General features: G+C 42.8%; 2 protein-coding genes across 2 annotated transcripts; both read right to left on the bottom strand.

Annotated features, from left to right (window-relative positions):
- Positions 1–18329: 18329 nt before the first annotated feature.
- On the bottom strand, positions 18330–46756 carry LOC120051256 (protein FAM207A-like). The gene is made up of 6 exons (XM_038998021.1): positions 46446–46756; positions 46065–46185; positions 32874–32942; positions 25664–25832; positions 21894–21962; positions 18330–21656 (listed from the first exon to the last, which is right to left on the bottom strand). The coding sequence occupies exons 1-6, from the start codon at positions 46641–46643 to the stop codon at positions 21527–21529; spliced, it is 756 nt and encodes a 251-aa protein (XP_038853949.1). The 5' UTR covers positions 46644–46756; the 3' UTR covers positions 18330–21526.
- Positions 46757–47365: 609 nt separating this feature from the next.
- Positions 47366–65211, bottom strand: LOC120050729 (1-phosphatidylinositol 4,5-bisphosphate phosphodiesterase delta-4-like). Its single transcript, XM_038997293.1, has 15 exons — positions 65187–65211; positions 61385–61543; positions 60355–60583; positions 60016–60145; positions 59679–59913; positions 56802–57003; positions 56461–56605; positions 55584–55736; positions 53674–53847; positions 51602–51758; positions 51180–51296; positions 50845–51023; positions 50569–50700; positions 50280–50430; positions 47366–48361 (listed from the first exon to the last, which is right to left on the bottom strand). Exons 1-15 carry the CDS (start codon positions 65209–65211, stop codon positions 48270–48272), a joined length of 2280 nt encoding a protein of 759 aa, XP_038853221.1. The 3' UTR covers positions 47366–48269.
- Positions 65212–72089: the final 6878 nt, after the last annotated feature.

The raw sequence follows: 72089 nt of genomic DNA, 5'->3' as shown, positions 1-72089 counted from the left end.
TTCTTCTGAAACTCGTCAGTCTATTCTTGTTCTGAGAAATGGCTATTCAATGTGAGAAATTGCCAAGAAACTGAAGATCTCGTACAACGTTGTGTACCACTCCCTTCACAGAACAGCGCAAACTGGCTCTAACCAGAGTAGAAAGAGGAGTGGGAGGCCCTGGTGCACAACTGAGCAAGAGGACAAGTAGAGTGTCTAGTCTGAGAAACAGACGCCTCACAAGTCCTCAACTGGCAGCTTCATTAAATAGTACCAGCAAAACACCAGTCTCAACATCAACAGTGAAGAGGCGACTCCGGGATGCTGGCCTTCTAGGCAGAGTTGCAAATAAAAAGCCATATCTCAGACTGGCCAATAAAAATAAAGACTGGTGTTTTGCTGGTACTATTTAATGAAGATGCCAGTTGAGGACTTGTGAGGCGTCTGTTTCTCAAACTAGACACTCTAATGTACTTGTCCTCTTGCTCAGTTGTGCACCGGGGCCTCCCACTCCTCTTTCTATTCTGGTTAGAGACAGTTTGCGCTGTTCTGTGAAGGGAGTAGTACACAGCGTTGTACGAGATCTTCAGTTTCTTGGCAATTTCTCACATGAAATAGCCTTCATTTCTCAGAACAAGAACACTTTTTTGCTTACTACATGATTCCATGTGTTATTTCATAGTTTTGATGTCTTCACTATTATTCTAAAATGTAGAAAACAGTAAAAATAAAGAAAAACCCTGGAATGAGTAGGTGTGTCCATACTTTTGACTGGTACTGTACATCTGGTGAAATATCTGTCTTATTGTTCTATCTGTGGTGTTAGTGTGTGTGTGTGCAAGAATTCGAGTGTAGGCATGATAGGTGCATATACATGTAACCGGGGCTCAAAAGTGACTGGTAGCAGGAATATATAAATACTGATGGTAAAATATTAATGGTAATATATATATGTAAACAGGTCTGAAAAGTGACTTGGTAGCAGGAATACATAAATACTGATGGCAGACTGTGTTTGTCTATTGTTGTGACTTAGATGAAGATCAGATCAAATTTCATGACCAATTTATTCAGAAGTCCAGATAATTAATTCCAAAGGGTTCACATACTTTTTCTTGCCACTGCATGTGTGACGGTGACGAAGATAAAACTGTGAGGCATCCGTACTGTTCTTGCCGGACAGCCTGTATTGAGTCAGGACCTTAACAATCAGCATTAAGTGCTAGCGGGTGATGGCATCTGAAGCCAACCGCTCAGTTGAGCTCCTGCTAGCAGTTTTTTCAATCACCAACCTGAATAGAAGGATACACTAATGATTGTAGACAGTAGAGAACTGTATTACTAATGACTGTGTAGGCCTATATTACACAGAGAGAGATATTAGTCGGCCAATCAGTGGCTTTGACACGAGGATGCCTGAGGCACTTCCTGTTCTTACACCCAATAGCCTTGAGTTATTGTGGCAGTAGCCTAATTCAAATGAGAATCCACCCCTCGGAAGATGAAATACGTTTCATAGGCAGTTAAGCACGACACTTAAGCTGTCGTGGTGTTCCACCCTCATCACAATTCTCACCAGGAAGGGAGAAAAACGTACAGTGAAGCAAAACCTGGTATGGATGGTTGCTGACTTGCTCAGATTTCTAGCCTCATACAGTTAAAGAAGGCTATCAACACTCTTAGACGATGACTGTGAGGGACACTGAAATGTGCGGTAAGCAAATTGCTACTTTTGTAAAACAGTCTGTCTTAGCAACTCCGGGTTACATTACTGCACTATAGAATCCGGTTATTCGTTCTAACTAGATGCTTTACCCGAAATGACATTCAGAGGACTTGATAACTCACAGCCGCGTCATCAGGCTAAGTCCCTTTGTTGTACTGCAACGTTTTCAGCTGGAGGACAGAGCCGGCCAGAGAATGTGACAGGTCAGGTTAGCGTGTTGGTGGAGAATAATGACTCTACCCAGACCACCACTGACTAACGCCACACAGCGCGCACGAAAACTCCTTTCCTCCCTCCCTTTCTCCTTCCCTTCTTCCCGCCAGAGGGCTAGGGGTGCGGTGCAATGACTCGGCGTCATCCAAATCGGGGCAGGGAGGTAGAGGACAGGGGGACGGGGGTTTGACTCAGCAAGTCTAGCATTCTACCAACAGGGCAGAGCAGCGCCGCACGCTACCCTGTCATGTGTCCTGTCCCCCTCTCATCTGAGTCCCACTGGTCTGACTAAGGGGAGCGGGATACGAGGCTTCTCTGGCCACTGGTAGCCCTCAAGGGCCCTGTGTGTGAGTAGAGGAACCCTGGTCACGTGGGGGGCCCCCCGTGGTGCCTTCTGAACCACAGTGATACCAGGTAAACAGAGCCACCTGGTACAGGAGCCACCTGAAGCTTTACTAAGAGGTATAAACACTGAGAAACGGGGTATTTAGACTCTTCCAAATGTGCCATGTCTAAGGGGGCAAAGACAACAACGGATTTGTTTAAATAAGCCATCATCAACGTAACCCCTCTGTGACAGCACATTCGCATAAAGCAAAAAGCAGGGATTTCTTCACTTCATCACAGGAAAGCGATCTCTTCAACAGAACTCCATTCTGAAATGCTTGCATTTGCCACAGACATTATTTAACTAGAACTAAGCAGCTCCAAGCAACCACCGTTCTATCTTACTGCTGCATTATCTTCCTCTCAGACTCTTACAGTCTGAACCAGAGAAAATAACTGTCGGTTATGAATTCTATTTGTATGGTCTGCAAAGCCTTCATAAAGCCACAGATGATATCTTAGTTACTCACAGTATATTGGAGAAGAGAAGCAGGAAGTAGATCAGGGTCAAGGGTCATCAATCAGTTTACTCACTGTTCAGTTCATCCCTGTAAAAGAGCAATACAGCAATGTTAAGTAAACGGTGTTAGTAGCCTGCTAAACTAGAGCCTCTGACCTATACAAATGTAGGATCTTAATTTGAGCCAGTTTGCTACAGCAGGAAAATAATCCTGCAGCAACAGGAAATGTGAATTATTATGTGAATTATAATGAATTGACATGTATTTTAGGGGTTGATACATTTTTCGTTAGGGCAAGTTTGCATTTCCTGCTGCAGGAAAATTCTCTGCAACAAAAGAGTGATCAAATTAAGATCCTATATCTGTATGAGAACTCAGAGAACAATGGGGTTGCTGGGTAGAACCTCTGTCGTCTGTAATGCCCTGAAGCATGGTGGCCAGGCTCACTCAGCTCAGTTTGTCAAAGAGGGTTTTAATACACATTGGTAAAGTAGGGCATGGTAATGAGAGAATAGTGCCAGGCTAATACTCTGATAACTCTGCTGGCCGCTTCACGTCCCCCTCAAGGGAGGGACTAGGGAGAGTGCAGGTCTGTAGAGTGGGACTAAAATAACCACTTTGGACAGGATTGACACTCTCATGTCAATGTTCCCTCTAATTGTCTTCGGCACTGAGCATATTTCAGGTCTACAGAGCTCAAACTTGAACGTTGTGAAAATGATGTGCAAATTCCAGTGTGTGCTTACTGTGAACACTGAGGCTATACCCTGCATTAAGTTACAGTTTTGACAGTGGCCAAGTAGGCTACTGTGGCTATCTGATCCTAATGTAGGCCTACCCGAGTGGCCTACCATCAAAAACAATGGAGAAAATGCTTCCCATAACTTGGAAATAGCTGTTCTATCATTCAGACCACAGTGGCAGCCAATGTGTGGTGTTCAATGTCGGCCGACATTCCATGAGACTTTTGAGAGAGGGAAAAAGAACACGCAGGGCTTGACATGAACCTGTTTATCCACTTGTCCTTCAGACAAGGCGGTGACTGAGCATGTTGTTGTGTCGTTTGATGCAAGGAACCACTTGACCGTTATTACAGAGAATCAGACAAATGATGCTACCCTCTTAGCTTATTCTAGCCTGCCTCAAAATACAACACTGCCCCTTTAAAGACAAATAAAAGTGGTTTTCTGTTCTACCTGATAATGAAATTGCACCCACCTGGTGTCCCAGGTCTAAATGAGTCCCTGATTAGAGGGGAAGAATGAAAAAAGCAGTGGAACTGCCTTCCAGGTCCAGATTAGGATTTGATGATGCCCGGCACCAGTACAGCATTGCCGGGTCAGACTAGCGGCAAACGAAAGACCGATGTTCTACCTTGTTGAGCAGCAAGCCCAATCAGAGACACATCTGGCTGGTAATGTGACCGTGATGAAGGCAGCTTCGCTGTCCAAACGTTGATTGTTGTTTATTACATCTACTGCATTGGTTGCCAAATGAGAGGGTGTTGCCTAACTTTTCGGGTAGTGCTACTGTGTCAGTCATTCACCCTCTGTGGCTCTATGGTGGAGGTATGGGGTTTCCTGGCTGATTCCCTCCCAGGAAACGGAACCGCCAGCTGAGCACTCAACCTGACCTGGCTCTGCACTGCACCTGACCTGCAGCGGTGACGACACTGCACCAGTCCCACGGTACAGTCCTGGTCATAGTGACCTACATCTCTCCACCGCTCTCTATTTGAGCATGATGGATGTAGCCCTGCACTAGCACAGCGGCAGGCAAGGAAGAACTCCCTAGAAGGAAGAAACCTCGAGCGGAACCAGTCTCAGAGGTTGGGACTTAGAACAAAAGGTGCTATCTGGAACCTAAAAGGGTTCTTCGGCTGTCCCCATAGGAGAACCATTTCGAAGAACCCTTCTGGTTCCATGTTTTAGGTTCCATGTTGGACCCTTTGAACGGAGGGTTCTACGTGGAACCCAAAAGAGTTCTACCTGGAACCAAAAAGGGTTCTCCCTGGAACCAAAAATGGTTTTCCTATGGGGACAGCCGAAGAATCCTTTTGGAACCCTTTTTTCAAAGAGTGTAGACAGTGGTGTCTTATCAGCCATTCATCTCCCTGTAATTGGGATACATCAACCAACATGTCCTCTGATACCATACACTGTCTGTTTGAAACAGGAGGGCCAGACAAGCTGCCTGCCACAGACTCAAAGGCCTTATTAATACCAGCCCAACATAATATATAATTCATTGAGGCTGAATGGCTACAAGTGCAGGGGCAGCTGTGAGGGATCTGTACAGAACAGGAGGCCATCGCTCTCCCCGTGTCACAGAGGATACGGCTGGGCTAGCCTATAATACTTAATCTTCTCAGTCAGCGCTGCGGAGAGGTAGAGAGAGAGAGAGAGAGAGAGAGAGAGAGAGAGAGAGAGAGAGAGAGAGAGAGAGGGAGAGAGATAAAAATATAGGGATGGAGACAGGAGAGAGGATGGGAGAGAGAAAGAGAGAGGGAGAGCGAGAAATAGAAAAAGGGAGAGAGAGAGAGTGAGGGAGAGAGATAAAAAGATAGGAATGGAGACAGGAGAGAGAGAGGAAGGGAGAGAGAAAGAGAGAGGGAGAAATAGAAAAAGGGAGAGAGAGAGAGAGAGAGAGGCCAGACCAGACTGCTGAGACTGAATTGTAGGGAGACCATACTGAGGATAATTTGTTAACAGCTTTACACCACACGTGATATACAGTATACAGATAGCAGGAATTTGCACATGCATGTCTTGCATTGTTTATTCTTATTCACACTCCCATCACAAACAAACACAATGGCATGCACGCACATACACAGACAGTGTGAGGAACACCTGCTGAGATGCTAGGGAATCACAAAGTGTTGATCTGAGCGGGGTGTGTGTTGGATCTGCTTTTAACGAGCACCGTGTCTCCTGGCCTGTTCACCGTACGCACGCACGCACGCGCACACACACACACACAGTCTTCCGGCCTGTTCACTATCTCTATTAAAGAGACCGGTTATGAATCATTAAAGGACCACAGCACCATATTACAGACGCGGGCACAACCCCTGTGTTAGAATAATAACACAGGGGGACAGACGGGAAGTGAGCAGCACCGGCTCCGCGTTACAGGGGGGGGGAGAGGTGACGCAGGACACTCATTTGCTTGTCTCATTATGTGAAGGAGATCAGATTATGCATGCATGATATCGAAACTGAACACATTGGTTCCCCAAGACAAAAATAACAACGATGTGAAAGGAATAACGTCTAGCCTATGTTTACCCACCGAACGACTGTAACGACGTACTAACGTCATGATATTTGTCGTCTGTAGCAGGTGCTGGTTTGGTAATAACCGCGGTGGTCAAATGAGAGATACAGGGGGATCCTGTCTATTGAAACAGCATTAAAGGCATCCTGTGGTTTCTTGGCTTTGGCCAAGCATCTCCAGCAGGCAGGGATAACATTTAGGAGTCTAGTAATGAACCAGTGTCCTTTGTTCCCCGGGTTGATTAGAGTGTTGGAGAGAGAGAGAGCGGGAGGGAAGAGTGGGACCACAGCCAGGCTTCGGAGAGAGGCCTCTGAAACCCAAACGAGCTGGTGACTGCAGGGCAGTACTCCAGTCCTCAACCAAGAGGAGAACAGTGGACACTACGTACTACACAGTGACTTCTATTATTCAACTCTTTTTCTCACCAGGCACTCACATAACGATCACTCACATAATGATCACTCACATAATGATCAATCGCCCTTGTGGATCGAAGAGTGTTTTCCAGTCATTTCAGTGACTTGAAATTCAACGTCTTTTTAAAATGACCCACGGGCTGTGTAGCCTGGCAGAGAATTACTGGATCAACTCAGCCATCAGTCAGTCAGTCATTTCGTAGCTCTGCGCCTGCGTCCTTCCTCTTCTCAAATAGAGAAGAGCCCTCTCTCGCTCTCAATGAAGTCAAGGGTACCGGAATAGCGAAGCAGTTTGAATATAAACGGAATAATACAAACAGGCATATTTGCATATTGGATTCATTTTGCCTTTCAGTAAATCTAGATGGTATGAAAAAAACAAGCATTTCACTACACCAGTAATAACATCTGCTAAATATGACCAATAACATTTGATTTGAAACGCTTTGCCCACTGAGCACCCGTAGCTAGTACCCGTAGCTAGTACCCGTAGCTAGTACCCGTAGCTAGGCCTACATGGATGTGAAGAGGGACTTGAGTTAAACTAGAAAGGTGAGAGAGGACACTGGACAGAAGCTCAGGGATGGATAAAAGTGAGAGGCTGTGTTATATTGACGACAAGGCTGAGAGTCCAAGGGCTGGGAAGGGACAAAAGCACCGCTCTTTTCTTTGCTGCAGTGGAGAGAAACGTTCTGGTGAAGGGCAAGAGGTTGGGAGGTCTACACTGCTCCTGTCCTGAGAGGGTTACATGATCACCCTGTCTTAAGCTCTGTCTAGTCCACCGCGCTGATGGTACATTGTTATACAAGCCAGTTGGTCATTTTAGAAAAACCCTACTAAAATGTCACACAATGGACATCTGTCAAATAAATCTGATTTGCCATTCGTTTACCCATCAATGTTGGTGTACCTCCCTCTCATAACCTGTTAACATGACAGACATATACGATCATAGATATTCCACAGATAGCCATAGAACAAAGTGGCCACTATCGCTTTTAATAAAGTGAAGTGATGGCATTCTCTCTTTGCAGTGGCAGTGATGGTGTTTATCGGAGAAAAAGGAGAGGAGGATAGATAGAGAGAGAGAGATCTTGGAGGATAGAGAGAGAGAGAGAGGATAGAACAAATTCATATTTTCAATGACGGCCTACTGGGGAACAGTGAGTTAACTGCCTTGTTCAGGGGCAGAACGAAAGATTTTTACCTCATCAGCTCAGGGATTTGATCCAGCAACCTTTCGGTTACTGGCCCAACACTCTAACCACTAGGCTACCTGCCGCCCCTATATAGCTAGCTAGAGAGAGAGACAGATAGAGAGAGGGGGAGGAGAGAGCAAAAGACAGAGGAGGATAGAGAAAGGGGAGGAGAGAGAGAGGGGGGATAGATAGCTAGAGAGAGGAGGAGAGGGGGAGTAGAGAGAGACAGACAGAGGAGGAGAGAGAGGGGGATAGATAGCTAGAGAGAGAGAGAGAGAGGAGGAGAGGTAGAGAGAGACACAGAGACACGGAGAGAGAGAGAGAAGGAGAGAGAGGGGGGGTAGATAGCTAGAGAGAGAGAGGAGGAGAGGTAGAGAGAGACATCGAGAGAGAGAGAGGAGAGGTAGAGAGAGACACCGAGAGAGAGAGAGAAGGAGAGAGAGAGAGGAGGAGAGAGACAGGGGGGGTAGATAGCTAGAGAGCGAGAGAGAGAGGAAGATAGATAAAAAAAGAGGATAAATAGAGAGAGAAAGGGGAGGATAGATGGAGAAATTAACCTGGAGAAGAGCCCCCTGAGCAGGCGGGTCCTGGGGCTCTGTTCACAAAGACAAATAGACCTCACAAAGCCCCAGGACAGCAACACAATTAGACCCAACCAAATCATGAGAAAACAAAAAGAAAATTACTTGACACATTGGAAAGAATTTACAAAAAAAACAGCGCAAACTAGAATGCTATTTGGCCCTAAACAGAGAGTACACTGTGGCAGAATACCTGACCACTGTGACTGACCCAAAATGAAGGAAATCTTTGACTATGTACAGACTCAGTGAGCATAGCCTTGCTATTGAGAAAGGCCGCCGAAGGCAGACCTGGCTCTCAAGTGAAGAGCCTTTTTGTACTTTAACTATTTGCATTACAAAACTGTATATATACATAATGACATTTGAAATGTCTTCATTCTTTTGGAACATTTGTAAGTGTAATGTTTACAGTTAATTTTTTATTATCTATTTCACTTGCTTTGGCAATGTAGACATATGTAGAACCGCACAGTACAGCCCTGCAGATAAGCAACTCTATTTGTACAATATTATGGCTGTAAAACAAGGCAGACAGGCTAATATGCTAACAAGCGACACTAATCTTCACGAGGCTTAAATTGATTCCTTTACAACAGATCTGTTGTTGTCACCAACACCAACTCACACCCACCCACACACACAAATCCCCAATTACAATCAAATGGAGAGAAAACAAGTCACCTTGATTATAGTATTATTACATATTATATTATTAACAGTGTACAACAATGAAAGAGTGAAGGTTGCCTTATATCCCGACAAAACACAATGAGAAATAATTGGAAGAAGCCTATAACACTGTTGCCTGATGCTGAGAAATATGGCCACATTGAAATTCATAGTCGTAGCCCTAGGCCTACATTTCCCCCCCCCCCCAAAAAATGGATCCAAGTCTCTTATCAGTAATTACAAAGGATTCACTGTTCTGTTCTCACAAATCATTTCCTGCCATTTAAATGTCACAACGAGTGTGACAGAGTGGAAAACAACACGGCTTTTCTTCTTCGTCACGTTTTACTGCTCGCTGCTGTGTGTGTGTGTGTGTGTGTCCATTAATGTGTGTCTGCCATGCCTGGCCTCACCCTCAAATCAGCAAGACTGTTGAAAGGTTACAATGAGCTGACTTGCCTAAATAAAAAGGCCCAAGTCGCCTCACTCTCGACAGCTATAAATACATCAATGACTTCAGCAAAACGGTCCTAAGGACCGGACCGCATGAAAAACACAATCTGTTATCACTCCATGTCAATCTCCTCACGTAATGCTACAGCCATTTGACCAGTAGTTGTGTTTTTTCTCCGGCACACAATACAGCCTTTATCCATTTGACATGAGAGCACATCATGCCAGGACATAAAGAGAAAGTCTACATTACGCCCAGAGAATTGCAAATGCTGCGGTGCATTATAATCAGTTAATGGGGACTAGTGATGTGGGGGAAAAAGCGATACAGTTACATATCGGGATATTCTTTTTGATGATGTATCTTATCGTTTTGACAATATCTTAATATAATTTTTGCGCTAGTTTGCTGCACCTGCACCAAAACTCCAGTGTAGCTTGTTCTCCTTCTTCTTTTTAAATAGAGAGCCCATTTGTTTTCAGCACTTTTATTTCCATGACTGACCAAAACACATTTTCTCATGGCTGTCTCTTGTCCGTCTGTAGCAGATATATGTTGAGCAATATGTTTGGAACATCAAATCGCAATAAAATGACAACACGTAGAATCGTGAGAATCGTGAGAGTTGCAATACATATCTTATCGGCACATACTGTGAATATCGTGAATATCGCTTCAGTCTGGTTTTAGACCCCATCATAGCACTGAGACTGCACTTGTGAAGGTGGTAAATTACATTTTAATGGCGTCAGACCGAGGCTCTGCATCTGTCCTCGTGCTCCTAGACCTTAGTGCTGCCTTTGATACCATCGATCACCACATTCTTTTGGAGAGATTGGAAACCCAAATTGGTCTACACGGACAAGTTCTGGCCTGGTTTAGATCTTATCTGTTGGAAAGATATCAGTTTGTCTCTGTGAATGGTTTGTCCTCTAACAAATCAACTGTACATTTCGGTGTTCCTCAAGGTTCCGTTTTAGGACCACTATTGTTTTCACTATATATTTTACCTCTTGGGGATGTCATTCGAAAACATAATGTTAACTTTCACTGCTATGCGGATGACACTCAGCTGTACATTTCAATGAAACATGGTGAAGCCCCAAAATTGCCCTCGCTAGAAGCCTGTGTTTCAGACATAAGGAAGTGGATGGCTCGGACAAAACAGAGATGCTTGTTCTAGGTCCCAAGAAACAAAGAGATCTTCTGTTAAATCTGACAATTAATCTTGATGGTTGTAAAGTCGTCTCAAATAAAACTGTGAAGGACCTCGGCGTTACTCTGGACCCTGATCTCTCTTTTGACGAACATATCAAGACTGTTTCAAAGACAGCTTTTTTCCATCTACGTAACATTGCAAAAATCTGAAACTTTCTGTCCAAAAATAATGCAGAAAAATTAATCCATGCTTTTGTTACTTCTAGGTTAGACTACTGCATTGCTCTACTTTCCGGCTACCCGGATAAAGCACTAAATAAACTTCAGTTAGTGCTAAATACGGCTGCTAGAATCCTGACTAGAACCAAAAAATTTGATCATATTACTCCAGTGCTAGCCTCCCTGCACTGGCTTCCTGTTAAGGCAAGGGCTGATTTCAAGGTTTTACTGCTAACCTACAAAGCATTACATGGGCTTGCTCCTACCTATCTTTCGGATTTGGTCCTGCCGTACATACCTACACGTACGCTACGGTCACAAGACGCAGGCCTCCTAATTTACCCTAGAATTTCTAAGCAAACAGCTGGAGGCAGGGCTTTCTCCTATAGAGCTCCATTTTTATGGAATGGTCTGCCTACCCATGTGAGAGACGCAGACTCGGTCTCAACTTTTAAGTCTTTACTGAAGACTCATCTCTTTAGTGGGTCATATGATTGAGTGTAGTCTGGCCCAGGAGTGTGAAGGTGAACGGAAAGGCTGTGGAGCAACGAACCGCCCTTGCTGTCTCTGCCTGGCCAGTTCCCCTCTCTCCACTGGGATTCTCTGCCTCTAACCCTATTACAGGGGCTGAGTCACTGGCTTACTGGTGCTCTTTCATGCCGTCCCTAGGAGGGGTGCGTCACTTGAGTGGGTTGAGTCACTGACGTGATCTTCCTGTCTGGGTTGGCGCCCCCCCTTGGGTTGTGCCGTGGCGGAGATCTTTGTGGGCTATACTCGGCCTTGTCTCAGGATGGTAAGTTGGTGGTTGAAGATATCCCTCTAATGGTGTGGGGCTGTGCTTTGGCAAAATGGGTGGGGTTATATCCTTCCTGTTTGGCCCTGTCCGGGGGTATCATCGGATGGGGCCACAGTGTCTCCTGACCCCTCCTGTCTCAGCCTCCAGTATTTATGCTGCAGTAGTTTATGTGTCGGGGGGCTAGGGTCAGTTTGTTATATCTGGAGTACTTCTCCTGTCTTATCCGGTGTCCTGTGGGAATTTAAGTATGCTCTCTTTAGTTCTCTTTCTCTCTCTCGGAGGACCTGAGCCCTAGGACCATGCCTCAGGACTACCTGGCATGATGACTCCTTGCTGTCCCCAGTCCACCTGGCCGTGCTGCTGCTCCAGTTTCAACTGTTCTGCCTGCGGCTATGGAACCCTGACCTGTTCACCGGACGTGCTACCTGTCCCAGACCTGCTGTTTTCAACTCTCTAGAGACAGCAGAGATACTAGAGATGATCGGCTATGTAGAGTAGAGATACTCTTAATGATCGGCTATGAAAAGCCAACTGACATTTACTCCTGAGGTGCTGACTTGCTGCACCCTCGACAACTACTGTGATTATTATTATTTGACCATGCTGGTCATTTATGAACATTTGAACATCTTAGCCATGTTCTGTTATAATCTCCACCCGGCACAGCCAGAAGAGGACTGGCCACACCTCATAGCCTGGTTCCTCTCTAGGTTTCTTCCTAGGTTTTGGCCTTTCTAGGGAGTTTTTCCTAGCCACCGTGCTTCTACACCTGCATTGCTTGCTGTTTGGGGTTTTAGGCTGGGTTTCTGTACAGCACTTTGAGATATCAGCTGATGTAAGACGGGCTATATAAATAAATTTGATTTGATAATATCGTATCGTGAGGTCCCTGGGAATTCCCAGCACTAATGGAGACTTAATGAATATACTGTAGAAAAGCCTTGGTCTATAAGCTGTAAATACCTACATGTGTTCTGCATTATTGGGGCATCAACAAATAACACCATACATGACAAATGTATTGTTGTCTCCCTAAAAATCACACAATTGTCCAGCGACGTGAATAATCCTTTCTCCTCCATTTCTGTTCCATAAAACCGTTTTATACAGCACAGTAGCAGGTCCCCATATTAGGGATAGTCTCATTATAATGATGAGGACTGGAAATGGCTTACTATGGAGGTTAAAGGTCAGAAAGACAGATTAACTGATGGAGAGGCTTCACAACAAGTTCCCCTCAAATCCATAACCTCTAGTTCTGACTACACTCTCCCCTCCCCTAATCCCTACTTGTCCAAAGCATCCTTCTCCTCTAATATCACTCATTTGAAGCCACTAGTCTGCTTTAAAGGGGCTTATAGAATCACAGAAAAGGCCCCTCGAATGTAGGTAGAGGGGACTTTTAGCTGGCCATGTCTGTGCCTATCGATGGAGAGCTTGAGCACTTTTCAAAACATATTTTCAAACTACAATAGGTAGTCTATATTCTCTAATATATATATATATATATATATATTTTTTTTTATCAAACGTTCAAATCTCCAAGTCTCTCAAAATTGTTAGGAATTTGTTTCTCTAGTGTAATTCAAAAGGCTGATTGTGGACCTTTTTATTGAAGAATTTGTTTGTTTTCTATGATTTGTGTTTTGCTTTTCGTGCATTGATGTTAATATTGATGTGTATATTGATGTGTATAGTGTATATTGATGTGTATATTGATGTGTATAGTGTATATTGATATGTATATTGATGTGTATACAGGGCTCATCTGTAAAAGAGAACTTGGTCTCAGCATTACTCCCTATCAAAATAAAAAATAAAAAATAAAATACATCTTCAATCTACAATAAACCAAGATGAATAAATTAAAGAATTTAAATTAAAGAAATTAAAGATGTTTTTTTTTTATAACAAACATCTTTGATGGCATTGTTTCCAGTGATCTGTGATCCCAGTATTATTCATCAAAAGATCATATTTATGCACAAAGTAATACCTCATAAAAGATCTACTGACGTAAAACAACAAAGATAAATCTCATGACTGAAACGATAAAGAATAAAAGACGCAATTTAATAAAAGCAAGAATAAAAACAATTGAACTATTCTACACAACAACCAGAGACTCAAACCAGGTTTATAAACGCACAAAGTTTGCAAAGAGCACTGACCTTGGTAACACATTGAAACACCAAATAAGTAAATTGAGAATGTTTGGAGCCCTAGGCATTAACCACTAACCGTCAAAAGGCCAATAGGTTGACTGACTTGAGAACACATACATTTTTGTCCACTGGTGCTTTGTTTGAAACTATTTACCGTATGTGATGTCTTCATTTCCTACTTTAAACCCGACCCAAGATAAGCCAATCATGTTTTTGATGTACGAAAATTGGAGAAAGTGTAATAGATTCATTTCAATGTACTAAACATTGAACTTAATAGGGAATGAAATCAAAAAGCGTTTAAACAACAGACAAAAAAAGTGTTTTGGACCAAAGAGAAGAGGCATTCAGCAGAGTTATACATGCTATAGCCTACATTAGTAATAACACATTTTACATATGTTTAGTGATTCTTTCTAAAGCAATCCCTTTCAGGCTACAGGGCAGCTTGTAGCCTAGCAGTTAGAGTGTTGGGCCAGTAACAGAAAGGTCGCTGGTTTGAATTCCCATTGCTACAAGGTGAAACATCTGTCGGTGTCCCCTTGAGCAAGGCACATAACCATAATTTGCTCCAGGGGCGCCATACTACTATGGCTGACCTGTAAAACAACACATTTCACTGCACCTATCTGGTGTATGTGTGACAAAATATTTTTTTCCCCCCAGTAACATTGCCATAGCATCCTAGTCCTAGCCTATTTAGGAACATGTGAACTTGTATGCCCTTGTCCACACCTGCCCGTATGGAAAGTCAAACTACAGATGCAATTGCCATTTAGCCTAATAATTGTGACCTCTCCTGGTATCAGAGAACTGTTATTTGGTGAAGAGGTGTAGCAAGGTTCCTTTCAAATAAAATTAAACCATCCCATGATCACAGAGATTTGACTGAAAGTATCTAATAGGCCTAATATCACAGTTATTTTATTTGGAATATAGGCCTAATGATCACCATGGTGATGCTATCTCTGGCGTGATGGGAATAACTACCTTAATTAACACTGCATACGATGTGAAATCCAAAATACACAAGGTTTGGGGGGGGGGGGGTTATGCATTTATTAAAGGACATTAATATAAACAAAGCGTGTAGCCTAGGCTACTGTAATTCACCAGAATGGCTATTTGAACAGATATGTAGACGGTAAACTATAGCCTACGTAGGATAATATAATAAAACATGACTGATCTCGTATACAATACATCATATAAGACGCCGGTACTTACAGTTTCTGGGGCAACCAAAAAGGAATGGTCCTTCTCACAGCTTGATCAATCTACAGTCCCTCGTCCTCTGTCAAAACCCGCTCACTAGACACTTGACGGGTGATGTGTGTCCAGACGCGCTTACGCTGAATACCACTGAGCACAACAATGGTGATGGACCGCAACGAAACTTGGCAGGCAAAAAGAAAATCTACGCAGACAGAAATAAAAATTAAGAGAAGCACCGACTTCATTGGATAAGGAAATGTTGGAGCGATGCTGTTGCTTCCTTATTGGACACAAGTCAGACGATGCATGTCCCGATTGGATAGGAGAAAAGAGGTGGATACGAATAAATTGGACAAGATTGGTGAACTTTGACAAGTGATTTGCGCACGGCGATTGGACACAATCATCCTCATCACTGACTGTTTTCAAACGTGTAACTATTTAAATTATTCTGATTTTAAATGTCTGTATAGATCATTGATAAAAGCTTTATGCACTATACATACATGCTTCACAAATAATTTATCAGCAAAGTCATCATATATAAAGCATCCATAAGAGCATAGACAATTACCTATGTATATTCTGAGGCATGATATGGTTTATCAGAGCCAATTTGCCCAGAGCCTCATAAAAGGTTATAAAGGGTTTATGAATGCTTCATTAATTGGGACCATTATTCCCTGGCAGGAAAAAAAAGTGGTAAAAGACTGTTAAATAGTTAATAGTCAACGTCCTGAATTTTTGTATGAAGTCCTTCAATGTCAAGAACTTGCAGGTCACAAATATTTATTCCATTGCCATGGCTGTGTTAATCTTAATTACGGTTCAACATCATTCTTAAGTGAGGCATCCTCTCAATCATGTAGGCACACGCGCAAAATGGTAAAATTCCCTTTCCTCCTCATAATCTCCCAAATACTGTATCTGTCATCCACTCATGAACGGAACATTTAGTACTGTGAAGCAATAGTCTCCTAAACAGTGACACTGAATAAAACAGAGTTTTTTGACACTCAATTTATTTCAGCTTAATTTAATTGAAACTCTACACTTCTTTATAATAATTGACTATCTTTGAAGAGATCAGGCATAAATGATTGTATACTGAACAAAAATATGAAGGTAACAATTTGAAAGATTTCACAGAGCTACAGTTCATATAAGGAAATCAGTCAATTGAAGAAGAAAAAATAATCTAATCTATGGATTTCACTTGACTGGGAATACAGATATGCATCTGTTGGTCACAGATACACAACCATTGGAAAGTTTGGGATCACTTAGAAATGTTCTTGTTTTTTAAAGAAAACACATTTTTTGTCCATTAAAATAACATCAAATTGATCAGAAATACAGTGTAGACATTGTTCATGTTGTAAATGACTATTGTAGCTGGAAACAGCAGATGTTTTTATGGAATATCTACATAGGCGTACAGAGGCCTATTATCAGCAACCATCACTCCTGTGTTCCAATGGCACGTTGTGTTAGCTAATCCAAGTTTATCATTTTAAAAGGCTAACTGATCATTAGAAAACCCTTTGCAATTATGTTAGCACAGCTGAAAACTGTTGTCCTGATTAAAGAAGCAATAAAACTGGCCTTCTTTAGACTAGTTGAGTATCTGGAGCATCAGCATTTGTGGGTTCGATTACAGGCTTAAAATGGCCAGAAACAAATAAATTTCTTCTGAAACTCGTCAGTCTATTCTTGTTCTGAGAAATGAAAGCTATTCAATGTGAGAAATTGCCAAGAAACTGAAGATCTCGTACAACGTTGTGTACCACTCCCTTCACAGAACAGCGCAAACTGTCTCTAACCAGAGTAGAAAGAGGAGTGGGAGACCCTGGTGCACAACTGAGCAAGAGGACAAGTAGAGTGTCTAGTCTGAGAAACAGACGCCTCACAAGTCCTCAACTGGCAGCTTCATTAAATAGTACCAGCAAAACACCAGTCTCAACGTCAACAGTGAAGAGGCGAGTCTGGGATGCTGGCCTTCTAGGCAGAGTTGTAAAGAAAAAGCCATATCTCAGACTGGCCAATAAAAATAAAAGATTAAGATGGGCAAACGAATACAGACACTGGACAGAGGAAGATTGGAAAAAAAGTGTTTTTAGACGAATCTAAGTTTGAGGTGTCCGAATCACAAAGAAGAATATTCATGAGATGCAGAAAAAATGAAAAGATGCTGGAGGAGTGCTTGATGCCATCTGTCAAGCATGGTGGAGGCAATGTGATGTTCTGGGGTTGCTTTGGTGGTGGTAAAGTAGGAGATTTGTACAGGGTAAAAGGGATCTTGAAGAAGGAAGGCTATCACTCCATTTTGCAACACCATGCCATACCCTGTGGACGGCGCTTAATTGGAGCCAATTTCCTCCTACAACAGGACAATGACCCAAAGCACAGCTCCAACTATGCAGAACTATTTAGTGAAGAAGCAGTCAGCTGGTATTCTGTCTATAATGGAGTGGCCAGCACAGTCACCGGATCTCAACCCTATTGAGCTGTTGTGGGAGCAGCTTGACCGTATGGTACGTGAGTGCACATCAAGCCAATCCAACTTGTGGGTGGTGCTTCAGGACGCATGGGGTGAAATCTCTTCAGATTACCTCAACAAATTGACAACTAGAATGCCAAAGGTCTGCAAGGCTGCAAATGTAGGATTCTTTTATGAAAGCAAAGTTTGAAGGACACTATTATTTCAATTAAAAATCTTTATTTATAACCTTGTCAATGTCTTTACTATATTTCCTATTCATTTTGCAACTCATTTCATGTATGTTTTCATGGAAAACAAGGACATTTCTAAGTGACCCCAAACTTTTTAACGGTAGGGGCATGGATGAGAAAACCAGTCAGTATCTGGTGTGGCCACCATTTACGTCAAGCAAAACATCTCCTTCGCATAGAGTTGATCAGGCTGTTGATTGTGGCCTGTGGAATGTTGTTCCACTCCTCTTCAATGGCTGTGCGAAGTTGGCAGGAACTGGAAAACGCTGTTGTACACGTCAATCCAGAGCATCCCAAACATGCTCAATGGGTGACATGTAAGAACCTACAGTACTGACACATTCTCTGGAGGTCGGCTTATGGTAGAGACATGAACATTCAATTATCTGGCAACAGCTCTGGTGGACATTTCTGCAGTCAGCATGCCAATTACACAGTCCCTCAAAACTTGAGCCACTGTGGCATTGTGTTGTGTGACAAAACTCCACATTAGAGTGGCCTTTAATTGTCCCCAGCACAGGGTGCACCTGTGTAATGATCATGCTGTATAATAACCTCTGATATGCCACACCTGTCAAGAGGATGGGTTATCTTGGCAAAGGACAAATGCTCACTAACAGGGATGTAAACACATTTTTTCAAAAAAATTGAGATAAATACGCTTTTTGCACGTATGGAACATTTCTGGGATCTTTTATTTCAGGTTATGAAACATGGGACCAACACTTTACATGTTGCGTATATATTCTGGTTCAGTGTATAATTTAGGCATATTTTAATATTCAATTTGGAGCTGAATAGGATGATACTTAGTCAAACAATAACTACAGTATGCTCATTAATCCTCGCATTGCACATCAATCAATAATTTTGAATATCTGTAAATATGCTGTCATGGCCACATTTGCAAACAACTGGCACGCATAATATACCTTATATGTGCTACTTTTCTAGCTCTGCTATGTCATTCATTATTGACAGGTCTTCACTGCACTGCTCTGAACAGTGAATGTACTGGGGTGAAGCAGTAGGCCGATTTGCATGTTTCAATATTTACATTAAATCACAAAATAAAGGGCAGATAAATAAAGACTACAGAATGTGTGTGTGTGTGTGTGTGTCTAAGATTCACTGACTCACCTCACCTGCCTGGAGGGAGAGCGACTTAGAGACTAGTCACGTCTGCAAACAGCCCTGAAGACGTTCCACAGGAACCAGCCAGCCAAAACACTGATGAGCAAGGAAAATGTGTTCCAACCACACACACACACACACACACAACACCGCTGGCTTCCTGTATGAATCACATAATAGCTACACTCTGGTGTATGGTGAGTCACTCCCCAATGTCCTGAAGACTGCAGCCGACAACAGAGCATTTGTGGCTAACAGTCACCTCTAGTTAGTTAACCATCAGATCCACTAAAGACATGGGGATATGGGAATACTGTAGTTTCTTTAACGCTAATGGAGTAATTCTGCATACTGTATTCAATAAAGCACAATTTCCTCATTAATGAGTAGGTTACTAGCCGATGACTATGTAGTACATGAGCCTAATAAAACAGTTATGGATTATGTTTTTAATTGTTTTTATATAGCCAAGCCTGCCCAGGATGGTACTGCAGATGCACAATACAACTACAGTATGAGTCATGTATGAGAAATAGGGCAGCTGGGCTTGAGGAACAGATACAGACAAAACAGAGAGAATATACAACAGAGACATTAAAACGTCCCGGTTCTAGAAAAACATCTACAAACCACCCAAGGATATGTGTTCACAAAAATGAATAGACAAGACAACACATCGCTCATGTAGAGTGGAGAGCAACAGATCATTATTTGCAGTTCAGTTGAAAAACATATCACACACTATGCTCTCCCACTGACATTGGCCATCACAGTAACAACAGCCTGCTACCCAGAGTACCAGTCGAAGCACCGCTCATTTAAAGCCCCTATACTGGACAGGAGACTAGAGCAATCACTCACAAGGCTGTCAGAGTAACCCTGACCTCACACCCAGAACCTCTGTTACAAGAGACTAGTGTAACCCTACTGACATATACAGAGCAAAAATGCCATGTACCGTTTTGAAATAGGCAGTGGGAACTGAACAGCTTTGCTTCTTGTTACAAAGTCATGCCCAGTATTTGAAATTAAAACAGGATGGATAGGTGGTGCTGAATGGTAGTGCATTTGCCTGCACTGTAATGATTAAAACATTAGCCTGTAACCGGGGGGTAATAGCAGACTGATATTTGCACTATAAACTGCCATAAGCCCATGTAATGCATTAATGCTTCATTGAACGCAATAGAGGCTGACATGATTCATAATGGAGTAACCTAGACCTACTCCCTCCATCAACAAAGTATAATAATAGATGCTATTTATCAGACGCTTTTATCCAGAGACAGAGTCATGCGTGCATACATTTTACATACGGGTGGTCTCGGGAATCAAACCCACTTTCCTGGCATTGCAAGTGCCATGCTCTACCAACCGAGCTACAGAATCCATCTACTGTAGATCCACTGGCTATCAGTCTTCATCCTGTGTTTATATGAAGGACAGAATGTCCCTGTTACATGCAGAGTACTAAGCATGTATCGGCTACACAACTCTGGTTAGGACTCACCCAGCACTATTGTCTATAGATATTCATCCAATCATATCATGCATTACTAATGAATGCTAATGGCCCGTTCCAGCAATAAACATACCTTCTATGAATTGGCTATTTCTTCTTCTCTCAAACGTAATCAGATTGGTGCCTGAATGGGCAATGAACCTCTAGGCCCACCCCCCATCTCTGATCTCTTTCTCCGTTCCCTCTTAATCTTCTCCGTACCCTCTGTCTACATCCCAAATGGCACCCTATTCCCTATAATGCACTATTCTTCTTGACCTGGGCCCAAAGTAGCGCAATGGTGAATAGAGTGCCATTTGGGACATAATCTCTGTGGCTCTAACCGTCTGAAGTGTCCATCTACATCCATGCTTATCATCAGTTCTAGGCTGAAGATGTTTCCTTTCTATTTCTGGACCTGCGTAGCACACCGCCGTTGCTACTTATGCTCACTGATATGACGGGTTGGTTTCCATGGATATGCTGCTGTTCTGAGCCTCAGGCCTTGGGATTACAGATTGCAGTTTAACTATAATGAATTCAGAACATGACTTCCAAAATGGAATCTTTCCCGTTCCATATCCATCCCAATCTGATCTAAATTCATATTCATCAACATCACAACGACGTGACACATACATAGTGTCATACAAAATGGAAGGCAAGTTTGAATGTACTGTATTGCATTTTTAATATCGCCTAAAAGAAATGTGGAAGAGATACTGTACAAAAATCGAAAGGAGTCATTTGGATGACAGATCTATTCTCAACATTTACAACATCAGTTTGTTTTTCCTCATCCACAAAAGTAACTTCATTTTCAACTTCTCCAGAACTGGGGGCATGATCTAATTAGGGGTTGTAAACATTGCCGTTACTTGTAAGTCCTCTGATGTTTTACTGGTATAGTGCACAATGACCAAAACCACTTCAATCAAAAGATCTCATTGATTTTGGCAGGTTTGGTAGATTGGGCACAGGGAACAGGGATGAAGGCATCAGGGTTTCCCTTAAATAAAAAGGCAGGGGCTTTCTTGTGTCATGGCCGTGTTCGAAAGCATCAATTTATGACTGATCTACAAATTATAATAAAGTAGTTATTTAGGATGCAAGGTTATTTCTAGATCAGTCAGCTAGTCTGCAGTTACCGACTGCAACGTAGTCGATCTCAAACACGACCCGTCTCTGGGTGGGGGGTGCTCAACTGCAGATCCAAATGGCGTCTCCAGTCGAACAGGTTAGCTAGGCCCCTGCTCCTCTTCCTGCTTCAGTCTCTTCCTCAGATGCTCACCAATAGCTGCCAGAGGGTTAGTCTTGCTGTGTGCCAGGTTCTTCACAGCTTCACTAAACCGGCTGGTCTCACTCTCCCTGAGATCAAAACAAAACAGGTAGGTTGTAAGGTAATAATCAAATAAAAAAGAGTAATAATAACGGTAAAAGTAAATAGCAGATGGGCGGTTTATTATCTTGTTTGCTCTGATAATCAGCAGGATAACATTTTCATTTTAGCTCCATGTCATTTTCTCATGGAGAATAATAAGTTAGACATGTGATCATCAGTGGTGGTTTGGCCATGGTCGGGCACAGGTTAATGTGAGGTCTTACAGGAGTTTGCGTTTTTGGGCTGGCTTCATCAGGCTGAAGTCTGTTGGTTCTGGCTTCTTCTTCACTGGCCTGAGAGGGAGAGACATAATGATAAAGATGGTCAAAAAGTGATTGATTTCATATGGAATGATTATGGTTAAAAACAAGATACAGGTAAAAAAAAAAAAGGGAAAAAAAGAATGACAGTTAGGACCACAAGGTGGACGTGGAAGAAAACATTCCCATAACATCAAAGATCCACCTCCATATTATACAGTTGGTATGGGGCTCTTTTCTGCTCATGCCTTCTCATTTCAAACCTCGGCTAACCGCCGTTGAGCAAACTCTAGGCATCTACATTTGCTGGATGACATGAAAACATAGCTCTTGGGCCACGCACACCCGTGGTAGGTTTGACTTCGAAATGAGAATGCATGAGCAGAAAAGAAACCATACCTACTGTTAAATATGGTGGTGGATCTTTGATATTATGGGGCTATTTCGCTTCCACTGGTCCTGGGGCCCTTGTTAAGGTCAACGGCGTCATGCCCTTTACCCAGTACCAGGACATTTTAGCCAAAAACCTGGTTGCCTCTGCCAGGAGGTTGAACATTGGCTGCAAGTGCTTCTTCCAGCAAGACAATAACCCCAAGCACACATCAAAATCCACAAAGAAATGATTAATTGACCACAAAATCAACATTTTGCAAAGGCCATCTCAGTCTCCAGACTTGACACCCATTGAAATCTTGTGGTTTGAATTGAAGAGGGCAGTCCATAAGCGCAAACAAAAGATATCAAAGATCTGGAAGGATGCTGTATGGAGGAATGGTCCTTCCCAATGTGTTCTCCAACTCATAAAACATTTTATAAAGAGGTTCAGTGCCGTTATCCTCGCAATGTGGGGTATTGAAAGGTATTGAAAAAAGGAGTGTCAATCATTTTGACCCCTACCTTCGAGAAAAAAATGATGACTTGTCATTTCTTTTCATTTTACCTCCTTTTTCTCCTAATTTCAATTACGATCTTGTCTCGTCGCTGCAACTCCCCTATGGACTCAGGGGAGGCGAAGGTCGAGTCGTGCGTCCTCCGAAACATTTACATGCCAAACCGCACTTCTTAACACAAGCCCTTAAATTTGATCCCCTTTTCTCCCCAATTTTCGTGGTATCCAATCGCTAGTAATTACTATCTTGTCTCATCGCTACAACTCCCGTACGGGCTCGGGAGAGACGAAGGTCGAAAGCCACGCGTCCTCCGAAGCACAACCCAACCAAGCCGCACTGCTTCTTAACACAGCGCGCCTCCAACCCGGAAGCCAGCCGCACCAATGTGTCGGAGGAAACACCGTGCACCTGGCCCCCTTGGTTAGCGCGCACTGCGCCCGGCCCGCCACAGGAGTCGCTGGAGCGCGATGAGACAAGGATATCCCTACCGGCCAAACCCTCCCCAACCCGGACGACGCTAGCCCAATTGTGCGTCGCCCCTGGGATCGAACCCGGGCCTGTAGTGACGCCTCAAGCAATGCGATGCAGTGCCTTAGACCGCTGCGCCACTCGGGTGACACCTCACTTGTTAAACAAAATCTCTTTAATTATTTATTTTATACAGTCATTTTTGCTCATCTTTTTCAAGGGTGTCAACAATTTCAGACCCCAGTGTACATACACATCTTTTTCCTAACAAACATTCTATCTACCACATACACGGCAAGAGGGTCCAAGTTGTCATGGGTAGGCCAGCATGTATAGGCGCCATCTGCACTCTTACACTGGTTGAGTTGTATAAGGAACCACACAACCCCCCCCCCCATCTTCTTCGAGGAGGCGTCTGTCAGTGTCAAGAAGAACAACCTTCCTCTGGGGGTGAAAGTTCAGGTACTTACTTGTTAAACAAAATCTCTTTAATTATTTATTTTATACAGTCAGACTTATTCCATAAAAAACACATAACAAAGACGTTTTAGGATTTTGATAAAAAGGTGGAATTGAAGGAATATTAATCTGACATTAAGTCAAACAAATCATCGGAATGAATCTGCCTGATACCGTTTTTATCCACTCTGGAGAATTCCAAAATTCTAACTTCATTCAGGGAGGATTTCCAGTGTCACACAGCCGGTGGTCATAAGTCTGTCTTGTTCACACTTCACACACACTTATAGTCATTGCTGACATCTCTGGCCTTGGCTCATGTTAGGATCCCCGTTTCACACTTCAAATACATCCATATGTCAGCCTGAGAGATCAGCATTAGGCCTTACATGATATCCTTGTATGAATATACAGCAGGCATATTAAAAAAAACTGGTACAAAAGCAATACTCTACATCCAGCTCATGGTCTTCATCAAAAGACTGCCTTTCATCAACAAGTAACTTTTCTCCAAGACTTGTTCTTGACCTTCTCTATAGTGCCTGCTACTCCGGGGCTCCTGGAAGAATGAACTTGTGAGAAGTGAGCTAATGTCACCACTGCCTAGCAACCATGTCTCCATGGACTCTGATGGAAGGCTTTCTCAGAACCAAAAGGTTAATTACATGTATTGGAACAGTTTAAAGGGCCCTTTTATACTCCCTATATGGTGCATTGCTTTTTTGAGTCTGATAGGCCTACCTCCTAACTGTAACTATGTGTGCTCAGCTGAGCTCGCCATCTTGGTTTACTTTAAGCTGAAGAGAGAGCGAGGGATACAGATAGAAACAGACAGGAGAGAAAGAGAGAGAGAGAGAGCTGCAGTAGCACATTAATAAACAAGCTCCACTGAGGCTTTCCTGAGCTGAATTTGACTGCAATAAATAACCCTGGAAGCATCCAGACACCAAAGAGGAACGTTATAACGCACAATTGAAATGTCCTCAGAACAATACCAGACTTCATTTACTTGCAGGATTGCCGTTGGAGGCGATTTCTTCCCCTCTTATTTAGTGCATTTTACGGCATAATCTCACCCATTGGTGTATTCATTAGTCGAACTCCATTGCAAAATGTTTGGTGTGTTTACCGTTTACACTAGGAACCAAATGAAACGGGGAGGGACCTACCTGCATTTGTCTAATAGAAAGGTTTTTGTAGCAAAACGTTTTCCGTTTCGAGTAAACGGTTTCTGTTGCAAAATGTTTTGACCAAATGTTTTGCAATGGAATCCAACTAATGAATACACCCCAATTCTCTTCCTTCCTGTTTTGAACAGAAGTCAATTGCTTCCTTAATATCTGCAACCCTGCCACAGAAGCCAAATCTGTCCTCTACACCTTAAAATGACTTACGAACGTCTGACTAATTCTGTGCTGAAGACCATATTGTAGAGGTATGGTAGTATTGTGGCACTCTGATTCTGTCATAATGTACTGTGTGGAAAATATATGGGAATTTACATCCAGGTCTGTCCTGTAACATGGCTCATTAACCCCAGTGACAGGGTCCTGAGGCACTGCTGCTGGGCTGGCCCCTTCTACCAGGGGCCCCTGAGACCAACCACTGGGACATTATGAGCTCATGTATTCCTGTGACAAAAATGCTAAGAAAGACCTAAAACAGAGGATTGAAATTCACTTGGATAAACTCAACTTGACAAAGGCAGCGAAAGGGTTGGACAGTGTGAGGAGACGACAGAGTGCCAAAAACGTAAACGATGACATGGTGGTAAAGAAAACGATGACCCATTTCACAGATGAAACAAGGCCTGCTAGACAAACCAACAGCTGTAAGAAGAGTCAGTGGGTGTGAGGAGAAAGAGGATGGTGTGAAATCATAGCATTGCTGGGGTGTTCCACAGGGATGTGTACTTACACCCTATTCTTTCTGGAGGCCTTTCTGGAGGTCTTGGTGGTGGAGGGGATGAGCTGGCAGAGTTCTGGTAGGGCGTCTGCCAGCGGCCTCATGTCACCCACAACGGGCATGGCCGCCCTCTTAGCCTGGGCCACTTGTTGCTCCTTGGCCAGCTTGATGGAGCTGATCTCTAAATATCATACAAAAAAAGCATATCAATCAGGTTAGTTGAGGTCATTTGTACATGTGAGTGGTGAGTCTCTGATCCACCTCTACGCATACGACACCATTCTGTATACTTCTGGCCCTTCTTTGGACACTGTGTTAACAACCCTCCAGGCGAGCTTCAATGCCATACAACTCTCCTTCCGTGGCCTCCAACTGCTCTTAAATACAAGTAAACCTAAATGCATGCTCTTCAACCGATCGCTGCCTGCACCTGCCCGCCCGTCCAACATCACTACTCTGGACGGCTCTGACTTAGAATATGTGCACAACTACAAATACCTAGGTGTCTGGTTAGACTGTAAACTCTCCTTCCAGACTCACATCAAACATCTCCAATCCAAAGTTAAATCTAGAATTGGCTTCCTATTCCGCAACAAAGCATCCTTCACTCATGCTGCCAAACATACCCTTGTAAAACTGACCATCCTACCGATCCTCAACTTCGGTGATGACATCTACAAAATAGCCTCCAATACCCTACTCAATAAATTGGATGCAGTCGATCACAGTGCCATCCGTTTTGTCCGCTCTCGTTGGCTGGCCCTCGCTTCATACTCGTCGCCAAACCCACTGGCTCCAGGTCATCTACAAGACCCTGCTAGGTAAAGTCCCCCCTTATCTCAGCTCACTGGTCACCATAGCAGCACCCACCTGTAGCACGCGCTCCAGCAGGTATATCTCTCTGGTCACCCCCAAAACCAATTCTTCCTTTGGCCACCTCTCCTTCCAGTTCTCTGCTGCCAATGACTGGAACGAACTACAAAAATCTCTGAAACTGGAAACACTTATCTCCCTCACTAGCTTTAAGCACCAGCTGTCAGAGCAGCTCACAGATTACTGCACCTGTACATAGCCCATCTATAATTTAGCCCAAACAACTACCTCTCCCCCTACTGTATTTATTTATTCTGCTCATTTGCACCCCATTATTTCTATCTCTACTTTGCACATTCTTCCACTGCAAATCAACCATTCCAGTGTTTTACTTGCTATATTGTATTTACTTCGCCACCATGGCCTTTTTTTTTGCCTTTACCTCCCTTATCTCACCTCATTTGCTCACATTGTATATAGACTTATTTTTCTACTGTATTATTGACGGTATGTTTGTTTTACTCCATGTGTAACTCTGTGTTGTTGTATGTGTCGAACTGCTTTGCTTTATCTTGGCCAGGTCGCAATTGAAAATGAGAACTTGTTCTCAACTTGCCTACCTGGTTAAATAAAGGTTAAATAAATCAAATGTAGGTAGGGGTGAAGTGACTATGCATAGATAATAAACAGCGAGTAGCAACAGTGTACAAAACAAATGGAGGGGGGTCAATGTAATAGTCCGGTGGCCATTTGAGTAATTGTTCAACAGTTTTATGGCTTGGGGGTAGACGCTGTTACGGAGCCTTTTGGTCCTAGACTTGGCACTCCGGTACCGCTTGCCATGCGGTAGCAGAGAAAACAGTCTATAACTTGGGTGACTGGAGACTCTGACAATTTTATGGGCTTTCCTCTGACACCGCCAATTATATACAGTTGAACTAGTAAGTTTACATACACCTTATCCAAATACATTTAAACTCAGTTTTTCACAATTCCTTACATTTAATCCTGGAAATGTCAGAATAATAGAGAGAATGATTCATTTCAGCTTTTATTTCTTTCATCACATTCCCAGTGGGTCAGAAGTTTACATACACTCAATTAGTATTTGGTAGCATTGCCTTTAAATTGTTTAACTTCGGTCAAACGTTTCAGGTAGCCTTCCACAAGCTTCCCACAATAATTTGGGTGAATTTTGGCCCATTCCTCCTGACAGAGCTGGTGTAACTGAGACAGGTTTGTAGGCCTCCTTGCTCGCACACACTTTTTCAGTTCTGCCCACAAATGTTCTATAGGATTGAGGTCAGGGCTTTGTGATGGCCACTCCAATACCTTGACTTTGTTGTCCTTAAGCCATTTTGCCACAACCTTGGAAGTATGCTTGGGGTCATTGTCCATTTGGAAGACCCATTTGCGACCAAGCTTTAACTTCCTGACTGATGTCTTGAGATGTTGCTTCAATATATCCACATAATTTTTCTCCTCATGATGCCATCTATTTTGTGACATGCACCAGTCCCTCCTGCAGCAAAGCACCACCACAACATGATGCTGCCACCCCCGTGCTTCACGGTTGAGATAGTGTTCTTCAGCTTGCAAGCCTCCCCCTTTTTCCTCCAAACATAACGATGGTCTTTACGGCCAAACAGTTCTAGTTTTGTTTCATCAGACCAGAGGACATTTCTCCAAAAAGTACAAACTTTGTCTCCTTGTGCAGTTGCAAACTGTAGTCTGGCTTTTTTACGGCGGTTTGGAGCAGTGGCTTCTTCCTTGCTGAGCGGCCTTTCGGGTTATGTAGATATAGGACTCGTTTCACTGTGGATATAGATACTTTATTGCCTGTTTCCTCCAGCATCTTCACATGGTCCTTTGCTGTTGTTCTGGGATTGATTTGCACTTTTCGCAGCAAAGTACATTCATCTCTAGGAGACAGAATGCCTCTCCTTCCTGAGCGGTATGACGGCTGCGTGGTCCTATGGTGTTTATACATGCGTACTATTGTTTGTACAGATGAACCTGGTACCTTCAGGCGTTTGGAAATTGCTCCCAAGGATGAACCAGACTTGTGGAGGTCTAAAACATGTTTATGAGGTCTTGGCTGATTTCTATAGATTTTCCCATAGTGTCAAACAAAGAGGCACTGAGTTTGAAAGTAGGCCTTGAAATACATCCACATGTACACCTCCAATTGCCTCAAATGATGTCAATTCGCCTATCAGAAGCTTCTAAAGTCAGGACATCATTTTCTGGAATTTTCCAAGCTGCTTAAAGGCACAGTCAACTTAGTGTATGTAAACTTCTGACCCACTGGAATTGTGAAACAGTGAATTGTAAGTGAAATAATTTGTCTGTAAACAATTGTTGGAAAAATTACTTGTGTCATGCACAAAGTAGATGTCCTAACCGACTTGCCAAAACTATAGTTTGTTAACAAGAAATTTGTGGAGTGGTTGAAAAACGAGTTTTAATGACTCCAACCTTAGTGTATGTAAACTTCCGACTTCAACTGTAGGTCCTGGATGGCAGGAAGCTTGTGATGTACTGGGCCGTACGCACAACCCTCTGTAGCGCCTTGTGGTCAGATGCCGAGCACTTGCCATACCAGGAGGTGATGCAACAGGTCAGGATGCTCTCGATGGTGCAGCTGTAGAACTTTTTGAGGATCTGGGGACCCATGCCAAATCTTTTCAGTCTCCTGAGGAGGAAAAGGTTTTGTTGTGCCCTCTTCACGACTGTCTTGGTGTGTTTGGACCATGACAGTTCGTTGGTGATGTGGACACCAAGGAACTTGAAACTCTCGTCCCGCTCCACTACAGCCCCGTTGATATTAATGGGGGCCTGTTCGACCCACCTTTTCATGTAGTCCACGATCAGCTCCTTTGTCTTGCTCATATTGAGGGAGAGGTTGTTGTCCTGGCACCACCGTTCTCTGACCTCCTCCCTATAGGCTGTCTCATCGTTGTCGGTGATCAGGCCTACCATTGTTGTGTCGTCTGCAAACTTAATAATGGTGTTGGAGTCGTGTTTGGCCACGCAGTTGTGGGTGAACGGGGAGTACAGGAGTGGACTAAGTGCACACCCCTGAGGGGCCCCAATGTTGAGGATCAGCGTGGTCGACGTGTTGTTGCCTACCCTTACCACCTAGGGGCGGCCTGTCAGAAGTCCAGCCTTACCAAGATTACCTAAAACCCTTTGTAGAGTGGCATTGATACACTACATCAGCAAAAGTATGTGGACACCTACACGAACATCTCATTCCAAAATCATGGGCAATTAATATGGAGTTGATCCCCCTTTTTGCTGCTATAAACAGCCTCTACTCTTCTGTGAAGGCTTTCCACTAGGTGTTGGAACATTGCTGCGGGGACTTGCTTCCATTTATCACAAGGGCATTAGTGAGGTCGGGCACTGAGGTTGGACAATTAGGTCTGGCTCGTAGTCGGAGGTAGCGTTCTCCTGGCATCCGCCAAACCTAGATTTGTCCGTCGGACTGGCAGATGGTGAAGCGTGATTCATCACTACAGAGAACGCGTTTCTACTGCTCCAGAGTCCAATGGCGGCGAGCGTTACACCACTCCAGCCGACACATGGTGATCTTAGGCTTGTGTGCGGCTGCTCAGATGGAAACCCACTTCATGAAGCTCCCGACGAAAAGTTATTGAGCGGTCGTTGATCCAGAGGCAGTTCGGAACTTGCTACAGCACTCGGCGGTCCCGTTCTGTGAGCTTGTGTGGCCCACCATGTCACGGCTGAGCCATTCTTGCTCCCAGACGTTGCCACTTCACAATAACAGCATTTACAGTTGACCGGGGCAGTTCTAGCAGGGCAGAAATTTGACGAACTGACTTGTTGGAAAGGTGGCATCCTATGACGGTGCCACGTTGAAAGTCTCTGAGCTCTTCAGTAAAGCCATTCTACTGCCAATGTTTGTCTATGGAGATTGCATGGCTGTGTGCTCGATTTTATACACCTGTTAGGTGTGACTGAAATAGTTGAATCGACTAATTTGAAGGGGTCTCCACATACTTTTGTATACAGTATATAGTGTATCAGGAGAATCTCTCTTTCTTGAGATTTAAAAAATATGGTTAAAAGCATGGTGGTTTGGGCCTCTTGGCTTTCATCATAGAATGGTGTTGATCCCATCCATTTCAGCCATGAGTTATGATGACTATGAGCCATATGGTTTCTTATGTGCAGACTTGCCCATGTAATTGACTGTGAGTATCAACTGGAGTATCAGCAGCAAAACACTAAACCCTACATCACCACAGACTTTAATATATACTGTGATCAGAGCCAGGGAGGAATATTCAAACAAGATGTCAACGGTACAGGCGTACAGTTCGTGAACAGTTGAAAATTGAGGTGCATTAAACTTTATGGTTTTAAGTAGAAATTCCGACTTTAGTGGATACGATCAGATCATAGACAGGATGTGTTGAAGGTATTAAAATGTCTGCTGAAACATTATTCACTGTTCATGTCATTTAGGCTAATCCTTAGGCTATTTCCAGATTGTGCAGAACTGTAGGATAGATACTCATGCAACGCGGCTTTGATTGAATTGCCACCTCTGTCTCTTATTTAGGCTAAACGAAGAAACACATTGGGCATTAAATCACCTCTGGAATATACAGTCGGAATAATAACCCTTATTCGTCAACACATATTTTGCACAACTTCATCAGTACAGATCCAGAGGACGCCACACTGCAGATACACAGACAGCCCTGCCTCTTCCTGGAATACAGTTGGTCTACGACAGAAAAGCAATTATCTGATTTTTTTCTTTCTTTCTCCTTGTTAATTTCCGAAAACTGCAGAGGTCTGAGGCTCACAGCCCGTCTCTAATTTCAGATGGAGTCAAAAGGACCATTAGCGCCTAATGATATGCATAGAGGAGACATCTTGTGTTACACAGAGAATTGATTGGATCAGCAGATTGGGTTACTAAGTGATCACAATTCTAGAAGAGTAGGTGGTGGTGTTAAAAGCGCAATAAGGGATCTGGGAATCTGTTCAATGGTCATTTCAGAGGCCTGCTGTTTGGCTGGATAACAAATGCCAGACTCTAGCTTTAAAAAGGGGTTGTAATTACATAGACACAGCTAGCTCTGTCCCGGGCTGGACTGGCACAGCGCAGAAACCTCAGCTTCTCAGTAGAGCTCAGTGGGGATGGGGCTCCTCATTTGCACCAACCTAATGCTGTTATGTCCCGAAGGCATCTATATCTTGCCTTTCAAACATTTTTGAACACAAAAGGCATAATTCTACATTTTATAAATTCAAACGCTTTTGGGAGAGAGCACCAATGTCAGGAGTAGGGAGTATCGAAAGGTAAAAACGTGACGGTTGAAATTGTCAAAAGACTAGCCAATTTATAGACTGTTCTCTCTGCTACCGCATGGCAAGCGGAACCGATGCACCAAGTCAGGAACCAACAGGACCCTGAACAGCTTCTACCCGCCAAGCTATAAGACTGCTAAATAGTTAGTTAAATAATTAACCAATACCTACCCTGAATATCTGCATTGACACTTTTTGCACCAACTCTTTTGACTCATCACATGCACTGCTGTTACTGTTTATCATCTATCCTGTTACCTAGTCACTTTATCCCTACCTATATGTACATAACTACATTGTACACCTGCACATTGACTCGGTACTGGTACCCTGTGTATATAGCCAAGTTATTGTTACTCATTGTGTATTTATTACTTGAGTTATTATTTTGTGTTATTTTATTTCAATTTCTTATGCTATTTCTATTTTATTTGCATTGTTGGGAAGGGCCCATAAGTAGGCATTTCACTGTTAGTCTACACCGGTTGTTTACGAAGCATGTGACAAATAAAAATTGATTTGTTACGGAGTCCCCTGCCTGTGAGTTCTATCACTTAATGAAGCTCACTCCACCAATCCCCAAACAGTGCCAGAGATCAGGGGGTCATGAACTTGCTCCCCAATCTCCTATTGACCTCGGTGACCAGGCCACTGACCGGTTGCTAGGGTCTGGTGGTTGCTATGGAACCGGACACAGTCCTCTTGCCTGCTCAGAGCCTCCTCTCCAAGTGGACATGTGTGATGGTGTGTGGGCAGAAGTGAGTACCACTATCACTATACAGCCCATATTAGTATTACTCTTGTATCTGCTTAGTCATTCATTATCATGATATGTTTATTACGTACAGTATATCATTCATCATCTCTCTTTGCACAGAACCAAATTAGTCACATATGTTCCCGCAAATAAAGTTCCCGATTATGTGTAACTCTCTGCGAGGGTGCCTTATTCCTGCTGACAAAGGAAAGGTGTCACTGGGTCACACACCAGTCAAATAGGAGGGTCTCCCTCATAGAAACAGTACGAGTCAGATCTATGTTAAGTTGTGATAATACTCACTGTTTAGCCACCTGTCTCGCCTCTCCTTCATCTTCTCTTTCTTTGTCTGCTGCTTCTTCTCCTCGGGGACTGGGAACAGACAGACAGACAGACAGACAGACAGACAGACAGACAGACAGACAGACAGACAGACAGACAGACAGACAGACAGACAGACAGAGAGACAAGAGCGTGAGTGAACGTGCATCCACAATGTTACACTGGTGCTTCACACATTCAGTAGAGAAAAAATACATCGCAGCTTCTCCTCGTGGGTATGTGAAGCGGTCATCATCAACAATAGAAAATAACATTCAAAGCAATTCAATTCATTAACGATAAAGGAAGAGGGACGACTTTTTATAATGCTTTTGAAGTTGAAATGTGCCAGATCTTTTTCAACAAGATAATTGGAACCAGTAAAATGTTCCCATTGCCAAAGAAATAATTCACAGTTGAATAGGATTAAAATAATAGATTTGAGTTCGGGGTGTACATTGCTTTTTAAATTTCCCAACGAGAGCTTGATTTGACGGGAAAAAGAAAAGCCTGTGACATGTCATCTTTAAAACAAACCACGGCTAAAAACTTTAAGCTCAAAAGGGAGAAAGTAATCGCAGTAGTGTTGCGAGCGCCTCAGAAGAAGATATGGCTCGATCAGGTCATGTGGCTTGTCTTTCCTGGTTCAAAGGCATGGAGAAAGGGAAGAGATAGAGACAGAGGGAGGGGGTTGAGAACAGAAAACACTACGTACTATCTATTTTTCCCCTCTTTACAAAAACATCCTGTCCTGGGATGGAATGTTTTCAGCAATTGGGAAATCCACGTTGAGGCCCCCTGTGCATAGGGTAGCCCCAGTGGTGTTTGTGATGTGTGTGTGTGTGAGCATTTGTTCCCATCTCTGCCCTTCCTGACAAAGAAAGAGTTATCACTGACACTGGGCGATAAGAGCAGAGGTTATCACACAGAAGGTTGCTTCCTGTAGCACAATGACAATAACAGACGCCGGACAGTATGCTTATTGTCACTGTCTACCATATCACTGGAGTGTCTAGTGGAAAATGTAGAAATTTTAGTGAGAGAAAATGAGATGGAGCTGGTAAAGAAAAGCAAAGCACTAATTTAAAACTACACCACAACGGTTGAATTGCTTTGAACACAAAACACGACCTTGATATCTGTGGAGCATTTTTATTATTTTTTATTTTTAATCCCCCCACCGTGATTTTACTCTCTGTCGATGAAATCGAGAGAAACAGGATCGATGCGCTGCTCCGTGACTTTGGGGAAATGAAGTGTCAGTGTTGAAGCCTGGCCCTATATATAGCTAGCAGAGCCTACTGACGGAATTGGCTTGGTAATTAGCAATGCAGCAGTCCTTGACTGGCATGTCTGAGGAGGAGGATAAAGTGGAACTCAATGGGACCCAAACGCTACACGCCACAGCATCTCTAGTAGGGACTTTCCTTACTCTCATGTTCCTTATGTCAACACACAGTGCCACAACTGACTTTCTCTGAACAGGCTACATTGTAACCTGGGACAACATTTTCTGAGGATCCTACAGCACTTTGAGGTTGCCTATTCAGTGATAATACACTGCTCAAAAAAATAAAGGGAACACTTAAACAACACAATGTAACTCCAAGTCAATCACACTTCTGTGAAATCAAACTGTCCACTTAGGAAGCAACACTGATTGACAATAAATTTCACATGCTGTTGTGCAAATGGAATAGACAAAAGGTGGAAATTATAGGCAATTAGCAAGACACCCCCAAAAAAGGAGTGATTCTGCAGGTGGTGATCACAGACAACTTCTCAGTTCCTATGCTTCCTGGCTGATGTTTTGGTCACTTTTGAATGCTGGCGGTGCTCTCACTGTAGTGGTAGCATGAGACGGAGTCTACAACCCACACAAGTGGCTCAGGTAGTGCAGCTCATCCAGGATGGCACATCAATGCGAGCTGTGGCAAGAAGGTTTGCTGTGTCTGTCAGCGTAGTGCCCAGAGTATGGAGGCGCTACCAGGAGACAGGCCAGTACATCAGGAGACGTGGAGGAGGCCGTAGGAGGGCAACAACCCAGCAGCAGGACCGCTACCTCCGCCTTTGAGCAGGAGGAGCACTGCCAGAGCCCTGCAAAATGACCTCCAGCAGGCCACAAATGTGCATGTGTCTGCTCAAACGGTCAGAAACAGACTCCATGAGGGTGGTATGAGGGCCCGACGTCCACAGGTGGGGGTTGTGCTTACAGCCCAACACCGTGCAGGACGTTTGGCATTTGCCAGAGAACACCAAGATTGGCAAATTCGCCACTGGCGCCCTGTGCTCTTCACAGATGAAAGCAGGTTCACACTGAGCACATGAGCACATGTGACAGACGTGACAGAGTCTGGAGACGCCGTGGAGAACGTTCTGCTGCCTGCAACATCCTCCAGCATGACCGGTTTGGCGGTGGGTCAGTCATGGTGTGGGGTGGCATTTCTTTGTGGGGCCGCACAGCCCTCCATGTGCTCGCCAGAGGTAGCCTGACTGCCATTAGGTACCGAGATGAGATCCTCAGAGCCCTTGTGAGACCATATGCTGACACATGCACATTTGTGGCCTGCTGGAGGTCATTTTGCAGGGCTCTGGCAGTGCTACTCCTTGCACAAAGGCGGAGGTAGCGGTCCTACTGCTGGGTTGTTGCCCTCCTACGGCCTCCTCCACGTCTCCTGATGTACTGGCCTGTCTCCTGGTAGCGCCTCCATGCTCTGGACACTACGCTGACAGACACAGCAAACCTTCTTGCCACAGCTCGCATTGATGTGCCATCCTGGATGAGCTGCACTACCTGAGCCACTTATGTGGGTTGTAGACTCCGTCTCATGCTACCACTAGAGTGAGAGCACCGCCAGCATTCAAAAGTGACCAAAACATCAGCCAGGAAGCATAGGAACTGAGAAGTGGTCTGTGGTCACCACCTGCAGAACCACTCCTTTATTGGGGGTGTCTTGCTAATTGCCTATAATTTCCACCTTTTGTCTATTCCATTTGCACAACAGCATGTGAAATTTATTGTCAATCAGTGTTGCTTCCTAAGTGGACAGTTTGATTTCACAGAAGTGTGATTGACTTGGAGTTACATTGTGTTGTTTAAGTGTTCCCTTTATTTTTTTGAGCAGTGTATATCGTTCCTGTCATACTAAAACAAGGGGATCTGTTTAGTTTGATAGATGTTGTTTCAGTCTGCAAATGACACTATGATGATGGATCAATAACTAGGCCTATTCATCCAGGCTCTTTGAGATAAAACACGTTACATCATCATTACCATGACATTGTAGATGTAGTATCTACAGTTTAAGTCGGAAGTTTACATACACCTTAGCCAAATACATTTAAACTCGGTTTTTCACAATTCCTGACATTTAATTCTAGTAAAAATTCCCTGTCTTGGGTCAGTTAGGATCACCACTTTCTTTTAAGAATGTGAAATGTCAGAATAATAGTAGAGAATGATTTATTTCAGCTTTTATTTCTTTCATCACATTCCCAGTGGGTTAGAAGTTTACATACACTCAATTAGTATTTGGTAGCATTGCCTGTAAATTGTTTAACTTGGGTCAAACGTTTCAGGTAGCCTTCCACAAGCTTCCCACAATAATTTGGGTGAGTTTTGGCCCATTCCTCCTGACAGAGCTGGTGTAACTGAGTTGGGTTTGTAGGCCTCCTTGCTCACACACGCTTTTTCAGTTCTGCCCACAAATTTTCTATAGGATTGAGGTCAGGGCTTTGTGATGGCCACTCCAATACCTTGACTTTGTTGTCCTTAAGCCATTTTGCCACAACCTTGGAAGTATGCTTGGGGTCATTGTCCATTTGGAAGACCCATTTGCGACCAAGCTTTAACTTCCTGACTGATGTCTTGAGATGTTGCTTCAATATATCTACATCATTTCCCCCCCTCATGATGCCATCTATTTTGTGAAGTGCACCAGTCCCTCCTGCAGCAAAGCACCCCCACAACATGATGCTGCTACTCCCGTGCTTCACGGTTGGGATGGTGTTCTTCGGCTTGCAAGCCTCCCCCTTTTTCCTCCAAACATAACGATAGTCATTATGGCCAAACAGTTCTATATTTGTTTAATCAGACCAGAGGACATATCTTCAAAAAGTACAATTTTTGTCCCCGTGTGCAGTTGCAAACTGTAGTCTGGCTTTTTTATGGCGGTTTTGGAGCAGTGGCTTCTTCCTTGCTGAGCGGCCTTTCAGGTTATGTTGATATAGGACTTGTTTTACTGTGGATATAGATACTTTTGCACCGGTTTCCTCCAGCATTTTCACAAGGTCCTTTGCTGTTGTTCTGGGATTCATTTGCACTTTTCACACCAAAGTACGTTCATCTCTAGGAGACAGAACCCGTCTCCTTCCTGAGCGGTATGACGGCTGCGTGGTCCCATGGTGTTTATACTTGCGTACTATTGTTTGTACAGATGAACGTGGTACCTTCAGGCGTTTGGAAATTGCTCCCAAGGATGAACCAGACTTGTGGAGGTCTACAATTTTTGTTCTGAGGTCTTGGCTGATTTCTTTTGATTTTCCCATGATGTCAAGCAAAGAGGCACTGAGTTTGAAGGTAGGCCTTGAAATACATCCACAGGTACACCGCCAATTGACTCAAATGATGTCAATTAGCCCATCAGAAGCTTCTAAAGCCATGACATCATTTTCTGGAATTTTCCAAGCTGTTTAAAGGCACAGTCAACTTAGTGTATGTAAACTTCTGACCCACTGGAATTGTGATACAGTGAATTATAAGTGAAATAATCTTGTCTGTAAACAATTGTTGGAAAAATTACATGTGTCATGCACAAAGCAGATGTCCTAACCGACTTGCCAAAACTGTAGTTTGTTAACAAGACATTTGTGGAGTGGTTGAAAAACAAGTTAATGTCTCCAACCTAAGTGTATGTAAACTTCCGACTTCAACTGTATCATTAGTGTTCAATTAGAAACTTCCAATCATTGAATGGCAACTTGAGGTTACAGCATTGTGCAGTGCAGAGACAGAGAGCCTAGAGATGTTGTTTAATGGGGCACCACTCCCTTCACCTCCCCGATCAATAGCATCTCATTTAAAGACGCAGATGAGTTTGCATTAGATGAGCAGGCAGCAGGATAGAACACGGATGTTGGATATAACCGACATGGAGGCATACAGACAGGTGGTACGAGGCAGTGACGTGGGGTGCATCAGCAAAGTATTCTGTTAAAGCTAGAATCGTTCAATCAAAAAATAACAAAGCTGCACCCCGCCTCTGTTTTGGTAAAACACTGAGGGATGGGCCTGGAGAAATGTAACCACTCTCAAACTCATAGACAGAGCTAGGGACGCAAGGGCTGACCATTCATTATCATTTTTCTTGGTTTGTCTTAACCATGTTTTGAGGCAATCCAGTGTTTGTTCATATTTACATTCTTTACAAACATTGGAGTAAACAAGCTTATTTTTTGGGTTCTGATGGGGTATGATAGTTGAACTAAGCTCATGAGGCATGCATAAGTTATATTCTTCAACGGGTATATTATTCATTATATTAAGTCCAAAAATGGATGTAGCAACTAAGGATTCTAGCTTTAAGGTACTTCCAGTTGAAATGTAAGCTTTGAAAACACAGTCCTCGCGTTGCATTTCTGAAAACAGACATTTGGTACAACAGACAGACGTTAAAAACACATGGGAATGTGCGTGTGTGCTGGAATTGGCCTTGGGGGTCCTAATCACTGTACTGGGTTGAGTGTAGCTACTATGTTACTGGCCATGACCCCACTCTCAGAGGGTGTCTCAGCGGGAGTTCGGATATACATTATTTTATTTATTTTTTAAATGTCCAATTCACACATATATAAGAACCCACCTAATTATTACTAATCATCTGTACTGTGCCTGTCCATCTCTGAATCCAGCTGCCTTGTACGACGACGCCCCACGACGCCAGGTCAGCGGAGTCAATCACCACCTTCAATCACCACCTTCCGGAAACACCACCTCTTTAAGGAATACCTAGGATAGGATAAAGTAATCCTTCTAACCCCCCCCCCCCCCCCCCCCTTAAAAGAGTTAGATGCACTATTGTAAAGTGGTTGTTCCACTGGATATCATAAGGTGAATGCACCAACTTGTAAGTCGCTCTGGATAAGAGCGTCTGCTAAATGACTTAAATGTAAATGTTAAATGTTGTAGAATGTATTTGAATAGGTACTGTAATGTGTTAGAAATGGATATGGCTTATCAAGAAAAGTGAGGAGGAAAGGCAGGAAATAACTAGTTATAATACAATAACAGTGTCCACACTGTAAAGGATTTTTTTGGGGGGTGAATGACTCCCCGCTAATAATAGCAGGAAGGAAAAAACTAAAAGGAGAGGAGTGGGCAGCGTGGTTGGCAGGGGGAGCTGGCAGTGATGTCCGGGTTGTGTGGTGGTAGCTAATATCATTCTGCGGCAATGAAACTGTCAGTGTGGGACAGTGGGAGTCAGTCACACATGAGAGAACTCATAGTGTTTGTTTATCATTCCCCTGCCACCTCCTCGCCTATTCACTGCTATTAAAAACACCCTACAGCTTCTCTCTTTATGCAAACAAACATATTATGGTATGGACTAGGATTGGGGTCCATTTCATTTAAATTCCAATCAATTTAGAAAGTAAAGCAAATTCAGATTACACATTTTTTTTCATTGAAACGCACTGGATTTGTTTTTTGTTTTTTTAATTGGGGTGTCAGAGTACTTCCTGAATTGAAATGGACCCCAACACTGGTATGGACTGTCCAATAATACCTTTCACAATAGTATTTAAAATGTAAATTACGCCCAGGGGAATGATTCACTTTGACGAATAATCTACATTGAGGTAATGTCCTCCATATCTGACTCATGCTCTAGCTAACATGGTTAAAAGTGCTCATGGTGGGTGAGTGCGCTGCTGCACTTGCCTGCTTTCTACTTTGTCCCTTATTGATCTCCTGCTGTCCTCCTGCTGTCCCAGCCACAAGGTTGAAAGGTTCAACAACAGTCAGCCAACAAAATGTTATTCCAGTCATTTCAATGACCACAGCACGGTTGATGAGCAATGTGGATAAAACCATTGGGCCTGGCAAGCAGCAGTTATGTAAGGTATTGATCGGTAAAGTGACAATTGTACTCTGCTCTCATTGCTTCTTTACCCGGGAAGCAAATACTGACGGATCCCAACCAAAGCTCATCCTTAAGATAACAGCAGCAACTGGCTCACAAAGAGATCAGAGTTCTGTACTACGAATCTAGATAGAGAAGACAGTGAACTAACTTTGGCCCACTCTTGAGTTCAACTCGTGATAGCCTAACTGGAGACGTGAAAGTGGGTCACCTTTTAGCCAGGTAAATTTCTATGGCAACGAATCCAAATCAAATCTTATTTGTCACATACACATGGTTAGCAGATGTTAATGCGAGTGTAGCGAAATGCTTGTGCTTCTAGTTCCGACAATGCAGTAATAACCAACGAGTAATCTAACCTAACAATTTCACAACAACTACCTTATACACACAAGTGTAAAGGGATGAAGAATATGTACATAAAATATATGAATGAGTGATGGTACAGAACGGCATAGGCAAGATGCAGTAGATGGTATCGAGTACAGTATATACATATGAGATGAGTAATGTAGGGTATGTAAACATTATATTAAGTGGCATTGTTTAAAGTGGCTAGTGATACATTTTTTACATACATTTTTCCATTATTAAAGTGGATGGAGTTGAGTCAGTATGTTGGCAGCAGCCACTCAATGTTAGTGGTGGCTGTTTAACAGTCTGATGGCCTTGAGATAGAAGCTGTTATTCAGTCTCTCGGTCCCTGCTTTGATGCACCTGTACTGACCTCGCCTTCTGGACGATAGCGGGGTGAACAGGCAGTGGCTCGGGGTGATTGTTGTCCTGGAGGGCAGGTAGTTTGCCCCCGGTGATGCGTTGTGCAAACCTCACTACCCTCTGGAGAGCCTTACGCTTGTGGGCGGAGGAGTTGCCGTACCAGGCGGTGATACAGCCCGACAGGATGCTCTCGATTGTGCATCTGTAGAAGTTTGTGAGTGTTTTTGGTGACAAGTCGAATTTCTTCAGCCTCCTTCAGAATGAACCTGCTGTGGGGCAGGCTAACTCCACTTACAATGAATGAAGTGTTTGAGCCGTGAGTTGAGGACCAATGAAATTAGATTCCCTCTTGCAAAGAATGCATCATCATCATCCCTTCAAGCCGTGGATGTCGATTAACGCAGCCCCCTGCACCTCTCTGATTCAGAGGGGTGGGTTAAATGCGGAAGACACACTTCAGTTGTACAGCTGACTAGGTATCCCCTTTTCCCTTTCATTCAGAAGACTGGGGCGGCAGGTAGCCTAGTGGTTAGAGCGATGGACTGGTAACCGAAAGGTTGCAAGATCGAATCCCTGAGCTGACAAGGCAAAAATCTGTCATTCTGCCGCTGAACAAGGCAGTCATTGAAAATAAGAATTTGTTCTTAACTGACTTGCCTAGTTAAATAAAATAAAAAAATATATAAAAAAAGACTAGATATAAATATTTTATTAATATAATGTTCTTGTGTGTTTAATTTTTTTTCAAATACATGACACATTTAGTAAATTGAGGATGAATTCGAAACTTGACGCATAGTAAAACTTTCGTATGACTTTATAAAAATTGCGAGGTTAAAATCAATAGGAGTGGGGGGAAAGGGGTCTCGTGCATTCCTAAGCACACCAAAGCACTTCTAAAAGGCCATTTCACACACAAGCTCTTATTGCTCCTGTAAATCGCTCTGGATTAGGGTTAAGTGCCTTGCTCAAGGGCACACCGGCATATTTTTCCCCTAGTCGGCTCGGGAATTCGAACCAGCAACATTTTGGTTACTGGGCCAACGCTCTTAACCGCTAGGCTACCTGCCGCCCTATATTCCACACTGTAGTATCCCTTGATCATGTGTAGTACTTACTATATCATTTTGTAGTATACTATACACTGTAGTATACGTCGAATCTGTAACGCTTACTATAGAATTGTGTAGGACACTATAGAATACTATAGTAACTATTACAGTATTATCCACACAAAAAAACACTGTAGTAAATACTACAGTAAAACATTACACTTTAACTACAGTAATATTAAAACAGCATTTAATTTGCATATACCCCACCTATTCCCATCCCCCAATTTGTGGCACCCATGATTGAGAAACCTACATGCCAAGTATGTTGTGTTCCCTACAGGTTACGCTCTACCAACTGAGCCACACCGAACCACAACCTAGATCTACTGATGTTACTGACTCGCTTCTTACTGACAGGATGACCTCACCAATTTCCCAGCCACCCACACTGCTGTTGCTGCTGCCATGGCGATAAGACGGGTCAGGACAAGACCTCGCCACCACATCACAAATCAGGGTCATTCGTAACCCCTGGGGTGTATCACGGCAACTAATAAATCCTTGCAGAAAATGTGTCATCTCTAACCCTATATCGGAAACGGCTTCAATTATCACAGAGTTTATCTCAAGCCAAAACATGGTGGCATAAAATGAACTATCAAACCAAGCGAAAGTATTTTCATCGCTCTCTTTTCATTTCCACGTGCATCTTCACCCATGCTCAGATACAGCTCTTCCAGAAGCAACACACACACCACCTTTCATCACAGGGCAGTTAGTTCCTTCCTGCCGGGTCCAATCTTTAATCTGCCACCGCAGTGTCAACAACATGGGTTGTCCTGCTGTAGCAGCAGAGGTACAGGGGCCAGATAGGCATCTCTACTCCTGCTGCATCCCTGTCCCTGACAGCCCTGGTCCTGGACTGCTGATGGGTGAAACTCAACCCGACCTGGGGCTGTTTGTGGTGGGGGGAGAGCCTTACTTACCACCTCCCTGGTCCTCCCTGTACCCCCAGAGAGGATCGGGTTCTCAGCACACAGTGAAATAGATAGCACCGATTAGATAGCAAGAAAGGCATTTCACTGTACTAGTGCACGTGACAAAAACTTGAAACTTGATTGGGCTTTATTATGAGTGGTTGGGAAAATTCCATATTTCCTTTCCTGCTTGGGTTTGCCCCCGCTTAGCCTCTCCGCTTTCCCCTTTTCTCTGGCATAATTGACAGGCAGCTCTCTGTTAGGTGGAGGAGAGGAGGTGTAGTGCCTTTCGGGAGCTGACAAAAAGATGGAAGAGGTGGTTTCACAGGGTCCCAGCTCAGATACGGATATCCCCTATTAAAAAAATGCATAGAGGGCTCTTTGTCAAAACAGAGGTGGTCACTGAATGATCGATTGCCGCAGACGTCACTTTGAGCATCACGCCGTGGGAATGGCAGCAAGGAGTTCTGCTCTTCGAAACAGAGTTTTCTGGTCAAGACTAATGTAGCACGGAACACGTGGAAGTGAACAGGGCTCGACAGCGCGACCGTTTCACTCGCATATGAGCTTAAATATTTTGCCGTGCGACCTGGAATTTTTATTTAAGAGCATCAGTGTGACTAGAAGAAAAAACATCTCAGAAAATTGTTGCAATGATTACTTCACTGCAATGATTACTTCACTGCAATGATTACTTCACTGCAATGATTACTTCACTGCAATGATTACTTCACTGTACCGCAGCCTTGGACAATACACTGAGTGCAGATCCATGCTTGCACCATTACTACAAAGAAAACAGCATGTTGCCTTCAATATTTTTAATTGTGCTCCTAAATTGTTTAACGTAGGTGCACACGGGCTCCTTGTAAAAAAAGTCAGCGTAGAGCCCTGGTGAAGACTATGAACTAAGGCACTTGAATAGGCCTAATAGAAAATCAACTGCAGAGACTGATATTCAGTCAGGAGGATGGGGAATTTTAATTTTTTTTATTTAACGAGGCAAAAGGCATGCACAAACATGCACACACAAAGTGTGCATTTGCTGCCAATGAATATGCCAAGCACCAACAGTAAGTGTGCATAATAACACTAATTAAATCAATCGAATAAAAAGTGGAAGATAAGAGTTTATATCTGCTCGGATACAAGCACCCAGGGGGGCCTACAAGAGGCAACGGATGAAAAGACATGACACACTCACAGCATTCGCTTGCTTCTTTCTGCTCTGGCAGAGAGAACAGAGTATTTTATAATTAACAGCATAGTAGAGTGGCTAGCTGTATAGATGCCTGAACAGAAACCAGAAGGCTTTAATCCCCGTGGGCAGAGACAGACACCGCCAAGGACGGGGTGCTCGCAAAGACGAACCAAAAGAAATGTAATATTAATGTAGTAGAGTCAGTGAAAGTGAATTTGGAATAATTCAGGTGAAATACCCCTATTAACACGACAACGTGGCAGCGTTCAGCTGAAATGATAAGCTGTAGGCTAAAATAATTGATCTCTATAATGCCGGCTCCCTTCCGTTCCCTCATTGTTAATGTGTAGAAGGAGGCAGTGCTTTAATCACAGCAGCTTTCACAGCTAGAAGAGCCCACAGTTCGCAATGTCTGTCTGCTTAGACGAGATGGTAAAAATCCAATTCATACCATTTCCGTGGACGGGATTTAAAAACAGAATTGTTATTAAACCCTTACTTATATCGCGTCAATTTTATTTTCCCACGAACGTACTGTCAAATTAGATTTTGCTTTCCAGAACCTACTTACCATTTCACAAAGAGGTCAATATAATTGTCTACAGACACTGTTTTGGGAAAACAAGAGCACACTGACAAGCATTTCACCATGGCAACAGATGGAATACTGCATCTCATTGCCGTGTCCTTTTTTTATTTCATAAATTTGTCAGCAGCCAGGAAAGCACTTGCTTTAATTAGTTAGCCTAATCAAAAGACACAGCTAAATATACCCGGCGTTAATAGATCACACACATCCAACGTATTAAACACCCTTTTAGCTTCAATGCAAGAAAAGGGCTGAAGAGTGAGTACTCGTTAGCAGTGTGTGTGCGTCTGCAAGCGAGGACGAGAGAAAGAAGAGGAAAGAAACAGCAGAATGCAGAAACTGAAGCTATTTAAATACTTGCTCACTAGCTACAGGGAACAGCCAGATACCTTCTGCAGAGGTTGAGTGAGCCAGCCAGGGACCTGGCACCCCTGAACACCTCTCCCACCATGCACTACAGACAAAAGCCTAAACAAGCAAGAGACAACAAGACATTGGAACAACCTTGATGAGAAATCCAAACCGTAAAAGTGACACTCAATACATCTCCCGAACAGTCTTTCTGACAAAGAGTCAGGGCAGACTACTTACTACACACCGTGTATCGACATCCGTCACTGTTACACTGTAATGCACAAGGGACAGGACCACCTGATGCTTTCCCATGGGGCCGCAGCGAGGTACCCTACCAAGAGAACTACACCCTGCAGCACCAGCCTCCTCGGTGCGTCAGCGGTGCCACGACTCATCTAGTCAGGGAGAAACACTGATGCAGGGGAGCTAGGAGGCCGAACTGAACCTTGATTTCATGCATGAACTATTTATGCTGCAGAGAGGCTATAAATAGAACCAGTCCTCTGTTGTCGAATAAGGAAGATGGGCTTCTTGCTGCAGCTCTGCCGCTGCAGCTCTGCCACTCTGACTGACTGACGTACATTGGGCTCAAACTTACTTGAAAGAGCCTAGGTTTCAAGAGGGAAGAGGTTGGCAGGTGCATGGAAACATCAATGGAAAAATATATACTGTTAAAAACATGTCAGATTGAATAAGTAAATGAAATAGGGTTCCAATAAGCCTCCATATAACCAATAATTTGGATGGTTAGTTTCTTATCTATTTGTTACCATCATTCTTACTTTTCTTCATTACACCTTTTATACCAATGGTAAGTAATATACTGCATAGACTAAGCTGTTGCCATCGTCACATCACAAGTCACTTTCTGTCGAGTGATTCCTTTGTATTTTCTGCCCTCTTGTGGTAGGAGAGAATGACATAACGTGTACAGAAAAATACTATGTGCCTGGTTGATTTTGCTGGAAATAAAGAATGTCTCCAGGACGTTTTGGGGAGCTAAAACGTCACGACAATTAAATGCATGTACTTGACGGTAGAATATGATTCGTTATTGAGACACACAGACAAGTACTCTCGTGCAGATTTCCTTGGATTAACTAGCTAAATATTTGGTTGACAATCAAAGTGTATTTACCTTTCTGTGCAGGTGGACCAGTGTCATTGGATGGTTCTTCAAACTTCAGAGTTTGCACGAGGGCTTCAGGGCTGATTTGTGTTCCAGCAAAGATTCCACTTGGAAAGGAACTCAGTGGGGTCTGTTGGAAGAGAACATCCACATTGACACTCAACATAAATATAATGCAAAAAAAATACACGCTTCATACTAATTTCTCTATAGCCAGCTAAATGTATACATTATGATCCTAACTAGCTGACAACTAGCTAGCTAGTGAAATATCTAACTGTTAGCTAGCTAACGTTAACTGTTCTAATAGCTTTAGCTTTAACGTTAGCTAAACCATCTAAAAGAGACGGAGTTGGCAAGCGAACGTTAAATTATGTGTTGATAAGATACCTTCGCGTTTTCATCCTTCTTATTGTGCAGCTGTGCATTGTTTGTCTTGTTTACATCGAAAATGAACGAACCACTTGTAATCACAGGAATCGGTGCCTTTTCTAAATCTGTGGATCTTGCGCCACCGAACGGTGGACTGTCAAGTTTAACCGCAGCCTGATGAAGCTTTTCGCGGACCCGCTTTATCTTTCCAACCATACTGCCTCTTAGTTACTGAGTTAAATAAAGATACAATCTGTCTCCGAAGCCACACTCATGCTCGAACTAGCTAACAACGTGGAAAATCTTTTGACAACAACAAAATGTGCGCCCCTGTGATATGTGACCGGGGGAAACAATTTTGTGCAAACTATATTTCCGCCTCTTCCTCACAAAGTCCCGCAGTGACTGATGGAGTGGCCAAAAAAATAGGCCTACAAGAAAACAAGATGGGTGAAGTAAATCAAGACCGTATATCTAAATTATTAAGATGATAAAATGTCATATGTACTTTATCTTTGTATATATAGATCCATGATCTAATCTCACCAGTCTCTGAACTCCTTAGATAAATGAAAAGTATCTTTATTTGCAAATGGATATGGCAAATAACTACAGTAGTACATGCATAGATAGCTAAATACATATACAAATAATACAGCTTTATGAAGTCTGAACTGGACAATATTACAAAAAGAGTTAATAGATATGCTATAACACAATGCAATAGGCTATACATCAGGGCTCTCCAACCCTGTTCCTGGAGAGCTAACGTCCTGTAGGTTTTCACTCCAACCCTAATCTAGCACACCCGATTCTAATAATTAGCTGGTTGATAAAGCTGGTTGTTAGTTACAACTGGGATTGGAGCGAAAATCTACAGTAGAGTAGCTCTCCAGGAACAGGGTTGAGAAGACCCCTGCTATACATCACAAACACACACAGTGTGTGTACAAAAATATAAACTATTAACCCAGCAGCAAATATTTAAATCTACTAAATTATGCAAAACAGATGACACGAGTTGAGGCATTCTGAGTTCCGCTATAATTGCTGTTTATACTAAACGGATTGTTCAGAATATTGTTCATGGAAATGATAATATGCATTAGAGAGAGAGTGAGAGATGAGGAATGGAGTATAGTTTTCATTGGCATCATAACCCATTTTAAACCAAAACTTGCCAATAGGCAAAAGAGGGAGGAAATGTGTCCTACAGTAAGCCTAGGCAACTCTAACCAAACAGCCTCATCAATGTTACGTTCTTGAGGAGCTTGGTTCATAGAAAATAATGTGGTGTGGATAAGAAGACTGACTGAAATTAGGTTGAAATGTGTCATTACTCTTGACCAGTGGGTGGCACATTTCTCCGCTACATATCATTGCAGCAAAACAAAAAATAATCTCAAGTACAGTTGTGTAGTTGACTAGCATTTGATGACATAGAGCTGGAAAAACAGAATCATCCCAGAGCCAGTTCTTCAGTAATACATCTGATTGGGAATACACATTATAAATATAGAATTGTAGATCACAAGTGAAAACCACACCAATCATACTTTTTAAAAGTACATTAATAGTTACAAAAAACATTTGGCTTAGTATATGCACAACATTACATACTATTTTGAGGAAGTAGCTACAGAAAGTATTCATGACATAGTTTGTGAAACTAGCTCTTGAATGTCAAACCTTTCTGGTAAAACTATGAACGAAAGTTTGTTCTCTTTTAGTCACGTCTTCAGCATCTTTCACCATCAGTGTCTTCCACCTTCAGTGTGTTCCATCTACAAGTCTTGTAAATGCCAGACAGGTAAGCAGCGACTGGAATCTCTAACGTTCAGCTCATACAAGGTTAGTGATTCTAACATGTACAAATAAGGAGGCGGAAGGAATACTGGTTCCGTCCTTAGACAGGAGGTGGATGTGACGGTATCCTGGAAAAGGGAGTAAAACAGCTGTAGTAGGTCATTGATCCCATCTTATTACTATTACGTACACTACCGTTCAAAAGTTTGGGGTCACTAAGAAATGTCCTTGTTTTTGAAAGAAAAGCAATACATTTTGTCCATTAAAATAACATCAAATTGATCAGAAATACAGTGTAGACATTGTTAATGTTGTAAATGACTATTGTAGCTGGAAACGGCAGTGTCACATTCCTGACCTTATTTCCTTTGTTTAGTCTTTATTTAGTTGGTCAGGACGTGAGCTGGGTGGGTATATTCTATGTTCTGTGTTTCTATGTTTAGGTTTGTCATTTGGCCTGATATGGTTCTCAATCAGAGGCAGGTGTTTTTCATTTTCTCTGATTGGGAACCATATTTAGGTAGCCTGTTTTCACTATTGGTTTGTGGGTGATTGTTTCCTGTGTCAGTGTGCGTGCCACACGGGACTGTTTTCGGTTAGGTTACTTTGTTATTTTGTATTAGTGTCTTGTTCAGTTTGTTCTATTAAAACATGGACACTTACCACGTTGCGTCTTGGTCCGATCCCTGCTACACTTCCTCTTCAGACGAAGAGGAGGAAATCTGCCGTTACAGGCAGATTTTTAATGGAATATCTAAATAGGCGTACAGTGGCCCATTACAGTGCCTTGCAAAAGTATTCACCCTTTGGCGTTTTTCCTATTTTGTTTCATTACAACCTGTAATTTAAATGTATTTCATGTAATGGACATACACAAAATAGTCCAAATTAGTGAAGTGAAATGAAAAAAAATACGGAAAAGTGGTGATTGCATATGTATTCACCCCCTTTGCTATGAAGCCCCTAAATAGGATCTGGTGCAACCAATTACACTCAGAAGTCACATAATTAGTTAAATAAAGTCCACCTGTGTGCAATCTAAGTGTCACATGATCTGTCACATGATCTCAGTATACATACACCTGTTCTGAAAGGCCCCAGAGTCTGCAACACCACTAAGACTAAAGTTCCTCTGTCCAGTGTCTGTGTTCTTTTGCCCATTTTAATATTTTATTTTTAATTGGACAGTCTGAGATATGGCTTTTTCTTTGCAACTCTGCCTAGAAGGCCAGCATCCCGGAGTCGCCTCTTCCCTGTTAACGTTGAGACTGGTGTTTTGCGGGTCCTATTTAATGAAGCTGCCAGTTGAGGACTTGTGAGGCGTCTGTTTCTCAAACTAGACACTCTAATGTACTTGTCCTCTTGCTCAGTTGTGCACCGGGGCCTCCCACTCCTCTTTCTATTCTGGTTAGAGACAATCTGCACTGTTCTGTGAAGAGAGTAGTACACAGCTTTGTACGAGATCTTCAGTTTCTTGGCAATTTCTCGCATGGAATAGCCTTCATTTCTCAGAATAAGAATAGACTGACGAGTTTCAGAAGAAAGTTCTTTGTTTCTGGTCATGTTGAGCCTGTAATCGAACCCACAAATGCTGATGCTCCAGATACTCAACTAGTCTAAAGAAGGCCAGTTTTATTGCTTCTTTAATCAGGACAACAGTTTTCAGCTGTGCTAACATAATTGCAAAAGGGTTTTCTAATGATCAATTAGCCTTTTAAAAAGATAAACTTGGATTAGCTAACATAACGTGCCATTGGAACACAGGAGTGATGGTTGCTGATAATGGGCCTCTGTAATCCTATGTAGATATTCCATTAAAAAATCTGCCGTTTCCAGCTACAATCGTCATTTACAACATTAACAATGTCTACACTGTATTTCTGATTAATTTGATGTTATTTTAATGGACAAAGAATGTGCTTTTCTTTAAAAAACAAGGACATTTCTCAGTGACCCCAAACTTTTGAACGGTAGTGTGTGACTGTCATATTAGGAGGTTATATATTGAGTTTGTACAAAATGCTTAAATACATGGATGAGCATTACCTTGCTGAATACATGAGAAAGGCAAGGTATACTGTCCAACAAAATCATTCCTTGACGCCTTGTCGTAGTCCTCCACCACAAAGCGTACCAGGGCCAGTTCAGGCGCATGGATGGTGAACCGTAAAGTGTCATACCACACTGGATTGAACCCTGAGCAAACACAATTCATTAATATATAAAATAATAGAATATAACACTGTAATATACTGCTTTTATGTATCAGCATTTCTGTAAAAAGCTACATTATAAGCATTTATGTGATTGTGATTTAACGGGTGTGTATATTATCATTGTTGTCTATGTATCTGGTCTCCTGCTTGGCCTGGTCTAGTGGAAGTCTATGGATCTCCACTCTCACAAACGGGTCCACAACGGAGCTCTCCTTGATATTCACTTTGGGAAGCTGCTGTCCACTGATCACCTTGCAAACACACACAAATATATACACACACACAATGAGAGAGCTTGCGGTCAGATTGGTAGGTTAGCGTTCCACTTGGTTTCTGTAGTTTGTCTGTTGTAGCTCAGGTTGTGTCTTAGGTAGGTCTCAGTTTGTTATTTGTACCTGAATGCAGAGACTGCGAGGTTGGTAGCCTTCCCGGTTCTGTGGAACCTCAGGATCGAACCTCCTCTCTGACATCCTCATGAAGTCAGGTTTGAGGACATAGCCACAGCGGCCATTTTGACTGAACAGTCCATCGTTGAGGTCCATCTCAACCCCTGCCGTCTGGAAATTCAACGCAACTGAGGTAGCAAGGAAAACAGAGAAATTAACCAACTGATCCGAATGAACAGAAATATGAGCTTAACTCGCTTCACAAAGTCATGTTTGTAAATTGGACATTTATATTTTGTTTAATCATTGTTTCGTGCCTTAGAACAACCTAAAATGGCCCTCACCTATTTGAGTCCCTGTGTTCCACATCTCCTGTGGGTTGAAGTTGGAGGAGTCTGTTCTGAGGCCACTGGGATAAACCCTGGTCAGCTGCCTGGCATTGTGATGCACAAACTCTTCCCCTGGGAGAGACAGGCAGTTAACCATACATGAGATGAGCTTGAGGAACCATGCAATTGAACAGTACACAGACAAAGCACTGGGTCTTCTAGTCGTTCTGCCTCTGTTTCGGCCCTTGCCACTGAATGAATAACTGACTAAATCTCACTAATCAGACAACATTTCCTTTTAGTAAATCAACAACTTTTGGCTTCTGTTTTGAGGTCCAAACAGAACGACACAAACTGTCCTGAGTGAGTGAGTGAGTTAGTGACTGGTTGACCCTGACTGATGATGTCATGAGTTACTGTAGGGATTCAAGCCCCACCTGCCTCTCTCAAGTGTTTGCGGGCTTTGGACTCTGTGAAGGAGGATATCTCGTAGAACTTGGAGTGAATGCGGGAGTGCTTGAAGCTGCTGAAGTGGACACTCTTGCAGTAAACGATGCAGTCCGACAGCTCCTTTGACAGACGCTGCTTCGATTTCTGAAGAAAAGAAGGAGAGTTGAATTGAATAAACTCTATCGATCCACAACGGGGAAATTGGAGTGTTGACCTTACTAAGCTACATTCAACTCAACTACATATAAATTGGGCAATGGCTTGGGGAAACTGCTCTAGGAGGGTTGGATATATACAGTAAAACCCTAGTTTTGACAATAGACAAGGCTGTGCGATAAGAGCAACGTGGCACTCGTAAAGTTCGAGAGGAGGAGTGGAGTGTAGCTAGCCATGGGTGAAAGCTGCAAGTGGACCGGGACAACCCCAATATGGAGTAAGTGATACTTCACTATGAAGCCAACCACAGTAGGTCTGCCAGTGCCAATCAGGCTTCGATGACCGGGAGGTTGAGGTATGCAGGCGGGCACAAGGCCAGACTAATTAGCGATGCAACCAGGTCTCCCCAGTCCTAGTGCACACCTGGGCTGCCTCTATATGAAAGCAGATCCGGAGCCGAACACAAACAGAGACTCTGAGCTGCAGTCTGTCTTTAGGACAGGACAGCCATCATCAGAGTAGTTACATCAGGGCCAAGGGCATCCCAGAGGTCACTGCTCCTGTAGACTACTGGCTTTACCCCTAATTACCATATTGATCAAACCATGTCAAAACCCTAATATGGCATTCTAATTTATGCCGTTCATTAAACATAGAGTATCAATGTTAAATGATGTCTTAGACCCATGGACTCCATCTAATCTGTTAATGGGCACGACTTGTTATTGACCGATATCATGAAAGACCCAAGAATAAAGTCAGAGGTGCTTCAGTGTTTAGCTACAGAGGTGATCCCTGACTTCAATTAAGTGTCTATTTTTAGAGGGCTCTCTACCTCTACCCGCAACCTTCCACCCAACAGTCAGTCAGTCAGTCTTCTCTAGCCCTATATCTTTCATGAGCGATGTCATGAATGCGACCCTTGGATAATATCAGACCTATAACAGTGTTATAACTTGGTTAAGTCAACACATTAGCAGATTCAGACTAAGATGATACACTTTGCCCTGATGGAATTGAGGGACAATGGAGGAGTGAGTGACATCTTCTGCTAAGTGGATATGAGAGCGGGAGATGGAGTTGAGAAGGAGTGACTGAAATATATACGACTACATCCAGGCAGGCCCAGAGTTTAGTGACATGACTAGGGTTGCGAAGCTACCGGTAGTTTACCAAAGTTACATCTATGCCAATCTATCGTAACTTTAGTAGTTTATACTTGAATAACTTTTTAAAAAATGTATTCATATATCGTATAAATTGTTTTTTTATCTGTTTCCATATTGTCCTTGAGTTTAGTAGGTAGACCACATGGTTCAAGAGAAAATAGACTAATTAATGAAAAAAAATAATCTACTCAACAATGGCATTATTTTCAATGAACCCTGCAAACTATTTTTCCAGTTTGGTTGGCAAAACATGAACAACAAATATTGACATAGTAAAATAACTAAAAGTGTGTAAAAAAAATAATATAAAGGATACCAATGGTATTCAGAAAGTTGATGGTATATGTAGGATAATGTTTTACAGCTTTGTCATTCTATCATCTTATTGAATTATTTCCTATATTTTACATGTGATAGGCCACACAGAGGGACAGAGATAATTACAGACACCTGTGATAATCTGAAGTACCCAAAAGGGTGAAAGATACCAAAATTCTGGTAGTTTACTGGTAAACTTCGAAAGTATCCAGTAATATACCCTCCCTTCGAAACCCTAGACAAGACACACAGACAAACGTCTCGCAGGTCGAACCCTAGACGAAGTGGTGAGAGGTCGGACAGCTCAGTAGCCCACCTTGGATGTCACTGCGGAGGTTACCCTCGTCAATGTTGCATGCACAATTTCGCGCACACACAGGCACCCCCCCCCCCCCCCCCCCCACACAGTAGCCTACCTTGGCCGTGCGTCGGAGACTGTTGCAGTGGAGGCTGTCCTCATCGATGTCAGCCGCCTCGTCCTCGTCGCTCACCTCTCCTGTCAGAGAGTCCTCGGGCTCCACCAGCCCGTTCAGACTCTCCTCCAGACCTCCGATCTTCTTCCCCTTGAGAAGAATCTTCCCCTTCAGCTCCTGTTAGTCAGAACAATGGATCTAGATCGTTTCATCACCAGGGAATAGATATCATGCTTCTGTACCAGGGCATGTTTCAGAAAGCCTCTCGACTGCACCTCTCTCTCAACCTATCTCTTTATTGCATATTGATTGTAACGACTTTCTTCTTCTGACGAGGAGTAAGAGATATCGGACCAATGTGCAGCGTGGTAAGTGTCCATTTTAATATATAAAACTGAACACTACAAAAATACAAAATAACAAAGTGAATGAACAAACGAAAATCGAAACAGTCCCGTATGGTGCAGGTACAGACACAGGAAACAACCACCCAAAACACAAAGGAAAACAGGCTACCTAAATATGGCTCCCAATCAGAGACAACGACTGACACCTGCCTCTGATTGAGAACCATACTAGGCCAAACACATAGAAATAGAACAACAGAAGAAAACATAGAAAAACAACATAGAATGCCCACCCCAACTCACGCTCTGACCAAACTAAAATAAAGACATAAAAAAGGAATTAAGGTCAGAACGTGACATTGATAATGGAACATAATAGATATTTAGAGTCACCTGCGTACTTGATGATTGTGGGCACAGTATTCTACAATCACTGAAGCAGAACAAATATACATCATGCACAGACAGACCATAGTCTTTGCATTGAGATACAGGGCATATAAAGTCTTTGCATTCATTGTCCTACATGGACCTGCAGGTCACGCCCAATACAATGTCGAAAGATGAGGCTGAGAGAACAATCAATCATATTCTATTCAGTGCTGAGGGAACAACACTGTGGCTTTTTAATAGTTCACGGTGCCAGTGTTGCATCTTACAGCACAGATCATATGGCCCGGGCGGTACTGACAGAAAGGTAGGTAGCAAGACAGTCTCTACTCACTCTACAGCAGGGTTTCCCAAACTCGGTCCTGGCCCCCCCACTCGTCCTTTAATCTGGGTTCTATGTTAAAACTGTCAAATATATGCATAATTTATTTTTGCTTTCTGGCACATATTCAGTATTTGCATATCTCAAATGAGTATTTATTATTATTTTGATTACATGTAATGTATTGGAATACATTCAGATTTTGTACAATTAACTTTTGGGCAGGTCAATCTGTTTTATAGCCTTTTATTAATATGATAAAACAGTGATTATAAAAATGTAATCTGAAATTCTGTGTGAATTCTGATGAATGTGCTCTTCAATTATCTTTGAGGCATTCTATCAACACGATAAACTGGCTTAATAATGTACACACTGTACACTGACTCCACCCTAAAGTGTTTTGTTGAGGGCGGCAGGTAGCCTAGAGAGCGGCAGGTAGCTTAGAGCAGGATTTCCCAAACTCGGTCCAAAGTTGTTCACTCACTCACTCCCTCTAGCTAAATTGAGGGCCGAGGGGGCAACGTTAGTGAATTGGACCTCCACTTAAGATGGCAATCAAACTGCATCCAGTTTCAACTGGGATTCCCCCGATGGAAAGTGGATAGCGCAATAGCTGAGGGGGTCAAAATAACGTTTTTGGACTGCAGCCCATAGCAATTTGATATGGGTAAACTCAATATGGTCCACGCATTGCAGAATGCTGGCTTGAATTGGAATAGTAATGTCCGTTGTAGTAATTGTATTTCTGTGGGACAATTATGTCCCATCACCACCACCATCGCGCTACGTTTGGCCTTGACATGACGTGGTGAGAGTCAGATCAGAGCAGATTACCTGGCTGGCTGCCTCACCTCAGGAGAAGGAAAGCTGACGGGTATCTTTCCATCCAGGGTGCTTTTCAGCAGCTTGTCCCCAAGGATGGTGTTGAGGTGTTGGGCCATGACTCGCTGCTGTTCAACACCGCAGTGGTTCTCGGTGGACAGGATGACCGGGTACTCTGATACCTGGGAGGGGAGGAAGGGGGGAGTGAATAATTCAACACTGGACTGCAGCATTCTCAGTGTGAGGAGAAAGGCTATACCTGCTACCAGTCTCTATACACCAGCAGCTTCTTCACTCAGGCAGACATGACAGGGGTCGCATGGAGCAGCCCACCATCCAGTTGCAGACAGACAGAGAGTGTGTCCCAAATGGCACCCTCTATGTAGTCCATCCACTACATTCTGGGCTGTCCTGTATGAGTGGCTGCATCCTAAATGGTACCTTATTCCCTATGCAGGGCACTACTTTTGACCAGGGCCCTGAAACCCTGACACACAACATGAACCTGGCGGCACGTAGGACAGTTTTGGCACAGAACTGGATAAGTCTTTGACAGGCCGGTCATGTGCTTGTTTACTGTGTGAGGGCTCTGCTTTCTGAAAGGGCCGTGGCTTTGGGATATCATGACGGAATGATCCCCCTCCTGACTCATACACATATAATGAGGTGTTGAGTGAGGAGTGTGTTGATACTGCAAGTTCTTGGATTCCTGTGTGCAAAGTACTGCACTGGTAAATGGACCATGAAAATGCTAAACAATGATTGGATCTGAATAGTTAAAAACACCCCTGTATTCTGTACTGATATGTAAACATTATGTCTTGATAGTGCAGAGAAAACTTGTGAAGCATACCATACAAAGAGGTGTAATCTTGTCATTACAATTTCTTCGGATTAAATAAATACCTTGAAGGCATAGTTTCTCAGTGCATTCACAACATCTTTGAAGAGGATCTTGGAGGTGAAAGTGTGTCCGTGGTAGACGATAGGCTCTCCATTGGGACCGTCCCAACAGTCTACTTCTACACACCGACAGCCTCGCTTCAAAGCCCTAACGAGGAAGAAACAAGTTAAAATTTTGGGACTTTGTCCCAGAGTATATTAATTTGAATGGACAACGATCAATCCCTCAGATTCTGTCTTCCAAAAGTTGTGGCGTAATTCACCTCAAGACAGAGATCACGATCATCTCTCAAGAACGGCCTACTAAGCCTTCCCATCAGCCACCACTGGTGTAGAGTACATACCGTATGTATCCCTCGACACTGCTGTGTCCTCGAAGCTGGTCCTCCATCAGGTATGTGTTGTGTGAAGAGGAGATGAAGTAGTGGTTGAGGGGCTGGGTCATGTCCTGGTACAGGCTCTGTTGTCTGGGGTGGAAGATGGAGCCCTCAGCCGACGCCAGGTACATCAGGAAACCGTCGATAGACATGGCCTTCAGCATCTTGGCTATGGAAAACAAAAACAAAGACAAAAAATAATTTTTTTATATCAGTTCAAACCATATACAGTGGGGCAAAAAAGTATTTAGTCAGCCACCAATTGTGCAAGTTCTCCCACTTAAAAAGATGAGAGAGGCCTGTAACTTTCATCATAGGTACACTTCAACTATGACAGACAAAATGAGAAGAAAAAAATCCAGAAAATCACATTGTAGGATTTTTTATGAATTTATTTGCAAATTATGGTGGAAAATAAGTATTTGGTCACCTACAAACAAGCAAGATTTCTGGCTCTCACAGACCTGTAACTTCTTCTTTAAGAGGCTCCTCTGTCCTCCAGTCATTACCTGTATTAATGTGGCACCTGTTTGAACTTGTTATCAGTATAAAAGACACCTGTCCACAACCTCAAACAGTCACACTCCAAACTCCACTATGGCCAAGACCAAAAAACTGTCAAAGGACACCAGAAACAAAATTGTAGACCTGCACCAGGCTGGGAAGACTGAATCTGCAATAGGTAAGCAGCTTGGTTTGAAGAAATCAACTGTGGGAGCAATTATTAGGAAATGGAAGACATACAAGACCACTGATAATCTCCCTCGATCTCACCCCGTGGGGTCAAAATGATCAAAAGAACGGTGAACAAAAATCCCAGAACCACACGGGGGGACCTAGTGAATGACCTGCAGAGAGCTGGGACCAAAGTAACAAAGCCTACCATCAGTAACACACTACGCCGCCAGGGACTCAAATCCTGCAGTGCCAGACGTGTCCCCCTGCTTAAGCCAGTACATGTCCAGGCCCGTCTGAAGTTTGCTAGAGAGCATTTGGATGATCCAGAAGAAGATTGGGAGAATGTCATATGGTCAGATGAAACCAAAATATAATTTTTTGGTAAAAACTCAACTCGTCGTGTTTGGAGGACAAAGAATGCTGAGTTGCATCCAAAGAACACCATACCTACTGTGAAGCATGGGGGTGGAAACATCATGCTTTGGGGCTGTTTTTCTGCAAAGGGACCAGGACGACTGATCCGTGTAAAGGAAAGAATGAATGGGGCCATGTATCGTGAGATTTTGAGTGAAAACCTCCTTCCATCAGCAAGGGCATTGAAGATGAAACGTGGCTGGGTCTTTCAGCATGACAATGATCCCAAACACACCGCCCGGGCAACGAAGGAGTGGCTTCGTAAGAAGCATTTCAAGGTCCTGGAGTGGCCTAGCCAGTCTCCAGATCTCAACCCCATAGAAAATCTTTGGAGGGAGTTGAAAGTCTGTGTTGCCCAGCAACAGCCCCAAAACATCACTGCTCTAGAGGAGATCTGCATGGAGGAATGGGCCAAAATACCAGCAACAGTGTGTGAAAATCTTGTGAAGACTTACAGAAAACGTTTGACCTCTGTCATTGCCAACAAAGGGTATATAACAAAGTATTGAGATAAACATTTGTTATTGACCAAATACTTATTTTCCACCATAATTTGCAAATAAATTCATTAAAAATCGTACAATGTGATTTTCTGGATTTTTTTTCTCATTTTGTCTGTCATAGTTGAAGTGTACCTATGATGAAAATTACAGGCCTCTCATCTTTTTAAGTGGGAGAACTTGCACAATTGGTGGCTGACTAAATACTTTTTTGCCCCACTGTATTTATATTTTTCATTACAACCATCATGATATTCATTCAAATATATTTGTTCTTGGTTGAAATAATAAGAACTGCTTGACCATGATGTTGACCTGATGATATGGTTATTGACCTGATAATTCGTAGGTGTTACGTTCCCCAGTTTCTGTGTGTAGCTTTTGTATTTGAGTGTGTGTGTTTCAGGAGATAGCTTCCTGAGTTCTCCCCAACCAGCTGATTGGTCGACTCAATGGCTAATTGATGATTGGAGAGCTGACCCCGCCCCCTCGTCAAGAAGCAGCTGACTCTAATTACTATTGCCACCTGAAGATATAAAAGCCAGTGTTCTGTTCAGAAGAAAAAAGATTAGAGAGAGAGAGGATAGGCAGGGTGAGATCATTGAAGGCTGAGGAATGCAGAGCGTTTGATTGTGAGAGATATTTGCTGAGAGAGGAGGCTTTGGGGTAATTTACTGTGTTAGTTGTTGCTGGGAGTAGTTGGTATATTCTGTGAGTTTGTTGCTCAGTCAGACAGAGCCTCATAGATGTCCTGTGTTTCTGAGTGTTTGTGAAATTGTTAATAATTATTCTGTTTCATTTGTTCCCAGGGGGGAAGGAGAAGGCACCTAGGGAGTGCTTAGGCAAGAGGCCCGCGGGCATACATATACCCGTAGTATATTCACTGTCTAGGCACACTAGGTAAGACCTGGGCGGACCACCCCCTGTATTTTGGTTAGGGCACCAGGTGGTTTTAAGTTAAGTGGGTAGGCAGGTTAGATAGGAGAGGGGGAGCTTTGATATTTACTTTCTTTGCTTTGGTTCCGTCCAGCCCCTTTTCCCCATATTACCGTGTAGGAAATAAATCCTAGTAAACGGTAAATTCTGCCTTTGTCGTCCTTTCTCGCACCTACAGTTCATACCTCTTTTGCTTCACGGGGAGTTGAGTTGCAGCAGGGTGTTGCGTTCCTTCTTCTCAGAGGCGTGCGTAACAGTAGGGTGTGATTGTTCAGCTATAGCCACAAATCATGCCATGGTCAGAGGTCAGTACTACCTGTGTCAGAGGGTTCGTAGCGCTCGATGAGCTCCATGGCCAGCTGCTGAACCCCGTCCACCTCCTCCAGTTGTTCATCTCTCAGGAACTCCTCCAGGTCCCGCAGAGACAGCTTCTGTCCGTCGCCAGAGTAGTCCTGGAACACCCTGAGAACGTCCTCTCTCTGGGTCAGCATCTTGTAGAACAGGACAAACTCATCATCCTCCAGAGTCCCCGTCTGAGACTTGTCTGCCGTCTGTGGATGAAATGGAGAAAGGTCTTCAGGCCTCAACAGACACCAGCAATGTACAAGAATCAAAGATATATGGCCTTATTAAGATGATCTCAGGGCTTCTACCATGAAGAGTCGGTGAGCGTGATGTTCGTTCATGTCCACGTTCATCATCTTCAGCAGGACCCTGATCTCCCGGAAGTTCATTCTGCCATCGTTGTTCTTATCAGCCTTCTGAAACCATTCACAGATCCACCTGGAAATGTCGCTTAAGGGAAACGTCATCATGCTACAGCGAAACTACAGAAGCTATAACACGTGTATAGTGCACTTCATTAAGCAAACTAGCTAGGACTATGTGTCGTATTTGCCCAGGTTCCTGTTAAGAACTTTGTGACAACTGTTGATATAGTATACAGGGCTTTGTAAATACATTTGATTGGTTTAGCTTGTCAGAAAGGATACTGGTCAAGCTTCTCACTCTCGCCCATGTTCTCCAGGTTCTCGATCAGCTTCCTCATGCCTTTGATCCAGGACTGGGCCTCATCCGCCGAGTCTGCCACCAGGTCCAGCTTGCCACGGCGACCACGGAACACCAAGGTGAAGCAGCGGCCCGGGGGAAACTCGTCTGCGATGCTTAGCAGAACCTCTGACTGGTGGCCCTCACGCACCGTCTCCACGTCACTCACAGAGACTGTTGAAAGGGAGAAGAGAAGCTGAATACTATCTACTTAGGTATCTCTTTAGGTATTCAGCTATCTCCTTAGATTTTCTTTAGGCCCTTTGCTCCACTCGTGGCCAAAGGGAATAAGTCAAGTCTTTAGGTACATGGTGAACCCTATAGCCCAATATTATCACTCACTTCAGTGATGATAAAACTAGAGCCCTGCAACGACAAAATTACTCAAAGGAGTGTACAAAACATTAGGAACACCTTTTTCCATGACAGACTGACCAGGTGAATCCAGGTGTCACTGACCAGGTATCACTTGTTAAATCCACTTCAATCAGTGTAGATGAAGGGGGCAGACAGGTTAAAGAAGGATTTTTAAGCCTTGAGACAATTGAGACATGGATTGTGTGTGTGCCATTCAGAGGGTGAATGAACTGGTTTGAGTGTGTCAAGAACTGCAACATTGCTGGGTTTTTCACGCTCAACAGTTTCCTGTGTGTATCAAGAATGGTCCACGAACCAAAGGACATCCAGCCAACGTGACACAACTGTGGGAAGCACTGGAGTCAACATCCCTGTGGAACACTTTCGACACCTTGTAGAGTCCATGCCCCGACGAATTGAGGCTGTTCTGAGGGCGAAAGGGGGTGCAACTCAACATAAGGAAGGTGTTTTGTACAGCCTGCTGCCGAACATAATCTTGATGTGGACAATGATATAATAAGTATCAAATGTGACAAAATGTGTGTCTGTCAGTAGGTGATGTTGTCTAAACGTTGCCGAAACATTGTCTTAGCATGTACTGTAAATGTCACTACTCACATGTGGAGTGGGTGTTCCCGGCCTTCTTGGACTTGTACCAGATGGTCATGCAGTCCTCCTGCAGCTTGAAGTAGCGCTGCTTCTTCCAGGTGCGAGACTTAATCTTCCTCATCACCGTGCCAACGATCATGGACTGGAGGTTGTCATCCCCCTGGATACCTGATCAGACACATTAGGGAAAGTAGGAGTCAGGGGCCGAAGTCGAGTAGGAGTCAAGGCCCAGATAACTGTCCTGTCCTGACATACATTATGGCAACCGCTCAATATCAGTCAACAGTAGCCTGGTCCCAGATCAGTTTGTGCTGTCTTGTCAACTCGTACAGATCTGGGATCAGTCTAAGTGAACGGGACATCCATCTCGCACAGACCCAGAGATTCATACACACGACCCACTGGGCATACACTGGTTCAATCAACGTTGTTGGAATGTCATTTGTCAACATATTGTGATGTGGAATCAACGTGGAAAACGTAGAAACATAAAAAAATAATTTTCATCCTATATTCAATATATATTGGGTGGTTGAAATTATGTTGAATTTCATATTTGATAGACATATTTTATTTGACCTTGTTTCAATGTTGATAGTAAAATTGTATTTTTGAATCAACGTCATTGTTTCAACATCATGCCATCAACCTAAATAAGGAGGTATATCAAAATAAAATGTGAAGGCACAGTCCAACGATTCCTGCCTGAACAGTGACTCCTACTGGTATATGAGGGGGAAATGCACTTCAGTGAGAACAAGTCTACCATCCAGATGGCTACATCTAAACTCAGCAAAAAAAGAAACATCCCTTTTTCAGGACCCTGTCTTTCAAAGACAATTCGTAAAAATCCAAATAACTTCACAGTAAAGGGTCTGTACGTTTCCCACTGTTTCCCATGCTTGTTCAATGAGCCATATACAATTAATGAACATGCACCTGTGGAACGGTCGTTAAGACACTAACAGCTTACAGACGGTAGGCAACTAAGGTCACAGTTATGAAAACTTAGGACACTAAAGAGGCCTTTCTACTGACTCTGAAAAACACCAAAAGAAAGATGCCCAGGGTCCCTGCTCATCTGCGTGAACGTGTCTTAGGCATGCTGCAAGGAGGCATGAGGACTGCAGATGTGGCCAGGGCAATAAATTGCAATGTCTGTACTGTGAGACGCCTAAGACAGCGCTACAGGGAGACAGCTGATTGTCCTCGCAGTGGCAGACCACGTGTAACAACACCTGCACAGGATCGGTACATCTGAACATCGCACCTGCGGGACAGGTACAGGATGGGAACAACAACTGCCCGAGTTACACCAGGAACGCACAATCCCTCCGTCAGTGCTCAGACTGTCTGCAATAGGCTGAGAGAGGCTGGACTGAGGGCTTGTAGGCCTGTTGTAAGGCAGGTCCTCACCAGACATCACCGGCAACAACGTCGCCTATGGGCACAAACCCCCGTCACTGGACCAGACAGGACAGGCAAAAAGTGCTCTTCTCTGACAAGTCGCAGTTTTGTCTCACCAGGGGTGATGGCCTGATTCGCGTTTATCGTCAAAGGAATGAGTGTTACACCAAGGCCTGTACTCTGGAGCAGGATCGATTTGGAGGTGGAGGATCCGTCATGGTCTGGGGCAGTGTGTCACAGCATCATCGGACTCAGCTTGTTGTCATTGCAGGCAATCTCAACGCTGTGCGTTACAGGGAAGACATCCTCCTCCCTCATGTGGTACCCTTCCTGCAGGCTCATTCTGACATGACCCTCCAGCATGACAATGCCACCAACCATACTGCTTGTTCTGTGCGTGATTTCCTGTAAGACAGGAATGTCAGTGTTCTGCTATGGCCAGCGAAAAGCCCGGATCTCAATCCCATTGAGCACATCTGGGACCTGTTGGATCGGAGGGTGAGGGCTAGGGCCATTCCCCCCAGAAATGTTAGAGAACTTGCAGGTGCCTTGGTGGAAGAGTGGGGTAACATCTCACAGCAAGAACTGGCAAATCTGGTGCAGTCCATGAGGAGGAGATGCACTGCAGTACTTAATGCAGCTGGTGGCCACACCAGATACTGACTGTTACTTTTGATTTTGACCCCCCCTTTGTTCAGGGCCACATTATTCAGTTTCTGTTAGTCACATGTCTGTGAAACTTGTTCCGTTTATGTCTCAGTTGTTGAATCTTGTTATGTTCATACAAATATTTAAACATGTTAAGTTTGCTGAAAATAAACGCAGTTGACAGTGAGAGGACGTTTCTTTTTTTCCTGAGTTCATGTACTGTACTTAGCTTTGGAAACAAGCTGTGTTCGTTTCAGCTGAGCTCTTATGTAAACACATTTTGACAATGATCAGCTTCCATACTCATTTGCGTACACTACCTAAATAACCCTAACCCTAACATATCAATCATTCATTTGTAGACAAATTGGATATTGAATTGTGAACGCAATTGATGTTGATGTTGGATTCACGTCTCCATCTCAACCAAAAATGTAAGTTGAAGAATAGCACTAAATCAAATAAAACTTTAAATGAACTTCACATAAAGTTTGATTTAGTCCTATTCTTCAACTTAGATTTTTGGTTGAGATGGCGACATTAATCCAACATATTAATAACTTGTAGATTACATTAGAAATCAATCAACCATCCTTCATATAAAAGACAATATCCAAAGGTAAAAGTATATTTTTAATATAATGAATTTGGCATCCTATTTATAGGGCTAATGGTAACTACTTCCAAAGATCCAATCAACCATGGATGAATGATAGTATACCAAGCTACATGTTGAAATTATGAGCTGCATTTACACAGGCAGCCCAATTCTGATATTGTTTCCACTAATTGGTATTTTTACCAATCACATCAGCTCTTTTTCAGAGCTAATCTAATTGGTAAAAAGACCAATTAGTGAAAATAAAATATCAGAATTGGTCTGCCTGTATAAATGCAGCCAAAGTGTCCTTTGTTGGGCAAATCAGGTGTCAATGTTGCCTACATAAACTCAGCCTCACTCCGAATTGACTTTCACATACAGCTTGTGTTAGAAAAGTTAGAGGAGTTACTTTAAAAACTATTTAACGTAATTTAGGTAGTCAACACAAATGAGTATGGAAATTGATCAATGTCAAAATGTGTTGAGATGATAGCTCAGCTAAAACGAACACAGCTTGTTTCCAAAGCTGAACTGGGTACATAGCGGTAGGCATCTGGATGGTGGACTTGTTCTCACTGAAATGCATTACCCCTCATATACCAGTAGGAGTCCCTGTTCAGGCAGAAATTGTTGGACTTTGTCTTCACATGTCATTTCAATATACCTCTTTATTTAGGTTGAAACGATGACGTTGATTCAAACATACCATTTTACTACAACATTGAAACAAGGTGAAATAAAATATGTCTAATCAAATCTAAAATTCGACATAATTTCAGTCACCCAATTGAATATACAATCAAAAATATTTTTTGCGTTTCTATGTGGAATTTTAAACTCAATTTCAACAAATACATAGTTCTGATGATTATGTTGAAATTAGATTGATGTAACAACCTGTTAATCAGGTTAAGTCAATGTATTTCAGTTTAAGTTTTACCCTAATTTCAATGTTTATAAAGCTGGTTGAAATTAGATGACATTTTTCAAATCCAATGTATTTTCATGTTGATTCCATGTGACAAATTACGTTGAAACAATGTTGATTCAACCAGTGTGTGCCCAGTGGGTATTGTTTTGATCAATTTATTTAGATCAATATGCATATATTTTATATTTTTGGTATCCAACTTTAAGTCTCAAGAATAAACTTACGCAGGTCACTTCCCGTAGAAGCCATTGATGGTTGTTTTACGCTTTTTCCATTTGCTGCCCAGCAAAAAGATTGACAATAAAATGTATGGTAAGACATCAGAACGTGTGAAGAGAGGATAGGTGCTAGGATGAGATGGGATGAAAGCAAAGTTGGAATATTTTACAACCAAATGATAGTTCACAGTGGTGTAAATTAATACTTAGAATGTCATATTCAAACTACAGCAGACTTGATATAAATAAATAATACCTATTTTGTATCACTCCCTGACTTTGCCAGAGCAGTTTTTGACTCTCAACCTGTTGGGTTCAATTACATTTCTTGAATTGACTGAATATAAATGGAATTGACCCCAATTTTATGGGTTATTCTCACCAAACTGACATTTGACAAACAAATTCTCAAGAGATCACTGAGATTCTCTTGGATCTATGATCACTGATATTTTCTTAAAAAGGCATGGTTGGTTAAGGGCTTGTAAGTAAGCATTTCACGGTAAGGTCTACACCGGTTGTATTTGGCAGATGCGACAAATAAAATTGGATTTCATTAGAATCTTTACTTATCTATTTCATCATAATTATTTTCTTTTCTCTGATATTATGCATTTTATAACAATTTCCACAACTACCAATGTAACAATTGTCATTACCGCAACAGTTTTGGATGGACTCACTTTGTGTGGAATAATAGTGCTTAACACGATTTTTGAATGACTACCTCATGTCTGTACACCACACACACACATCTGTAAGGTCCCTCAGTCGAACAGTGAATTTCAAACAGATTCAACAACAAAGACCAGGGAGGTTTTCTATTGCCTCACAAAGAAGGGCACCTACTGGTAGATGGTTAAAAATGTAAAAAAGCAGACATTGAATATCCCTTTGAGCATGGTGAAGTTATTAATTACACTTTGGATGGTGTAGCAATACACCCAGTCTCCTGCCAGAGAGGAAGGATTTCCCCATGATTTCACCATGAGGCCAATGGTGACTTTAAAACAGTTAGAGAATTTAATAGCTGTGATAGGAGAAAACTGAGGATAAATCAACAACATTGTAGTTACTCCACACTAATTGACAGAGGGAAAAGGAAGCTTGTACAGAATACAAATATTCCAAAACATGCATCCTGTTTGCAACAAGACAATAAAGTAATACTGCAAAAAAATGTGGCAAAGCAATTCACTTTTTGACCTGAATACAAAATGTTATGTTTGGGGCAAATCCAATATATCACATTACTGAGAACTACTCTCCATATTTTCAAGCATAGTGGTGGTTGCATCATGTTATGGGTATGCTTGTAATCATTAAGGACTGGGGAGTTTTTCAGGATAGAAAATAAACAAAATGGAGGGAAGCACAGGCAAAATCCTAGAGGAAAAGATTAATTCACCATTCAGCAGGACAATAACCTAAAACAAACACAAGGCCAAATCTACACTGGAGTTTCTTACCAAGAAGACAGTGAATGTTCCTGAGTGGCCAAGTTACAGTTTTGACTAAAATCTGCTTGAAAATCTATGGCAAGACCTGAATGGTTGTCTAGCAATGATCAACAACCAGAGGTTATTCTAACATGTATTGACTCAGGGGGTTGAATACTTGCACTTTGACATGAGTATTTTCTGTAGATGGTTGACAAAAAATTTCAATTAAATCCATTGAACTTTGTAGCAACATTTTGAAAAAGTCAAGGGATGTGAATACTTGCTGACGGCACTGTAAGTACTGTAATTGCATGCATGTATTTTCAAAAGTAACAAGAAAAATAATGTATCCAAGGTCTTTACAGGTAATATTGGTGTATTAGGATGTGGATATTTGTGGTTCAATGTATTATAGATACATTTCTGGATTGAATGGGATCCTTAGTACAAACGGTATAACACAATATGCCTATAAAGTATCTAAATATGTGAGATATGAACCAAAAACTGTCTTGGGATAGATTTAAGAAGTGGTCCTAGTAAATAAATAAAGTTACCAATACAGCACAACCATTGATTATACTGAAATGAAGGTTCTCTTTACAGAAACAGACCAAAAAATTACATGGTAATGGGACATTTTGTTTTGGTAATGAGAGCCCCTTAGCTCAATCTGCAAATAATAGGTGACAGGCAACAATTGACCACATCAATAAAGCCCATTCAAGCATCCATGTTGGTAAGGTAATGGTTCTCAGACTTTTCCCCAATTTGAGCTTTTTAGCCATTTCGAAAAGTGGGGTAAAGGGGGTTGTGTTGTTATGTGTTAATAACATTTAGACTACGTTACCCAGCAGTCTATGCGGGCGCTGGAGAAGGTGGAAGAATTCTTTGTTGATTCTGTGGAAATATGCAATGCAGTAAATGCTGAATGGATTGTGCCAGTGACTGTGAATGAAACTGTAATACCATTCAAGCTTGATACTGGAGCACAGGTAAACCTGTTATCGCTGGATGACTACAAAACACTGAAGGTGAAGAGCAAAATACACCCAGTGAAAATTAAGGTTACTGGTTATACTGGGGAGAACGTACCAGTCAAAGGTAGCTGCATAGTAACTTTACAGCACAAAGGAAAACAGTTCAGAGCACAGCTGCTGATTGTGGAAAAGAGTGTACAGCCTATTCTAGGAATCAATGCATGTGAAAAGCTCAATTTGTTGAAAAGAGTGTATGTAGTGACATCACAGACTGAAAATGACCAAGAACCAATACTGGCTGAGGATGAGGATGTGTTTGAGGGTCTTGGATGTTTACCAGGAGAACACAAAATATGTACTGATGACAAAATTACTCCAGTTGTGCATACATGCAGAAAAGTTCCATTTGCACTGAGGAAGAAACTCAAAGAGGAACTCGGACGCATGGAAAAGATGGACGTCATCACAAAAATGGATGAACCTACAGACTGGGTAAGCTCACTGGTTATTGTGGTGAAAAAGAATGGCGATCTCAGGATATGTCTAGACCCAAGAGATCTCAACAAAGCAATCAAGAGAGAGCATTTCAAGTTGCCAACCAGAGAAGAGATAATGTCGCAGTTTGCTGGAGCAAAGTAGTTCAGTAAGCTTGATGCCTCATCAGGATTCTGGCAAATGAAGCTAGATGATGCAAGCTCAAGGCTATGCACATTCAACACACCTGAGGGCAGGTACAGATTTCTTCGTCTACCATATGGGATTCTCTCAGCGCCAGAGGTCTACCACAAGACAATCCACATGATCTTCGAGCACATTCCAGGAGTGGAGACTATGATGGATGACATCATCGTCTGGGGGTCCACAAAAGAAGAACACGATGCGAGAGTGAGACAAGTGCTGGACCTGACACGGAAAGTCAACCTAAAACTAAACAAGGACAAATGCGAGTTTGGTGTGAAAACACTTAAATTCGTGGGAGATGTACTTTCAGAGGACGGAGTCAAACCAGACCCGAGGAAAACATCAGCCATCAACAACATGGAGCGCCCGAAGAACAAGGACCATGTGAGACGCTTCATCGGCATGATCACCTACCTTGCAAAGTTCATACCTCAACTGTCAGCACAGTCCGCTCCACTCAGATGTCTTCTGGAACAGAAAACTGAATGGGAATGGTCCCATGAACAGGAAAACTGCTTCAGAAACCTAAAGAAGTCAATCACAGAACAGCCAGTGCTCAGGTTCTATGATCCAGAGAAAAGCACAAGGATTTCTGCAGACTCGTCACAGTTTGGCCTGGGAGCAGTTCTTCTGCAACAGCATGACGACACATGGCAACCCGTCGCGTATGCGTCCAAAGCCTTGACAGGCGCAGAGACAAGGTATGCACAAATAGAGAAAGAACTACTGGCAAGCACATACGCTTGCGAAAGGTTTCACCAATACGTCTACGGACAAGACTTCGAAGTAGAAACCGACCACAAACCATTGGTGTCAATCATGTCTAAGCCACTGAATGATTGTCCAATGAGAATCCAGAGAATGTTGATCAGACTGCAAAAGTATGATGTGAAGATGATCTATACCCCGGGAAAGTTCATGTTCGCCGCCGACACTCTTTCTCGAGCAGTCGACAAGAAGGAGAGCTTCGACACACCGAAAAACACTGAGATTCAGGTCTACGTCGAAATGATCGTAGCATCACTTCCTGTGTCTTCTGAGAGAATGGAGCAGATCAAAAGAGAGACCGCAGCTGACCAAACAATGACAGAGTTGAAAGAAACAACACTGATAGGATGGCCTGCACAGAAAAACAACTGTCCAAGGAGAATACAGGATTACTGGATGTGCAGAGCAGAGCTCACCGTTGTGGATGACATAGTGTAAAAAAGGCAACAAGATTGTCATTCCCATGACACTACGCAAAGAAATGCTACAGAAAATACACGAGGGCCACTTGGGTGAGGAAAAATGCAAACGACGAGCACGAGAAGTAATGTACTGGCCAAGAATGAACCCGGAAATCAGCCAGACCACTGCTTCATGTGAACTGTGTTTGACCTACAGGCCAAAGCAGCAAGCAGAGCCGCTAATGCCTCATCCAGTACCCAACAGACCCTACTACAAAGTTGGAGTTGACCTTTTTGACTGCAATAGCAAAAGTCACATTGTTGTTACCGACTACTACTCAAACTACCCTGAAGTAGCAACACTGCCAACGACCTCCAGCAAAGCTGTAATCACCTACCTGAAATCAGTCTTTGCAAGACATGGGGTTGCGTCTGAACTGTACTAAAAAAAACTGTACTAAAAAAAAAAGGGGCACCTGGACTGAATGTTTTGTTAATGTGAAAAGAAATAGAGCCACAATAGAGTATTGTTGGACAGACTATATTTAGTTGAAAAAATATTAAATTTTTCAGGATTTTTTGGGGGGGGGGGAATAAATGTGTTATTGAAAATTGCATGTTATGCACGTTGAGTAAACAAATGTGATGTGACATGTGTAGTGACATAGAAAAGTAGTTTTCTTTTAAAGGAAAGAAGATGTGTTGTTATGTGTTAATAACATTTAGCCTATGTTACCCAGCAGGATATGTGGGCGCGGGAGATGGTTGAAGAATGCCTTGCATGGCTAAACATGGAGTGTTCTAGCTGAAGTATATGTTCATTAAAAGTAGTTAAACCTACGCCCCGGTTTGTCATTATATAAGGAACAAACATAACAGGGGTGTTTGAGAAATAGAACCTCATTCTGAAGGCATATAAGCGAATAAATTACCTTAACTTTTGCTCATCTAAGGACTACTCCTGTAGATGATGCGTCATAGGTGAATAAAACTTTATTTAAAAATTGTAGTTATACAGGAACTTGAAAAAGTGTTATGGTAATGAGACATGTCCACAGACACTGTTTTTGAGTAATAAATATTTTATATACACTACCGTTCAAAAGTTTGGGGTCACTTAGAAATGTTCTTGTTTTTGAAAGAAAAGCAAGTTTTTTGTCCATTAAAATAACATCAAATTGATCAGAAATACAGTGTAGACATTGTTAATCTTGTAAATGACTGTTGTAGCTGGAAACGGCAGATTTTTTTATGGAATATCTACATAGGCATACAGAGGCCCATTATCAGCAACCATCAGTCCCGTGTTCCAATGGCACGTTGTGTTAGCTAATTGTCAGGATTGTGTGCGGAGAAGTATCGGAGTCAAGCGCAGGACACAGGTGTTGAGCGAAACCACAGTGTTTTACTCAAAATATAGGCAAAAGTTCCACAAATGGAAATAATCACAAACACACACGTAATCATCACAACCACTAACGCACAAACAATCACGGACAAAACAGAAATGAAAGCCAGAGGGTTAAATAGGGAACATGATGGGGGAATTGAAACCAGGTGTGTATAATACAGACAAAACAAAACGAAACTGAAAAATGGATCGATGGTGACTAGAAAGCCGGTGACGTCGACCGCCGAACACCACCCGAACAAGGAGAAGGGCCGACTTCGGCGGAAGTCGTGACACTAATCCAAGTTTATAATTTTAAAAGGCTAATTGATCATTAGAAAACCCTTTTGCAATTATGTTAGCACAGCTGAAAACTGTTGTCCTGATTAAAGAAGCAATAAAACTGGCCTTCTTTAGACTAGTTGAGTATCTGGAACATCAGCATTTGTGGGTTCGATTACAGGCTCAAAATAGCCAGAAACAAATACATTTATTCTGAAACTCGTCAGACTATTCATGTTCTGAGAAATTAAGGCTATTCTATGTGAGAAATTGCCAAGAAACTGAAGATCTTGTACAATGCTGTGTACTACTCCCTTCACAGAACAGCATAAACTGGCTCTAACCAGAATAGAAAGAGGAGTGGGAGGCCCCTGTGCACAACTGAGCAAGAGGACAAGTACATTAGAGTGTCTAGTTTGAGAAACAGACGCCTCACAAGTCCTCAACTGGCAGCTTCATTAAATAGTACCCGCAAAACACCAGTCTCAACGTCAACAGTGAGGGAGGCTGGCCTTCTAGGCAGAGTTCCTTTGTCCAGTGTCTGTGTTCTTTTGCCCATCTTAATCTTTTATTTTTATTGGCCAGTCTGAGATATGGATTTTTCTTTGCAACTCTGCCTAGAAGGCCAGCACCCCAATCTTGATCCCAAACTTTCGAACGTTAGTGTAGTTTCATGTAGTATACAATTGTTAGGATTTATGGACAAACTACACCATCATTTTTTGTGTTTTATTAAAATAAGTAAGGTTTTTGTAAGGTAGAATTTTAGAAAAATGACCCAAGAATTTAATCTGGACGCATATCGGTAACAAGAATTTGTGGTGAAAGTGTACAAAATCCAGGCACATTTTTTAGATTGATTTAAAACAAGAAACTGCCAAAAACTAGACATCTTAGTCTTCAGAATGATAGATTATTTTTGCAGATGCATCATGGTTTTGTAACAATTTGCTACAGACATGTTT

The sequence above is a fragment of the Salvelinus namaycush genome, chromosome 7, assembly GCF_016432855.1.
Source record: "Salvelinus namaycush isolate Seneca chromosome 7, SaNama_1.0, whole genome shotgun sequence".
Classification (NCBI taxonomy): domain Eukaryota; kingdom Metazoa; phylum Chordata; class Actinopteri; order Salmoniformes; family Salmonidae; genus Salvelinus; species Salvelinus namaycush.
Note: the sequence above shows the minus strand (reverse complement) of the source record. Positions and strands in the feature narration are given on the sequence as shown.

Bases quoted from the DNA above. Each gene is read 5' to 3' on its own strand.
- LOC120051256 (XM_038998021.1), bottom strand. From the start codon at position 46,643: ATGGTTGGAAAGATAAAGCGGGTCCGCGAAAAGCTTCATCAGGCTGCG. The intron at 46,186-46,445 runs GTATCTTATCAA...CTCTTCCAACAG, and splicing joins AGAAGGATGAAAACGCGAAG to ACCCCACTGAGTTCCTTTCC. The intron at 32,943-46,064 runs GTAAATACACTT...GTCTGTTCCCAG, and splicing joins TGGTCCACCTGCACAGAAAG to TCCCCGAGGAGAAGAAGCAG.
- LOC120050729 (XM_038997293.1), bottom strand. From the start codon at position 65,211: ATGGCTTCTACGGGAAGTGACCTGC. The intron at 56,606-56,801 runs GTATGTACTCTA...CTTCCTCGTTAG, and splicing joins AGTGTCGAGGGATACATACG to GGCTTTGAAGCGAGGCTGTC. The intron at 50,701-50,844 runs GTACAAATAACA...TGTGTTTGCAAG, and splicing joins CTCGCAGTCTCTGCATTCAG to GTGATCAGTGGACAGCAGCT.